The sequence below is a fragment of the Coffea eugenioides genome, chromosome 1, assembly GCF_003713205.1.
Source record: "Coffea eugenioides isolate CCC68of chromosome 1, Ceug_1.0, whole genome shotgun sequence".
NCBI lineage: Eukaryota > Viridiplantae > Streptophyta > Magnoliopsida > Gentianales > Rubiaceae > Coffea > Coffea eugenioides.
In genome coordinates this window covers 4,710,956-4,783,044 of record NC_040035.1, presented here as the reverse complement: position 1 = coordinate 4,783,044, position 72,089 = coordinate 4,710,956, and the positions used below count along the sequence as shown (strand labels likewise).

At 34.7% G+C, this 72,089-nt stretch overlaps 4 protein-coding genes across 4 annotated transcripts; 1 reads left to right on the top strand and 3 right to left on the bottom strand.

The window, feature by feature from the left end:
• Positions 1-849: 849 nt before the first annotated feature.
• Positions 850-2,074, bottom strand: LOC113781692 (F-box/kelch-repeat protein At2g44130-like). Its single transcript, XM_027327666.1, has one exon. It carries the CDS (start codon positions 2,024-2,026, stop codon positions 1,016-1,018), a length of 1,011 nt encoding a protein of 336 aa, XP_027183467.1. The 5' UTR covers positions 2,027-2,074; the 3' UTR covers positions 850-1,015.
• A 38,699-nt stretch (positions 2,075-40,773) lies between these two features.
• On the bottom strand, positions 40,774-42,399 carry LOC113782505 (probable polyamine transporter At3g13620). The gene has a single exon (XM_027328398.1). The coding sequence runs from the start codon at positions 42,391-42,393 to the stop codon at positions 40,954-40,956; it is 1,440 nt and encodes a 479-aa protein (XP_027184199.1). The 5' UTR covers positions 42,394-42,399; the 3' UTR covers positions 40,774-40,953.
• Positions 42,400-45,470: 3,071 nt separating this feature from the next.
• On the top strand, positions 45,471-46,631 carry LOC113766052 (F-box protein At5g07610-like). Its single transcript, XM_027310280.1, has one exon. The coding sequence runs from the start codon at positions 45,471-45,473 to the stop codon at positions 46,563-46,565; it is 1,095 nt and encodes a 364-aa protein (XP_027166081.1). The 3' UTR covers positions 46,566-46,631.
• A 19,203-nt stretch (positions 46,632-65,834) lies between these two features.
• LOC113766026 (probable polyamine transporter At3g13620) lies at positions 65,835-67,362 on the bottom strand. The gene has a single exon (XM_027310259.1). The coding sequence runs from the start codon at positions 67,360-67,362 to the stop codon at positions 65,929-65,931; it is 1,434 nt and encodes a 477-aa protein (XP_027166060.1). The 3' UTR covers positions 65,835-65,928.
• Positions 67,363-72,089: the final 4,727 nt, after the last annotated feature.

The window sequence follows — 72,089 nt, the reverse complement described above, 5'->3', positions numbered from 1 at the left end:
CGAAAAATATCTCGTATAATATGCATATGTATAATATCTCGTGTTATTCTCATCCTGTATTTTACTGGGTATGATAGTCATGTCTTAGATATCCTTGACTTTTAAGTCAACACATTCTATCACATGTATGCGTATCAATCAGTGGTTTATTAGTCAAACATTACCTTATTTTTTTACAATCGATATTGTTACCCCATATCAAAATGACAAGTGGTGCTCCTTTTCTTTGGTTCTTATCCGTATTTTGAAAAAAAAGAAAAAAAAAAGGAAAGATTTCTATCACATGTATGCGTATCAATCAGTGATTTATTAGTCAAACAAGAAAACATTTTTTCCAATCGATGTTTCTCCATATGAAACTGACAGTGGTGCCCTTTTTCTTTGGTCCTTATCTTTTTCTAAATTTTTTTTCTAGTAGGAAAAGGATAGGGTTTAAGAAACGGGAGAGGAAAGTGAGATTATAATCCAGAATCTTGAATTCCTAAGTCTCAATTTCAACCACTAGACCAAATCTTCCTTAAAGGTTCTTATTTGTTGACGATGAAAAACCAAAAAACCTTCATGTTTTAAGCCAGTTAGCAATTGTCAATAGTCAAAATTGTAGAGAGATAAAATTTAAAAGGAAAAGCTCTTAATCTCTATTGTTGTAATCGAAAATAATTTCATGAAAATAAGAACCAACATTTTACTTAATTGTCGAGCGTTGGTGGAAAAAATAACGTTATAGAGTAAAATGCAAAATAAAAAGTAGTTTTTGTAAATCACCCACAAAAAAAAAAAGAAGAGCAAAAAAATGCCAGAGGTAGCCATAGTAATACTCTTGTCTAAAAATATCAAGAAAGAGCCAAGTGCCCACAAAACTGGTTTGGGGAGTAAAGTACTACTTATGTATTTTTCAAGCATTCAACCCAAGTACCAATTAAAGCAAAAGTTTCTGGTACCAAACGTACTACAATTCAAAATTGAGGGGGCTAAAAAGAAAAGTAAGGTGGGGCCCAACGGTCATCAAATTCTATCAAATTTCCACAAAGCACCCCGATTGAACTAAACCGGAAAATTCATTGGGCACCTCCAGCTTCTTCAATTTGTCAATTTTTGCCCCATCCATTTTACCTAAGAAAAACTCCTGGTCGGCTGAGCCACTCTTCAGTATCACTAACTCGTCCATTTTAATTCCGATTGCTCCTTCTCCAGCTCCGGAATTTGACTCGGGCCAACTCGCCGGCTTCCCATCATTTCCTACTCCAACACATGATCTTGGACATTTTCCAGGTTTCCAAACCCCCTCAACTCGGCTCCAGTCACCCGTGTCGAGTTGATATGACTCGCAACTACTTTCAAACTCGCCTTGAGCCTCCGTCTTGTACCCGCTCACCGCCCAGAACTTATTACCAATCACGACTCCTTCACACTCGTCACGTTCTTGACTCATCTGAGTCAACTCAACCCACTCGTCTTCCGAAACGTCATAAGCCCACACAGATTTCAGTGCATTCTTGTTCTCATCATGCCCGCCTGCTACATAAACTTTGCTCCCAATTGCACCAACTGCGAAAAATGATCTCTTTGATGGCATGTCTTTCCCTTGAGTCCACCCCTGAGTCGTGAAATCGTACACGAAAACACCTCGAACCGGGTCATAACTCGCCGGGTTCCATCCACCCATGACAATTAGCTTTCCTTCACAGCTGGCCGGCTGACAAAACAAAGGCAGCCCATTTGGATACTTGGGAACCGGATCGAGTCGCTCCCACGTCTGACTCACCGGGTCAAACACAGTGAGTCCGTAACTCGGTGAACTCGCAGGTTTGGCATCAGGGATGGTTTTTTCTGCAGGAAATGCCTGGACTAAGCAAGCCAATTTTTCGGTGTACCCATATTTCTTCCTGTGGTAGTAAAATTCTTGACTTCTCAGCAGCTGGCTCCATTGGCGACACACTTGAGTGGCAACTCGGTGAGCCGTGTAGGGTAACCGAGTCAAGCACTCTAGACCGAGTTCCTCGGGCAAGGCTGGAATTAATTCCATAACTTAGTGATTTTTGTGGAGAGAAAAATAAGGAAGGAAGTTGATGAGAAGAATGTTTGGAAAGATTTGATGAGTTTGGAGGATATAACAGTGGCTATTTATAGTCCAGATTTTCAAGTGTTTGGCAATTGTGTCTAAAGGCATTTATTGTCCATATTTGTTTAACTTTTGCAACTTGTTCTAGAAAAGAGCCTTCTTTTAAGGAAAAGGCAAAAAAAAAAAAAAAAACTACGCGATACGCACTAATGTATTCCTGAGCAAGAGGGGAAAAATCCATGCAACTCATGAAGGCAAGTAGACAAGTAGCCAAGTAGACAAAACAATAAGTCTAAGATAAACTAATAATTGCATGTCATGCATGACATTTACAATTTCAAGTTTTATTGGGTAAGGGATTATTATACTACTTGAGTAACATCAGGTGACTTTTGAAATTTGGATACACATAATAAAGTTCAAATTATTGCTCATTACCACATTGGATACTAAAAAATTGTGTGGAAGTTATAGGAGAATGAGTGATACGTCCTAAGTTCCTTAAAAAAGTGAAAAGAATACGATGAAGATTTCAACAAGAGAAGCTTGTAGGACATTTAGAAAATTTAATAGGCAATTCAGACATATTAGAGACTAATTAATTTGTAATAAGTGTCTATAACTTTCAAAATTACAATTGTCTTAATATGATTATATTGGTTTTGATTTTGTATTTCTGGTTGCGATATGAAGTGTTTTTCATGTTATATTAGTGATGTGCATAGATTATCAACATTTTTTGATTTAGATCCTCTGTTCTTGCATTGCTATCAGAAATAAATAAGCAGACAAATAAAGGACAAAGGGATTAATCTCAGCAGTTTATTGTAACTTTTTTAAGCTTAAAGTTTAGGTTTCTCCAAACCATTAGTTTACCTTAGTTTAAAAGGGCTTTGAGGAAAGGTTTTTTGTTCTTTAAACTATTTAAAACCAAAAATAGTTTTCAAATTTTCCTATAAGTTTTAAACAATCAATGTTGTGCTTAATTAGCTTACAACAAGAAAAACTTACTGTTGAAAACAAAAGGGTTATTATCACTTTACCCCCTTAAACTATATTACTACTATCAGTTTACCCCCTAACGTTATCTTTTAGTCACTTTACCCCCAAGACTAACGGTCAAAGTGACTAAAAGATAACGTTAAGGGGAAAATTGATAGTAGCACCAAACGTTAATGGGATAAAGTGATAATAACCCAAAACAAAACCCAAAGTATTTAAAACAAACACCAAAATCAACTGTGTCTACACTTATTTTTTTGTGACTTTTAAAAGGATATATAAAACTCTAAATTGTTCATGCACATTACACCTGAGGCTGACTTTTATGTTATCAAATGGAAGATACCAATTTGTGGCTTTTGACCTTGCTGATGTATTTGTTAAAGAAATTGGAGAGGGACTGAACACTTACACTTGGAACCATATACAATGTATAGCATTATGATCTTCAACTAATACTGCCCCATCAATGTAGTAGGAAGTATTTTTATAGGTATATATAGTTATTTAATTAATTGGCCTATTTTTAAATAGGTTGGGGAGTTTGTTATTTTTTTGGCCGTAATCGCCATGACCCTTGTTCCTTTGTACTAGGTCGGCTTTGTCCTTGTTTGTACTTGATCGAATTAAATGCTTTGTTTTTTTGTAAGAAAAGAAGGATAACAAGATAAACCCCCCCCCCCCCAAACCAAAAAACAAAAAAAAAAAAAAAAAAGAAGATACAAACTTGGAGATGTATATTTTGACCAAATGTTAGTTTAGAAAGTAGAAACCTACATTCCTTTAGGATACAAAATTGAGTACAGTCAAGCTAATGAATGTCTCTATAACAGCTCTTTAGGAAGTAGCAATTTTTATATAGAAAGCAAACCCCAAGACCATGGCCACCAAATGGAAGCTGTCCCTAAATTTTTTTCTTTTTGTTTCAAGCCTGTTCATAATTTGGCATTAGCACAACTACGAGTATTTCAATGATTAATAGTAACTTGTTTCATTCAAGAAAGAAAAAAGAATCAGTTGTTATGTGGCGAATTCTTTTTTTTTTTCAATTTTTTTTAAAGGCAGCACAATGGGCACTAATTAAAATGATATTAAGTATGTTTATATTTGGAAATCGTAAAATTAATTTGAAAATTTGTATGAATAAAAAGAGGATAATACATTTGCTTGGCCTGTAGCATTATATATCTTAAATTGAGAACGTTATTTTGATTGGCCTATGTCACTACAACCGCACAGTTAATGTCAATCTGCAGAAATTCTTGATCAGCCACAGACAATTGGTCTGCTATAAGTGAAGGATCATTGACTATCTCTCTCCTCTCTATAACTCTTTCCTCCTTCTCCTCTCTAGACTCTTTCCTCCTTCTCCTCTCTAGAACTCTTCCAGTCAAAGTTTCCTTCATGTCTCTCATTAGAGAGAAATAGAGCTGTTAATCGAGCCGAGTCGAGCCGAGTATTTGGCTGCCGAGCTCGACTCGAGTTTAATTCGAGTCGAACTTGACTCGAGCTCGTTAGGAAAACGAGCTTTAAAATGTGTTCGAACTCGGCTCGTTAAGTGTACATGTGGCTCGAGCTCGAGCTCGAGCTCGACTCGTTTATCACAAACGAGTCGAGCTTCACGAGCTCGAGCTCGAGCTCGTGAAAATTAACCTTAATAAAAACCTATAATTTTTAATTTTTATAATTTTGATTTCTAAAATGACAAATATGCCCTTCATTAACGAGCTCTAACGAGCTACTCGAGTATCAAACGAGCCGAGCTTACTCGGCTCGTTAACTAAACGAGCATGTTTCGAGTTCGAGCTCGACTCGTTAACCAAAATTAACGAGCCGAGCTCGAGCCTTAACGAGTCGAGCTCTAACGAGTTTTCGAGCTACTTGATTGACTTAACAGCTCTAGAGAGAAACCAAATCTTATCTTTCCCCATGAGAGGGAACCTGTTTCTAGTTTTTAGTTTCTCTTATCTGAATGAATTTTTTTTTAGGATTTTTTAATGAAAGATTCTTCTTTTCTAAGATCTTATAGTTAGAGTTTTTTCTCTCTTAAATTCTTCTAGTAAGAGTTTTGTTCTCTCGTGGGTTTTTCGTTCTGAGAGTTTTCTCTTTAGTTTTTGTCTTTTTTTTTTGTGAAATTTTTTGTCTTTTTTTTGGGAAATGTGTGATTTTGTAAATTTAGGATCTAGTTTTTTAGATTTGTAATTTTTTCATTATTGTTAGATCTAAATTTCTCTTTGGATTTAAATTAGTTTTAATAAGAACTGATCATTAGAAAACATGCACATATGTATCGAATTACAATGATTCATCCAAATGGAAGATATACAAGAATATAAATATTAGTTTTATTTGTATTGCTTTCTTAAATCTATTATAGTTATTGAATTAAATCACTTTCTGGGATAGAATATCTTGCCACAGGTAAATTCTTAAGAAATTCCTTTACGAAAAGTATCTAATGGCAATATCAATAGAAAAAAAAAAGAAAAAAAAATGCCATCTAAATCCAATTGGAAGTATCTATTTGTATTATGGGCAGCCTACTTTGGGAGAAGAGAATTCCATATCACAAGCTTTAGCAAATTTCAAGAAATTCGTACCCTGTGAATGATGCATATTTTACAAGGAACCACGTGGAAAACATTGGATCCATTTCGTCTATTTTCCTTTGTTTAGAAGCACTTAACATGTATGGGGTACCTAATACTAGAGGTGGCAAATCAACCCACTTAATTAAATTTATCCATACCCACCCATGAATAGATGGGTATGGGTATCTTAAATTTTTGTATATGGGTATAAATGGGTTACCCAATAATACCCATTTATTAAATGGGTATTATTGAGTAACCCATCAAACCCAATTAACCCATTTAGAATTCTCTTCCCCCCAAGTCTCTTCTTTTCCCCCACCCATTTTTTTTTTCAAATTTTTCATTTTGTCATGATGTTAACTACTTTTGTTTCATTATTATTATTATTATTTGTTGGTTTTATCTTATTTTTTTTCTCTTAGTTTGTTAACTTGCTCATTTTTCAGCATTACTAATTTATGACTATTTTCTTATCTTTCTAAAATGAAATTTTAAATTTATATATGATAAAAATGTTAGGGGTTCAAAATTTTCGGACTAAGTTTTTATATTAATTTTTATAGTACTTAGTTCAAAATTTTATATTCTTATTATTCAATTATTAAATAATAGGTAATTTTGTGACATAAAGTATAAATGAAAAAAAATTGGTAATTAAGTTTATTGAACATTATAAATAAATATTTAAAACTAATGGATGGGTACAAAGAGTGGTATAAATTGATAACTTAATTTGCAAAAATGAATTTAAATGAGTTTACAAAAAGTTAAAATAAATGGGTTATAAATGGGTAATTGGGTTATCCAATTCATTTTTTGACTTACCAATTTATACCCATCTAATTAAATGGGTATAAATGAGTTGACTCACTTATACCAATTACCCATTTTACCCAACCCAAACCCGCCCAAGTCACCCATTTTGACACCTCTACCTAATACCAATAGAAAACTTTTAAACCCAATAGCGATAATGTATAAACATGAGATACACACCCAAAAAGTACCATCCCATCAATTTTTTATTATAAGCACAAGACCCACCTAAAATGGATTATCTGACTTGTCCATTATGTTCCAAAAGATAAAAAAAAAAAAAAAAAACGTAAAGTAGGGCAGGCCTTTTGGGTAATTAGGAATAATGGTGTTAAATGACCGTTTGGAATCGTTTCACGGACTTCTTGTTTTCAAGGTTTAGGTTTACTTTGTTTTTGTATGAGATAGGAAAGAATTTCTTTATATCTATATATAAAGAACAATTTCATTCCAATATTTGTAATAATGGCAATAAGTACATCAAACATTATACAGATCGATCCATAAAAAACTGAAAACCAAATGACACAACATATCTAAAAAAAATCATAAATTTGATAACATTGACACTCCAAGGAAATCTTTGATCAAATGAATATCATTGCAATCTAACAAATCTGTATCCATATCTTTCGATCATTAGATAGTCAGATCTGATGAAAACTACATGAATTTCAAAGAAAAATTTAGATTTGACTTCCATATTTGATTTTTGAGATCTACCAAATTTTTAATCTCACTCACCGGAAAAAAATATTAAAAAAAAACAAAGAACACTCTCACAAGGATACCCTAGGCAGCAAGTGTAGCAAACATGTTCCGTTTTGATCATTAACATTTTTGGGTCTCAATTTAAGATCGAAATCAAATATCTTGAGCTTTAGGGGCATATTGATCAATTTATTTCATCCAAATACGCTTTTTTTTTTTTATCAGTATGCCCAATTTTTATAGAGAAATTATACTTGAGTGAAGAGGATATACATATATGTGTGACAGGCACATAATTAAACAAGCCAAACTTTTTGTGCATCCGTGTTCTTTTTTGGATGCTAGAATAATTCTTGATTTGGGCTGGCTTAAACCACTGGTCTCGTGCTCTTCAGGTAAAATTATCAATTCCGTGATTATCAACTCAAGATTTATCCTATTTTTAAGTAGCGTATTTAATGATCTGTACAGCCAAACCCGAAAAGAAGTTTTTTTGAAGATTAAATTTTTGGAGATGCTGCTTTTTATTTTTTTATTTATTTTGTAGTTGAATGTTGGAGATGTTACATGACCACTTGTAGCTCACTTAAAAGTATTCGACAACTGTGAATAAAGTTGCAAATTGTCCATAATAATTGATCTTTTCTCTCAACTTGATGGCTTCAAAGCTTTGTTTAAGAATAAAAAAAAATTGCAACTATGCATGTATTACTAACCAGCCCAAAAGGGGAAAAACAGAGGTATAATGCAAGTAGACAAGTAGACAAAATACAATTATTGATTTGAGGTGATGAAAGTAGACAAGTATTCATAGTTTTGGGTAATATACACTTTACCCTCTATGATTTAGCACCTTTTCACATATATAACTCTCATGTAATTTGAAAAATTATATATAACACCCTCATAATTTGAACTAAAATGCCGAAGTCACGGAATTTGCATTTCGTAACTAAATCAACTAAAATATTAAAAGTGCCCCTTTGTGAAAGTTGAAAATTATTAATTAACCACAAGGGAGTTATGTATATATTTTGAAAATTATAAGGAAGTTATGTGGTAAAACACTTAATCATAAGGAGGTTATGTAATAAAATATAAAATCATAGGAGATTAAAGTGTCATGTATACTAAATTTATATATTTTGGTCACTTCACTCATTTTAGTTTTTAAACAAGGATATTTTCAACATTTCCTTGGGTTCCGTTACAGAAGATCATTTCTATTACATCGATACTTTAGTCTAAATTATGAGGGGGTCATGTATAACTTTTAAAATTATAGGGCAGTCATATGAAAAATTACTAAATCATAGGGAATAAATTTATTTTACCCCATAGTTTCTGTTTTAGCTATATGTAACTTGCACTTGCATGGTAAAAAATTGGCCATCATTACCTCAGATAAAAAGTCTTCTGTCATTGTCCAATTGTACCAATACAGGGATCTGTTGTCTGTCCATTTGCCAAATATATTGTATAGTTTGTATTTGACTTATTTATTCGATTAACTTAAGGCCTTCCTAAATATCACTTTATTGTACTGTTCATTTGTTGCATACTGTAACTAAAATATGTCCAAGGATTTGCACATGAATATGGTTAAAAATGATCGAAATAATTTACAGCTTCATTTTCCTATCTTAAAAATTAAATTGCAAATAAAATTAGCTCAAAGATGGGAGTGTATTAGGCTAAAAAAATTTGCTATCTCAAACTGATGAAATCCCTATTGCACTTTGTAAGGATGAACTCAAAGCTCTTCAAGCTTGCCTGTAGGGCCTGTGGGAAACGAGTTGCCACCGTGATGACGTGGCCGTGTCGCCACGTTAGCACCTGCACCCGGTGCTATGAGTGAGAGCACCAAAGCTTGCCCAGTTTGTGGGTCCATTAAGACCACCAGTGTTGAGGTCCGTCTTCCGTAGGCGCAGGTGCCTGTTAGGACGTCCTGGGTCGGGCCATCTCTATCTTCCTTCGTCTCGTGGGCTTTTTTTTGTGTCCAATCGTTCTTGTATATTTCTGTTTTTCTTAGAGCTTCAAGACTAAAAGCAACTCATATGATGGATCATCTTATAGACTACTATGTATATTATGTCGGATTGTGATCTAAATTAAGGATTTGAATTTATTATTATTATTATTATTAATTTTGATGTTTTGACATGAGGATTGGAAATGGTTTGTTTTTTTGTATGGAATTGGTATGGGGTTGAAGTTAAATTTATTTTGTTGGAATTATAATTTCAACATTGCAAATTGATTCTATTGAAGCAACAAAGTCATGGGCTGGTGAGCCTCGGGGGTACTCCTCGTGGTGGCACAGGTTCGAGTCTGGCCTCACATATCGCCTGAATGCTCTTGGGGGACGGGATACTTCAGACGCAGGGAATTAGTCGGACCCCGTAAGGATTGATCCGGACACCCCTGTGTTGACAAAAAAAAAGAAAAAAAGAAGCAACAAAGTCTTGGCCCCTCGTCATTGCTAAGATTTATTGTTTCGTATCATTCATTTCATTTTCACTTCTTGGGAAGAAAATAGTCATATACGGGTCGTTTTTCTTAAAAAGAGATACTCATCGTATTCGTTAATACTTTATCGTTTGTTCTTTGACAACAGTTTATAATTCCCATACTAGCTATCCCGAATTTTTAGAAGGATTGGACAGTTGAACCTGTTGGTCCAGAGTCAATTAATTATTAATTCCACTTAAATTATCAAAAAAATTAATTATACTGGCTAATTGGCCTGTTGGGGACCGTAATTCATAAGCTCTTTAACTTTAAGGCCCTTTTTAAAAATAAAAAATAAAAAATTTTCTCCCTTCTGCGAGAAGTCGTGCCATAAAAATAAAATGGAATAAATTATTGGTCTGGGGAAACTTCTGTACAACAAATTATTCAAACAAATCTCTCCTACTAAAGAATTTGATCTGTCATTATCTTTGTGGGGATAACTTTGTGGTCTTTTTCATTTTTTTCGTCTGCATACTGTTTGCGTAGAGATTAAGATAATCTTTCAAAACGTTCCCTGTTACTAGTTATCGTCCTCAGGTAGATGGCACGGTACAGGTTAACGGAACTTCCAGGAATAATCGGAAGAAGATGGACATGGGAAATAAGGATTTTTTGGAAGCAGTGCTCTACCGACAAAGCTTTCCCTGAAGGCCATGCAATCCCTACCTTTTCTTTGTGACAAAGCTTTCCACCTGGGCTAACGTCAAGCCTTCCTCGTTCCAGGTAGAGGTGTCAAAATGGGTGACTTGGGCGAGTTTGGATTGGGTAAAATGGGTAATGGGTATAAGTGAATCAACCCATTTGTACCCATTTAATTAGATAGGTATAAATGGATAAGTCAAACAATGAATTGGGTAATCAAATTACCCATTTATAACCCATTTATTTTAATTTTTTGAAAACTCATTTAAATTCATTTTTATAAACTAAGTTATCAATTTATAACGCTCTTTGTACCCATCAATAGTTTTAAATATTTACTTATAATGCTCAATAAGCCTAATTACTAATTTTTTTCCATTTATACTCTATGTCGCAAAATTACATATTATTTAATAATTGAATAATAAGAATAAAAAAATTTGAACTAAGTACTATAAGTTAATATAAAATTTTGAACCCCTAATATTTTTTTCATATATAAATTTAAAATTTCATTTTAGAAAGATAAGAAAAGAGGCTAAAACTTATCATAAATTGGTAATGCTAAAAAATGAGTAAGTTAACAAACTAAGAGAAAATAAAATAATAAGATAAAACCAACAAATAATAATAATAATGAAATAAAAGTAGTTAACATCATGATAAAATGAAAATTTTGAAAAAAAAAGGGGGGGGGGGATGGGGGAAGAGAAGAGACTTGGGGGAAGAGAATTCTAAATGGGTTAATTGAGTTTGATGGGTTACCCAATAATACCCATCAAATGGGTATTATTGGGTAACCCATTTATACCCATATACAAAAATTTAAGATATCCATACCGATCTATTCATGATCGGGTATGGGTAAATTTAGTTAAGTGGGTTGGAATTTCCAGGCAACAAGCAAGACATTACTGAGTCAGATGTGGTGCAAAGTTTCCCCAACACGAGAAGGTGGTTTTAACGCATTTTTTAATTCACATAAAACTTTTTTCCTCTGCACCTGTTCTACCTTTTCAATGGTGTCAATGTGTTTGGGGGGGAATAATAGGTGATGGAGGAGATGGCTTTGAAGGATACTGCAAGGTATAGGAGGCAACTTGTTCTATTGAAGAATGAAAAGGCAATCACAAAGGACTGGCAGGAACATGGAACTAGTATAGGTAACAAACTGAAAAAAGTGTGCTAAATAGTTTCTCTCTGTATCATCTTCTTCTTGATATAGGTACTAACTTGAAACAGAGATTAAATTGAAGCACAACATGTTTTCTACTTTCTTCCCCGGAATCAGGTAGTAATTTATATAAAACGAACCTCTTGATCTCCTTGAGTTGTGTTGGCTTGGCTTTTCGCCACTTGGAACGATTCATTAAGGCAGTCAGATTGGTTGGTTGGCCATGCACAACCACGGTGAGAAGGGGAAATCAAGAGTCAGTTTGACTTTTCTTTTGTCCTGCGCATTTAATGTCACTGACGTGGTTCGGGGAAAACACAATTAGAATATCACAAGATTGGCAACAATTGCACAGGTTTAATTGTTTAATCAAAAAGAGAGAGCGACATGTTAAATTCAGAAGGATTACTGCGTTAAAGAAATTCCATAACTCCGGTTATATGTCGTTTGATCAGATGAACAACCTTTTACAGGACCACGATATAATTTACGAAGAGCTTGCATCAAAGAAATGAACTTCAAATTCCATCAAAGGCAAAGAACTGTACAACAATCTGCAGTGCCAAGTAGATCACGCGGCTGAGAATCATCATTTATTTGCTACACTGAAAACGGCTTTGTGTACACATCAAAAGGTTCATTAGATGTCAACTGGGGTTCCTGCAACAAAGTAAATGATAAAACTTCAATTACTAGCTTCATTGTAGTAAAACCACAACTTTTAAGTGTTTTATTTTTGTTAACAAGAATCAATTCCGTATTTTGTCACCTACTTTTTTTCCTTAATCTTCGTAATTGTTGTGTTTAATATTTAATTTAGCCATCTTTTTGAGTGTTTTTATTTTGGTAAATGTTTTATATTTGTTAATAAGAATCATTCCAATCTTTTTTCCACCCTTTTCCCCCTTAATTTTCGTAATCACTGTACTTAATATCTTTAACTTGGGCAAATTCTTAGCAATTTATATTTGGTAATAACTTAACTTTCAACTGTTTTATTTTCATTAATAATAGTCAGTCAATGCCTAAAAGGAATAAAATATCTCCAACGTTTGCATATATATATATATATATATATATATATTGTTATGATTTTTGAAGATATTTGAATCAACTTGTTAACATAACCCAACGTTTGAAGATATTTGAATTTATATGTGGCAAGATATTTTATTCCAAATAGTGATTTAAATCAATAGATCTAATAAATCAATACAAATAAAAATAACATTTATATTCTTGTGTATATAATATTGTTAATATCTCCAACGTTTACATATATAATATTCAAACTTAGCAATTTACGTATACAATGGATGAATGACAACTATGCAAAATTTGAATTTGAAATTCAACTTTTGCGCACATGTCATGAATCCAACGATGATAGTGTATACACTATGAGTGTATATAAGATTTACTCTTTTAAATTTACCAAATTACCAAATTTTTTAACAAACTATATGTAATCCCATTCAAGAAACGGGTTAAGAATAAGAACTAGTTTAACCTATAGAATGTACATTTTAATTTCCAAGTTGAAAGCACCTCGGCCATGTTTTAGTAGGATTTGCAGGAAGACATAAAAATGCTGCTTACTTGAGTGGAGTAAGAACACCAAATCTATGTGTAGAAAACAAATACAAATTAGTCTTCTTAATTAAACCTAGATTTACAATTATAAGATGAAAAAAATGTATCTGCTCTGATTTATGGTACAAGTTATTTAGAAAATCAATATAGTAGAAAATTGAAATGTTTAATTCTGAGGTAATGTTCTATTTTTCCTACCCAAATAAAATGGGTATACCCTTTTGACCATTTTCTGAAGTCCTAAATAAGTTGGCAAAAGTCCAGAACATTTTGGAGCACGATTTTTAACTTTTTGTTTTGGATCAGTAGGAATGTGGAAGCCTGATTGGACAGAAAACTTTGGGTTTATATTGGATGCACAAGCCCGCACCAAGGGCCCAGCTTGTAATTGGCAATTGACATTTTGCTAAAGAAATTCTTATTAGTACGAAACCAGGCATGTCAATGGGTAGGGTTTAGATTAGATCTTTGATCCAGATTCAAATCTATTAAATTTAGTTATTTTTTCATACCCATAAGGGTCTGGATCTAAGTCCAAACCCAGACTCTCATGGATCTGGGTATCCGTTGTATTTTTGTAAATGCACTAAAATAAAAATATAGTAAAAATATATAGATTTCAAAAAATATATATAAACACTATCCAATTTTTATTTTCAAATAATAAAATTAATATTCAAGAACTTGAATGCAATATTATGAACTCAAAAAAATAACTACTAACAACTGCTTCTATTTATTTTTAAAACTTCAATTGTATCTACGTCAAATCTTTCATTTATTTGCCGTTACTTTTTCTCCTTTTTTCTGAAAAAGTTTGTACTAATTACAATGACAACTAGAATTAGGATGAAAAAGAAAACAATCATAAAGTCTTACTATATTCGATTCAATAATCATAGAATATTAGAATATTTTATAAATTTACTAATATATATATAATTTAATTATATATACATAGGTCTGGATAATAACTGGTATGAATTTAGATTTGAATATGAATCATAGAAAATTAAACTCTATCCAGACCTATAACTCTTGTACAGGGACTGGATTTGGGTAGGGTTTGGATTTGAGAAATTAAATCCAAACCCTACCCAAGTGCATTAGATTTGGGTTGGATTTGGATAATTTAGATTTGAATATGAATCATAGAAAATTAGACTCTATTCAGACCTATAACTCTTTTACAGGGACTGGATTTGGGTAGGGTTTGGATTTGAGAAATTAAATCCAAACCCTACCCAAGTGCATTAGATTTGGGTTGGATTTGGATAAGATCCAATCCATTGACATGTGTACATGACACTAATCCTTTCAAGTTTCAATATTGTTTTCTGCCCCACACAACAAACGGCCGACAATGGTGATAGTAATACATATAAATTACAATTTAACAAATTAACCTACAAATTGTAGGAACTAGCTTTATTTCCTGTATTATGCACAGGACTTACAAATCTATTAAAAATAATTAAAATTTTAAAACAATCATTAAATTCAAATGCAATTCCATATGAAATGGATTGTGAGGTTTGCAATAGATATATGAAAATTAATTGTTTTCCAAATTTCTAATTATTCTTGAAAATTGATGTAGGAACTCTTCACACCAACAAATCTTCAAAACATATTGCACTAATGGAGGATTTGATGATAAAATATGCCTATGCATCGGAACTACAAATAGTTAAAAAATAATTTAAATTTTAGAATAAAGTATTTCATAGCTTTACTATCGTAGAAAACTATTTGAAATCTTACAATTAAATGTAATTCATTTGTTTTTTTGTTTATTGAATTTGAAAGCAATTTAAAAATTGGTTGTATTTGGTAGAATTCCTTATAATTTACAAAGATAAAGACATACAATGTGGTCAACGTAATACATAGGAAAAAAATTGATACACTTTTACTTTTTTTTTTAGATTTTAAATGGTAATGAATGAGGTGTAGAACTCTTTAAAAATTGAAACTATTGTGGATTTTGTAGAATGTTTTGTAATTTGAAAAGATTATACAGTGTATAATAAATTTTAGAATAAATTAAAAAAAAAGTGTTGACTCTAAAAAATTAATAAGTAAAGCTTCTAGAAGTTTTGAAACTGGTGAATAGTATAAAGTATTGTTGTCTAAAAATTGTAAGCATTTTTTGCACTAATTAGTCTTTGTATGGTTAGAAGTAATTAATTTGAAAAATATTAATTTTAGACAATTACTAAAATACTTTTTTGTACAATAGGGTTGAGAAGATATTAATTTTAGACAATTGGTAAAATAGTTTATTTGTATAATAGGGTAGGGAAAATTTTTTATCACTTTTATCTTTAAAAGTAGCCACATATTGATACTTATTAGTTTGTTAAACCATTCATTAAAATTTATAATATCCTATGTGCAAAAAACATTTTGTAAATGACAATATACACTAGTTGTCATTTGCAACAAAAGAAAATGCTAAAGTAGAAAATTTTACTTAGGCAGACTTTTTGATAAATTTGTTTAACAAAACATGTTTTTTACCTAAAATTTAGAGATTTAAACTTTAGAACTAGCTAACTAATAACCATTAGATAATATTAATTGAAGTTATTAAAGAGTAAAATAATTTAGAAAGCATTAGACCATAACACATGTCAATGTATTGGAAAGGTTCTAGAAGATATAGAATGGTGAATAGTTATATTAACTATGGTTTTTGACTACTTTTTATTTCGGTTGGGACCACCTGCAACTTCAAAGTATATGAGAAAAATTAGAGGAACGAGGGTATCTTTACTTGAAACTTTCCTTTTTGATTGAGGCTTCAAGATTGGTTGTTACCGGTAATTCTTGATTTGAACTTTGGCCATCTTTAGGTGAAGGAGAGGTGGTAATTGTCATGGCTCTTCTTGACTAGATAGTGATGCCTTCCACATCTTCTCCTTAGACAGTTGCCTTTTGCGCTCACTTGGGCGTTATAAGTGAGAGCATAAGGTCAAAAAACAAAAATGGTGAACTATGGAAATTACTGATTCATTTCCACTTCAGATTTGGTTAGTCCAGATTACTTGGACTAGGAAATTTGGAGATTAAATTCAGGTGTGGTCTCAAATTTGGAGATTAAATCCCTTTAGAATCCTAGCTACCACAGAATTTTGCAAAGAGTTATAGAAGAAACTAAGTTCTTGTACGACAAATCCTCTACACTCTAATTGTCCATTGAATCACCATCTTTCGAACAAGTGGCACCATTAGCGAGGAAAATGGGCTAGAATCAGTCTTGACTAGAGTGGATGTGTTTAATAATGACTAAGAATGTTGCTTTTGAGTTTTGATCTGCTCTGTAGTTTCTTCTTTTCTCGAGTCTTTGTTTACAATTTGCTTTTTGGGATTGAATGTATATCATCTGAGAGGTAATTAGTCTTGAGTTTTTATGCAATCTTAATGCACCCAATGTGTGTACCAAACAAAATTAAGATATTTGAATAAATGAAGTTTATGAAAATTGATTTTACATGCATATAGAAAATTTACTAATATACATTTCTCTAGGTGGATATTAATTATAATCCAAGTTTTAGCTGTTTATTTAAGGGTGAAATACAAAAAAAAAAAAAAAAAAAAAAAAAAAAAAAAAAACCTAAGATTTTGCCAAAAGTCAACCGACCACCCTATGGTCGCTCTATGTTTTAAAATGTCTATATTAACTCATTGTATTTTAAACAAATCTAAAATTTGACTTGTAACCAGCATGCCACACGCAAGTGATGCATAATATTTTTTGGATTAATTTTTTCTACACTGACAGTGTATACACTATCAGCGTTGGATGAATGATAACTATATAAAATTTGAAATTGAAATTCAACTTTTGTACACATGTCATGAATCCAACGATGATAGTGTATACACCGTCAGTGTAGGAAAGATTTACTCATATTTTTTAATATTTTTCTTTTCTTTTCATATTTCTTCATTTTCTTTTTTGGTGTTGAAAATTCCTTTGACTTTCTCTTTCCTTTTCCTTTCACTATTGACATCATAGGATATTTTTAAAAATTTTAAATTTTGTGGGGGTTTTTTAGAATTTTTGAAGTCAAACTTCCTTCCCCTCCCACCCCAACCACCCTATTGTCCACCACAACGACCCACTACCCTCTTTTCCCTCCCCTTTTCCTCCCTAACACCACTTCCCACACCTCTTCATCCTCTTCCCCTCTTCTCTCTTCTCTTTCGCTCTTCCCTTCATCTCTATTTTTACATGAATGATTTATTACTTTCGATCAAATTAATAATTTCCAATGTAACAATGAAATTCATAATAAGTAGGGTATGAAGTGTTGAAGCTGTTGAAAAATAGCCAAAAAAAAATAATGTTAACTAAAACTAATAAAATGTAGCTTGAGTCGTGCTTAATAGCACTGTCCTAATAAACTATTTTAGGAGGTTGAAATGTTTCTCCAGGATTAAACAAGTTTTCTTCTTGTTATAAACACGAAAGATCAGAACTAGCAAATGTTGCGTAAATCCAACAGTGAGTGAAAGAAGAAGAAGAAGAAGATAGCAGTAGAAGAAGAAAACTGGTAGAAAGATCTCTACTATCAGCTTTTTGGTGCACTTTCTAAAGTGGGAATAACTACTATTTATAGGCATCAGAAAGTGTACATTGGAAAGAATATCTGATAACATAAAAGAAACGTGCCTAATTTTTCGTGTAACAGAAAATAACGTTAATAAGAGAATGTTGTGAACATGCCCTAGCTTTCGTAACCAATGAGATAAGAATTTATCTTCAAGGAAAAGAGTCAAACTTTGATTTGTAAAATGTAAAAGTAAAATTTATTCTTGCTCGCAGTAATACCAACTTGGGCCATGTTTAACCCATGCACCGGAGGGCAAATCCGTCAGTTTGTACTGAAACGGCCCAACTCAACTTCCCTCACATGCACGCGAGTTCACACTAGTTACCAACTTAACACAAGTCCAATAAAAGAGTAAGCATTATGAATGATGAGAAGTTCCTTTAGTTTTTTAATGTGGGACAAAGTCTTTTGAAATACCCCTATTATTTATAACAATCTCCTTCCCATTTCAAAAGATTTTGGACAAAAGATAAGAAAATAATCTGCTGGATTTATTTGGGTGAAATGTAATTAGTTTGGTGTCTTTTAGACTATGAACCAAACTTAGATTGATAAAACATGACCTACAAAATTATTGGTGAAATATGAATTTTTATGAATCAATAACTCTTGATGTATGACAGAAATTTTATCAATCACATTGCAACCCATAATTTGCTGTTAACATGGTTTTGGGCTTTTAGACCGTGCGCCTGCCTGGTTATTCATGAGAGTTCTAAATATTCGGCCAATAAATCTTGTAGGAGCGGCCCCACTCCACTCTCATATAAGCGAATTCATCAAGTGTATACTATTTTAAATACACCTCCTTAAAGGGATATGAATTCATTAAGAGTTTTAACTCACCCTCACAATTACTAGCAATCAAAGCACTTATCTCTAGAGGGACTTAAATTTGAAGTGCTTTATGGTCAATATTAATTTGTTATTACCTATATTAACCTATTCCATGAGATCACCAATCACATAGCTGGGTTATTGTCTCTATTGACAACTTGTTGGCCTTGGTCCTATTTCTCTTGTAGTTTGAAGAATTAATTTTCTTCCTACAGGTTTAGTCAGAGGATCGGCCAAGTACAACTCTGACTTCACAAAATCAATGGAAATAATTCCATCTCTAAGCAGTTGCTCTACGACATCATGTCTTTATTTCATGTGTTGACTTTTACAATTATATGATTTATTTTTAGCAATAGCAATTGCTGTTTGACAATCACAGTGTATTGATACAGGAGGCAACAGATCCTTAGTCGGAGGAATATTGGCTAAGAAATTTCTTAACCAATCAGCCTTAGAATTAGTCAACTCCAGAGCTATAAACTCTGATTCTATAGTTGACCTAGCAATGATTGTCTGTCTAGCTGACTTCCATACTACTGCACCACCACCAAGGGTGAATACATAACTACTAGTGGATTTTGTCTCATTTGAATCCGAAATCCAATTAGCATCACTGTACCTTCCACTATAGTGAGAAATCTACAATATAAAATACCATAATTCATGGTACCTCTCAAATATTTTGTGAGTATATCTATTTAGTCTATACACAGCATAAGTTATGTTAGGTCTTGTGAAATTTATCAAATGCATTGACTCCCAATAATCTGAGCACCTGGGTCACCATTATTTTTCTTTAATTGAGTGTTAGCATCATAAGAAGTACTTACAGGTGTCACATCATAATTTTCAAACTTTCTAAAAAGTCTTTCTATATAATGTTATTGTGACAACATTATACCATCATCTCTCCTTATGATTTTAACGCCCAATATCATTTTAGTTTCATGCAAATTTTTCACATCAAAATTAAAAGATAAGAAATATTTAGTATTATTAACAATATCTATACTTGTACCAAATATAAGCATGTCATCCATATATAGGCTAATTATCATATATTGATTATTTTCTTTTTTTTTAAAGACTGGCATGGTTACCCATTTATTGAAAAAAAGCCAACAATACAGATACAAAGGGGGACACAACGTTACCCCCACCTAGCGACTTGCCATCAACGGCCGTCTGAAAAATCTAAAGCTTCCGGTCCCTAGCCGATCAACATTATAGAGGCCTCTGAGAGCCCTTAGCAAGGATTGAAAGAAGAGGAAGAGACAGAACCTATTAGAGCTACAAACAAAGGATACCAATGCATCTGCAACTGCATTTCCTTCACAGTAGATATGCTGATACGAGGGCCCGACAATAGATGCCTGTCGAATACGTCGGATTATCAGGAGCACCACAGCCGGGACACTACCGTACCCCAGGATAGCCTCAATAAGGATTTTAGAATCCCCTTCAACTATGGTTGAAGCATAACCCAATAACCCACACACTTCAAGCCCCGTACACAATGCCCTAGCTTCAGCTTGCAATGAAGTGACTCTCCTATAAGACTCAGTAAAAGCGAAGATCATACAAACATTAGAATCTCTTAGCATTCCTCCTCTTCCTGCTTTAAACTGGTCCTTAAGTGCGCCATCAAAATTAAGTTTATAACCTCCCACCGGTGGTCGAGTCCAGCGAACATACAGTGCATGTATAGGTAGAGTGACCTTACTAACATTGTGAACCACCTCCTTCCAACTTTCTCCAATAGACTCTGTTTGAAGACTTGGAAACTGAGAAATAATTAAATCTTGTAAGTCATCCAAAATTCTTTTTGAAAGAACTCCAACCGACAGAGTCTACCCCTCATACACAAACACACATCTTGCATGCCACAGATGCCACAAGATTACCATCGACACCACCTGAAATAACCACCTCAACATCCAATGTGTCGAAGTGTCGAGCCACCAACACATACACCAGTCATGTACCAGCTTTCCTGTGGAGGAAAACCCAAATGGCATTTCAAAAATCTTCCAAATCATTATGGGGGTTTCCCCAAGAGCGAAAATATGCTGTAACGTTTCCAATTTATGGTCACGGCAACAGTAGAAACGTGAAGGGCCGTGTATATTAAACATAGTCACTACATTCGATGTTGGAAGTTTAAACTGTAATAAACGCCATACCAAACATGAAAACTTTAACGGTAAACCTTTCACTCATACTTGCTTGAAAACCCAAGACATCACAGAAGCTGGAGTGAGAAGCTTAACAACGGAACTCAGTCTAAAGTCCCCTGATTGTGTTTCGGACCAAAGCATAACATCTTGGGAGCCATCCTTCCAACAATAAAACTACGAATCCATTCTCTTCAAAATATCATTTGGGAGCATCGTACGTAACGTCCCAAAATCCCAACCATCATCCAACCAATACATCGCCACTGCTTCAACTCCAGCAAGATGAGGGAAATACCATGCAAGAGGGCCATTCCCCAGCCAACTATCCCACCAAAAGGATATCTGCCCTACTGCCAAATCCCAAACTGCATTAAGCTCCACTAAAGTTCTTACTTGGAGCATTCTCTTCCAAATAGCCGATGCACTAGGAGACGCCTGCACCTGATTTGAGTGAGCACCTTTACAATAACGCGCCATCATGAAGTCCGACCATAAGGACCCTCCTTGTCGAAATCTCCACCACAGCTTTAAGAGAAAGCCTGAACCGTAGTATGGAGCGACCTCAATGCCAATCCTTCTTCCTCCTATTGCTGACATAATCACAACCACGAAATCTAGTGTTGCCTCTCCTTACCCTCCACAGACCCCATAAGAAATTCCCAAGTATCTTATGAATATGATTAATCACTCCTTTTGGAGGGTCCAGAGCTGAAAGGAGATAAACCAGCATTAATAGAAGGACTGATTTAATTAGAACCAAACGCTCTCCAAAAGAAAGCCACTTAGATGACTAGTTCCTTATCCTACATGCAATTGCGTAAATCAAACCTGAAAATAGAGAACTAACTTTCCTGCCCAAAAATAATGGGCATCCCAAATATTTAATGGGAAAATTCTTAAACAAGAACCCCATTATCCTAGCTAGCAGAGGTAAGAAAACATGTTTTACTTTTATTAACTAGTTGGCCTGAGTAGCCCTGATACTCTAGAAGGACATTCATCACGCATTGAAGAGATTGCGTATCACCTCGAGAAAAAATAATAATATCATCTGCATATGCAAGATGAGTAATTGGACCAGTCTTCTTATCAACCAAAAATGGGGTAAAATGTGGCTCATCAAGTAGCGTATTTAAACCCTGCGACAGTACTTCTGTAGCAATAATGAACAATGCCGGAGAGAGGAGATCCCCTTATCTCAAACCACGGGAGGATTTAAAAAAATCACAAGGTTGACCATTAACAAGGACAGAGAAATGACAATTGGAGACTAAACGCCAAACCATGTCAATAAATATTTCTCCGAAGCCAAACGCACATAAAACTGAAGTCAAGAAGACCCAAGTGACTTTGTCGTATGCCTTAACCATATCTAGTTTTAAAACCACATTAGGCCCACGAACCTTCTTATTAATTGCGAAAATCATCTCCTGAGCCAACAAGACGTTATCAGTAGGGGTGACAATTTTTGACACGACCTGAAAACACGACACGAACCTAACACGAAATTAATGGGTTTGGGTTGAGGTTTCGGGAATTCGGGTCAGAATCGGGTTGGACCCGATGAACCCGAAAAGAAAACAGGTCGATTTCGGGTCAACCCGTGGTGACCTGATATGACCCGATATGACCCGTTTACGAATTAAAAATAATTTAATAAACATAAAAATAATTTTATCTAACTAAACTAAGTTATTCTTTTTTTCAAAGGCATTAATTACTTAATCCTAAATGAATTTATTTAATTTGTGTGAAGTTGAAATTATTATATTTGGACAAATAATATATTATATTATTTTTTACTTTTATACTGTTTTAATTTATTTTATATTTTGTTTGGGATAAAACACTTTTACGGTGTTTAATTTATTTTAGATTTGGTTTGGAATTATTTATTTAAATTTTTATTACTTGATTATGTAATTAGTTTTGTGAGAAATTGATTTTATTAGAAATTACAGTGATAAATTAATAAATTAAAATTAAGTTTCGGGTCATTTCGGGTCGACCCGCCAACCTGTCAACATGAAATTTTCAGGTTCGGGTCAGCATACCTGACCCGTCACGGGTTGGCGGGTCGGGTTCGGGTCAACAGATTTTCTGACGGGTTGACCCGAACCCGACCCGCCAACCTGATTTGGACCCGAATTGCCACCCCTAGTTATCAGCTATCAATCTGCCCTTAACAAAAGCACTTTGTTGGGGAGAGATAATCTTAACTAATATCCCTTCCAATCGAGACGCCAGTAATTTGGAGATGATCTTGTTGACAAAGTTGCGCAAGCTAATATGTCTGAAATCTGAAAAAGAAGATGGATTCACAATCTTGGGAATAAGCGCAAGTAGAGCTGACGTATATCCTACTGGCAAATTCGCCCCAACAAAGAAGTCTTGAACCGCCAAAACCACATCCTCCTCCACTATTCCCCAAGCCGCCTTAAAAAACCTGCTCGTAAAACCATCCGGTCCAGGCGTAGAATTCCCATCTATAGAAAAAACAATATTCTTTACCTCTTCCCCATTCAGGACCTCTTGTAGCATCTTATTATCCTGTTCCCTTATCAATCTAGGGATGAGCTTTAACAATCTGGGTTCAAACGAAGGATTCGCATCCACTAGTTCCAAAAACATTGCTGAGAAGAATCGTTCCGCCATCACTTTTATTTGACTAAAGTCTTCCTCCCGGCTCCCATCCTGCTTTTTTATCCGATGAATAAATAATCTTGCCTTTTGTTGCCTCACCGCAGCGTGAAAAAACTTAGTGTTTGCATCTCCCTCTTGTAACCACCTGAGCTTGGCCTTTTGCTTTCAAAAATCAGCCTCCCTACATAGTTCCCGTGTCAACTTCGCCTGAGCTTGGTTCAACTTAATTTGATTACCTTCTAATTGATCCTCTTCCAGTGCCAATTCTAGCAATCGAACTACCTCCTCAAGTTCTTTGACTCTGTCCGTTATGCTACCAAAGATCTCCCTATTCCAGGTACTCAACGCGGACTTATTGATTATTCACAATTTTAGTATGTATACATTTATTCACTTCTACATACGAAAATTCATCTTTTATCAATACTTGATCAAATTTCTTATGCAACTATTTAGAATCATGTTTTAGGCCATAAAGAGATTTAATTAATTTACACTTTTTATTTTCTTGTCCAGATACAACACATCCTTCAGGTTGAAACATATAAATTTTTCCTTCTAAATCACCATTTAAAAAAGCTGTTTTAACATCCATTTGATGAACAACAAGTTTATGGATAGAAACTAAGGCAAATCAAACACGAATAAGAGAAATTCTTGTTACTGGTGCAAATGTGTCAAAATAGTCAATATTTTATTTTTGAAAAAATCCTTTTGCTACTAAATGACCTTTGTATTTTTCTATAGAACCATCAAAATTATATTTTTTTTAAAAATTCATTTGCAACCAATAGGTTGTGTACCAGGGGATAAATCTACCAATGTCCACATTTTATTTTTCAAAATAGAAAATTTAATTGCTTCTTTCCAAAACTTGCAATCAGAAGACGAAATTGCATCGGAAAAAGTTAAAGGATCATTGACAACAAGAAAGGTTTGAAAATCATTTCCACAGGAAAATTCTTTTCTCGGCCTTTTACTCCTTCTCAATTCCTCATTAGAGGTTATTTCTTTATTTCTCTCAATAGGTGCATGAGAAATTTTATTGGACAGTGGAAAAATATGTTCAAAAAATTCAACATTCTTTGTCTCAATAATTGTATTACAATCAAGTACATTACTTTTTAAAATAAGAAACATATATGCAACACTATGTTCAGCATATCCAATAAACATACAATCAAAGTTTTAGAATCTAATTTTCTTTTCTTAAGTTCAGGTAATGACACTTTAGCAAGACATCCCTATACTTTTAAATATTTTAAATTTGGTTTATAATTTTTCCATAACTCATAAGGTATTTCGCCAATCTTTTTATGTGGAATTCTATTTTGTAGATGACATGCAGATAATATAGGTTCTCCTCATAAATTATCTAAAGCATGAGAACTAACTAACATAGAGTTTGTCATTTCTTTTAGTGTCCTATTTTTTCTTCTGCAACTCCACTAGATTCTGGTGAGTAAGGAGGTGTTATTTCATGTATTATGTCTTCATGTTCACAAAACTTATCTAAAGCTAAATATTCACCTCCTCTATCTGATCTAATTCTTTTTATCTTCTTATTAAGTTGATTTTCTACCTCAGACTTATTAGATAAAAAGGCATTATGAGTATCATCTTTATTTTTAAATAAATAAAGTTTAGTACATCTAAAATAATCATCTATAAAAGTAACATAATATTTTTGTTCCTCCTCTAGTTATAGTTTGTTTTAAATCACCTAAATTTGTGTGATTTAGATTTAATAATTCAATTTCTCTTTGAACAGTTATACAATTTTTCTTTGTTATTGTAGTTTCTGCACATATTTCATATTTTTCGTGTCATTACTATTAATACTAGAAAGTAACCCAAGTGATTGCATTTTCTTTTTGTAGCTAACATTAGCATTTCCTAATCTAGCATGCCATAAAGAAATTGAATCAACAATATTAGTAGAAAATGATGCATTTTCATTGATCACATTTGAAACGTTGAATACAAAGAGTCCCTGATTACAGTAGCCTTTACTCACAAATACATTATTTTTTGTCATCACAATCTTGTCAGATTCAAATGACACTTTCACCCCAACTTTTCCTAGCAATGCTACAGAAACTAGATTTGCTCGAATATTCGACACATGCAACACATCATTGAGGGCTAAAGTTTTTCCTGAAATGAGTTTCAAGAGAACTTTGCGCTTACCTAGAGCTTTAGCAATTCGTGAGTCTCCAAGGTAAATCACCTCTTCATCATCCCCGATTGAAGCATAGGAGGAAAATGCTTCTCTATTTGCACATATGTGCCGAATAGCCCCAGAGTCTATTACCCACTCTTTCACATTGGCTGCAATGTTGACTTGAGAGATGACTGCAACAATTATATCATCCCCTTCGACTAAATTAACCTTAGGAGGATTGTCATTTGCTTTGTCACCTTTCTTTCTGTGCCTGCATTGAGCAGTATGGTGTCCTGATTTTTCACAAACATATCAAATGCCTTTCTTCTTCTTAAAGTTGGGATTATTGGGTTTGTAATTTTGGAATTTATTGGCGTATCTTTTATTGGTACTTTGAACTAGATTAGCTTTGAGAGTCATCTCCTTTGTTTTGACGGTCCTTAACTCCTTCCTATTGGAGTCTTCAATCAGAATATGTTTCACGAACTCATCAATGGCATAATTTTTCTGCCTGTGCTTCAGATTGTTTTTGTAGTCAGTCCACGATTCGGGCAACTTTTCAATTAGAATTCTAGCAGCAAATTTTTCGGGCAAATTTATGTTTTCATTTTTGAGATCCTCGAGTAGCATCTGGTACTCTGTGATTTGTACTTTCATTTTTTTGTCTTCTGTCATCTGCCATTGGTTGTACTTTCCCATGACGAATTTTTGTTTGGTGGCGTTTTCGACGGTAAATTTTGTTATCAAGACTTCCCAAATTGTCTTAGTTTCCTTGCAGCTACAGTATACATCAAACAGTTCATTTGAAAGTGTTTATAAAATAGTATGCTGACATACCTTATTGGCATATTGTCAGGATTCATGCGTCTTGACATCCATAGTTACAGTTGGTTGTGATTCTGTTAGAGCATAGGGTATCCATGAATGTCGAGTAGAGAGTGCACACATTCTTGTCACCTTTTGAAGTTTTCATTGGCAAAAACTTTAATTTTGGAGACGTCTAGAAAAGGTTTAGCCAAAGGTAGTGTGACTGCAACTGATGCGGATGCAGGTTGTGAGGTGTTAACTGTGACGATCCCACTTCCCTCAAGGGCGAACCCCAGAGGTTAGCGGACCGCCTGCCTAACTCTCGCCAGGACTCACTCACTAACATTAATTTCAGAGATAACATTAACTCCAAAGTAAGAACAAAACTCCCCAATAGATATTACAAGCCATCCAACTTCACAAAAAAACTCCATACTTATGTATACGACTAAGCGAAATGAAATGCAAGTAGTTCAATCACTTCTCTAAGTATAAATAGGATTGCAATTACTTAAAATAAGGACTATAATTCCTTATTCTTTGGATAGCAAATCAATAACGCTAAAACTCTTCAATATAACATCTACATGCTACCAATCATCCGAATATACAAACCAAAAGATAAGAACTTGTAAACTAATATCATAATACAGTGCCGTCCAAATACAAGATTAAGATTTCCTATTACAACTAGCACTATTATTGTCCTTGTCATCCCCGTACCCTGTTAAGGAAAACAAATGAAGGGATGAGCTAAAAGCTCAGTGAGGTTCCAAGAGAACAACAAGCAATTAGGTATTTTAGCATTCATATGATAGCATGATCACATTTTTCATAAAGAACATAACATCCAGACAACTCATTTAACCACGTACAACCGATAACACATGCATATAAAAGGATACAGTCTATTCTCGGGAACAAGTTTCGTGACAACTTGTTCAGAATCTGTTGACACTCCGTCAACCGTGGAATCATAACAAGTCCAGTAGATCACCACTTAACTCCAACCTCCATCCACCAATCAACCCCCTACCGGGCCCGAACTCCAAACATAAACAGTGGTGGTAATATTCGAGTATACCAATTAGTCGAGGAGATAACACTCCACTCGACAAAACAGTAGACCCAGGGTTCGTTATCTAATCGACCAGACCCTTGCCGGCTCGACTCAATTAACTAGCCTATGGGGTTTAGGATCCAGGCCGTTACTTTCAACTCATGCGCATGAATCTCAATTCACTTGTAAACAATTCACTTATAGTAGTAAAACAGGAATTCAGTCAAGTTAGGTTGAGTGTGATAAAGTACACACTCACCTATGTAATAACAAGTCAATTCAAGTAACAAGTCATATACAAGGCATATTTGTGCAACAAGTAACATGGAACTTGCAGTTGGAACACTCACTAGTTCAAGCAAAAATAGCATCAAAAGTTTCCTCCTGGATTGCCCCCTTGATCAAACAAGCCCTAAGAATAACCAAGTGAACAGAATTCATAATTTAGACTCGACTATGAGTCGTATACCTCTCCAAGTTAATTTTTTTTTTCAAAACCCAACATACATAGCCATATTTAGAATGCAAATCAAGGAAAAATTTAAGTATATTCTAGGGCAAAAACTCAAATAGGATTTTGAAGCGTATGAGAGCATTTTGGACTCAAGAAACATGAATAACCAACAAGTTCGTTATTCGCTTCATGGCAGGAAATTTTCCAGCGGCGAACCAATGAAAGAAACAAGGTTTTCTCAAGTCAAGTCAGCGAGGTTGTGTCCAAAAGACTTTCAAACTAAAGACGTTGAGGCTAAAAGGTAGCAAGGTGCAAAACTGCCCTCCAAATCAGAATTTTTTCGCAGCCATGAAACAAGTACAACCATGAGGTTTTCACATCCCAATCTTCATAGTTTTCACTCAAATTCACGCACAAAAGACTCCTCCAAAGTTTGGAACAAGTTTTGGCCAAAACCAATTACTAAAAGATTAGAAAAACAACAATGTAATAGGCTGCACTCTCCATCGACAAACAAGCACAATTTTAGCCAGCAATTTGGAAGAAAATCCCAATGAAACCCTTCCATTTCAACCAAAATGCAATATATAAGCAAAGCTTAAAGGTTCACTAAGTATATTAGGCAAGTACATCACCAAATCAGTCCAAAATCAAGGTAGTAAGCTGCCCCAAAATTTGGACAGCATAACCCCTGTTTTATCCTATATTTCCTCTCCAAATTCAATACAAAATTTCATAGCCAAACCATCCAAATCAAGACCACAAATGGTAGGCTATACAAGCTACTAGTTTCAGACCATAAAGCCACAAAAAATAGACAAATATTCAGCTCACATGTCTTCATACCAAGGCTGGCCGTCAAGCAAAAGTTCAACTCCACAAGCTTAAATTTCCATAAGCAAACTAATGGAAGATATGCAAGCTGGAAAAATTACATGACATGGCTAAAATATATAGTAAACATGATATTAGCATTTTAACACTCATTTTCATTTTCCTTAACTAAAACGGGAAATTTATTGCTTGGGACATGAAACATGTAAAAGTGAAGTTTGCACCTCTCAAAACCTTTCATTTTCTACTCCAATTCACTACTCATACCAATGTTAATATTTAATCATGTGTTTAGGACATTAAAAAGTTGATTTCACCACACAAAACCAAGAATAAAGCTAACAAAATCACTCTCTCTTTCAGTCAACCTCAAGGAGAATTCCAGCCATGGAAACAGTGAAATAAATGGAGTTTAAACCACTTAAGGTCCATGGTTTTGGTTCATTTCCAACACATACTTGTAGTTTAAAGTCTTCTAGGGTGTTTTGAACAAATTGAGCTTAAAATCATCTTGAAAATTTAGCGATCAAAGCTAAAATTCCAGCAAGTATTCTTTCTTTGGAAAAATCATAACTTAAGTCATAAAAGTCGAAAACTCATACAAATTATCTCGTTTAAAACTAGACTTGAAATACTAACAATCTTTAGCAGACATCTAAAGGAGATTTGGTTCATAAGTTAATCCAAATTGAGTCACAAGTTACCACAGCATCCCAATTTTTACTTGTTCAGGACCGATTTTTCAGTCAACTTTGCTGATTTTCTGGTGCATATATAAAACGAACCACACTTCTAATTTTATACCATTGGAAAGATCTATGAGTCTAGTTTCAAATGCAATTGACGGTACTCAATTTCGATTTTTCTACACAAAGTTATGATTCGTTTACTAAAACTGCCTAGGGGTGACTGTCACCTGAAATTTCAACCTTTTACTTGAGTTATTCCAACTTTATTGCTGCCAATAACTCACATTTAAGCTAGCAATTTGCTACCCAATTCAAAGACAACATACTATAGCATACTAAACAAGAAATATAACATTTAGAGCATGACTTCCTAGTAGAAACTTCTCAAAGGAATGAGATAGCAGGCTGTGACAAGGATGGAACAAAGTTCCTCCAATTTTTCTCAAGCTCTCTTAAACAAATTTTCAGCCAAATCAATGAACATATAACTATTATTCAACCATATAAACATACTAACTTCTATATACACGGTTGTCATGATATAAAACATGAAATCTTAGCAAAACTTCACTCCAACTTTAAAGTAAAACTGATATATCCAACTTTATGCAATCGGTCAGCCCACAAATTTTTTCCAACCAGGTTCCTTCAAACTTTCTTTCATCCAAGCCACTAATTTCTCACTCATTTTCATGGCAAATGCACCATATATCATTTTTAACATAAGATGAAACATATGACCTGAGTTGTTAGTAAGGAAACCTATTAGAGTTCCAAATACAAAGCTGCAAATAAAAACTATCAGCATATGTCACTAAATTAAAATTCCAGCAACCTATAACTTAGAAAAGTATATTTTTCTTCCACTAAACTCCTACCTTTTGGCTTAAATTTAACATACATCAAAAGCCCTCTAAAGTATGTGAAAGAAATTGAAGTTCCAAATCATGTTACCTTTAAAACAAGCTAGAAGTTAACTCCCCAGTTTTGGTCCTCTACTCGATCAAGCAAGCTGGAAATGGAAGTAAGACACAACCTTCCTTTCAATTTTCTCTCTCTCGTTGCTCTTGGTTGAAGTGGAAGCAAAACAAGAGAAATTTCTTTATTTTCTCTCAAGCTTCTCTCGGATGGAAGGTTGGAGCAGGACATAAATCTTTCCTCTCAACTCTCTCTACTCTCTCTCTCGGCTAAAGTAGGACAAAATAAGTGACCAGCCTTGTTTGTCTTTGTTTTTCTTTCTCTTGGTGGTTGAGCTAAAGAAAAGAAACAAGAGGAAGTAAATTTGGCTTAGTCAACTTGCATGCTACTTGGTCAAAAATGGAGGCAATGGAGAAATATGTCTCTCTCGGTTGGGAAATTGGAGTAGGACAAGGAAAAAAACAATCCTGTAGCTTTCCCTTAATTTTTTTCCTACTCTCTTGCTTAGTCAAAATTTTCGGCCAAGAGAAGAAGATTATGACTGATATTTCCACTCCATGGTCGGCCAAGAGGTAAGAAAAGGAATGAAATGTTTTGGTCCATTTTGCTTCCAAGGTGAAGACTAAAACTAGTCTTGATCACAGTAAAAAATCTAATAATTCTAAAAGTAATTAGCCAAGATTAACCTTTCATTTCCACTCAAATAGAGTTTGCACAACCAAATAAGTTTGACTACTTCAATTAAACCCTTGCAAATGTTTTCAAAATTATTGGACGGAAACAAGAAGGTATAAAATCATATATAAATCATTTTCCAATTACTAAGAAATATAATTCATTCAAAGTAGAAAATTTCAAAACAAATACGGTTCGAAAACACCTTGCAGCACAATATCCCCTTTTGTACAAATCTCCCTCTAGTTCACAAAATTTATCGCACCTACCTCGCTAGTTGGACGAATTGATATATCACCCCAAGAAAACCAACATGCAATAAATTGAATGAGGCAATAGGAGAAAAATCACGATTCAACCGTTAGATTAACCAAAGATTCAAGGCAATTAGATTAGAATACAAATATATAAATATATATATATAATTTTTGAGAATATCAATATAAATATAATTTTCGGGTTCTCACAATACTCTAACAGTCCCTCGACAATATTGTTCCACAGTTTGACACCCCGTGGGGCCGTGGGTTTTGTTCTTGGCGGTGTTGGACAACACAACAGGTACCTGCAGGCTACCTCACCAAGGCCTCGTCGAGGTGGGAGAGACCACTATAGACTTATCAAAGAGGCTCAAGCTCTCTCCCTAGCCGATGTGGGATCGTTACAATCCACCCCCCTTGGGGGACCCAGCGTCCTCGCTGGCACACCGGGGTCGGGAGTCGGCTCTGATACCAACTCTAACAGTCCCTCGACAATATTGTCCCACAGTTTGACACCCCGTGGGGCCGTGGGTTTTGTTCTTGGCGGTGCTAGACAACACAACAGGCACCCGTAGGCTATCTCACCAAAAGGCCTCGTCGAGGTGGGAAAGACCACTACAGACTTATCAAAGAGGCCCAAGATCTCTCCCTAACCGATGTGGAATCGTTACATTAACGTTGCTGGAGGCCATAGTTTCTTAGATTGTTGAAAAATAGCCAAAAAAAAAAAACAATGTTAACTAAAACTAATAAAATGTAGATTGAGTCATGTTTAATAACACTGTTCTAAAAAACTATTTCAAGATGTTGAAATGTTTCCCCATGATTAAACAAGCCTTCTTCTCATTATAAACAAGAAGGATCTGAACTAGCAAATCTTGCATAAATCCAGCAGTGAGTGAAAGAAGAAGAAGAAGAAGATAGTAGTAGAAGAAAACAACTGGCAGGAAGGTCTCGGCTGTCAGCTTTTTGGTGCACTTTCTAAAGTGGGAATAGTTGCTATTTATTGGCATCAAAAGTGTACATTGGAGGGAATATCTGATAACATAAAAGAAACGTGCCTAATTTTTCGTGTAACAGAAAATAACATTAATAAGAGAACGTTGTGAATATGCCCTAACTTTCGTAACCGATGAGATAAGAATTTATCTTCATGGGAAAGAGTCAAATTTTGATTTGTAAAATGTAAAACTAAAATTTATTCTTGCTTGCAGTAAAACCAACTTGGGTCATGTTTAACCCACGTGCAAGGGGGGACAAATCCGCCAACTTGTATTGAAACGGCCCACTTGATACCAAAACTAACGCAGCACGAAACTAAGTAGGTACAACAGCTTGTAGAACAGCTTAGATACAGAATTTCACCCGAACTTATAATAGCAGTTTGGAATAGGATTAGAGAATATGCTAAGAAGGTAAAAACTGGTTGGTAAATCTAGGAATCACTCCTAGGAATCTTTAGGCCTCACTCCTAAAGTTGGAATGTATCAAACAGCCCTAAGGAAGACGTTAAGTCTGCAGGAAAATTTTATTAATGACCAAAAACTGACTTATCTTTGTGGAGAAGTGGTTATTTATAGACTTTAGAGCAAAGCCAATTCCAATCCTGATTAGGATTCCTAACTAGAGTAAAATTCTAGCAGAAAGCTAGAAAGTTAAGCCTTCTTATTTCCTATAACAACTAAAATACTAATTACCAAAAATAATTACTAGACAGAAAATTACCATAAACCTAAAATTCCTGCGGCTAATCCAAATTACTAAAATACCCCTGCTGGTGAAAATCATAAAACAAACTCCATAGAATTCAAACCAACTCCCAAGTTGGTTCCTTGTCATCAAAAGCATGCCAAATCAATGTTTGGGCATACGACACAAAGTGGTTATTTATAGACTTTAGAACAAAGCCAATTCCAATCCTGATTAGGACTCCTTACTAGAGTAAAATTCTAGTGGAAAGCTTTTTTTTTTTGGAACTTTTCATGATTTATCAATAAAAATTGTGCTCAAACGGCTATTAACAAATCTGAAAAAGCCTATTCGAAACTCTTTGGTTTGCGTCGTACACAGTACGCTCCAGATTAAACTTGAAAGATCACCTGATGTGTTTCTAAAAACTGACGGATGGATAGCTACTATTAAGCATAAATGCTACTTCAACTTGGTATATTGCCTGGGACATACGCCAAAAATCCATTGTATATTAATAGGAAAAAATATACCGATAATTTGTGCTGGGCGGGAGGGGGGGTGGGGGTGTGTGGAGAACACAGAAAGAAGCAAGTAGAATCAATAAAAGAAGGATTTGACTTCAGCCATAAAGTTGTTTCAGTAGTTTTTGCAATTCCCACATGCGCGCCTCATGGAGGTTTTCGAGGTGACCGTGCAAGACTCGATAATTATGCAGTCTTGGATGAAAGGTTGCAGCAGGAGGACAATGTCAATGTATTGAGGCCGTGCCACGACCCAAACAACGTCGAAGTTCCTCTGGCTTGCACATGCGAATCTGCATTTCTGCTCATTCCCTTGGGTTGGATGAGGCTTATCGTGCCTGGCCTGGGTAGCATTCTCTAGTGGAAAGCTAAGCCTTCTTATTCCCTATAACAACTAAAATATTAATTACCAAAAATAATTACTAGACAGAAAATTACCATAAACCTAAAATTCCTGCAGCTAATCCAAATTATTAAAATACCCCTGCTGGTGGAAATCAGAAAACAAACTTAGTGGATTTTTGCCACTGATGATGAGCCCATGCTAGTTACCAACTTAACACAACCCAATAAAAGAGTAATCATTATAAATGATGAAGAGTCCCTTTAGTTTTTCAATGTGGGACAAAGTCTTTTGAAATACCCCTATTATTTACAATAGAAGCAAACAACGGAAGTAGCTAAGGAAGGCGAACAGGCACCAGCAGCTACAGCTGGTATTGGTCACAAGTATGAGCAAATGTTGGGGAAGCTCGAAATGACTTCCAAGATTCAGGAACTCAATGTGGAAAATGAGAAGCTATATATTCAACTAGAAACTTGCAACAAGCGAATAGACGATCTCTCAACTATCATATCGCACAGTTCGGAATTAGCAATAGTTGGGATGTCGCTCAATTCCACCTTAGCAATAGTTAGGATGCTGCTAATTGGCCAAGGCAAACAACATTAGAAACAAGGTTGATGTGCTGAAGAAGGAGAATAATAAACAAAGGATGCTGGAGTTATAGGACTTGCTGATGCTAGAAAACTAGTATGACGTGGTGGCGTCACCAATTGATGAAAACTAATGAAGTGTTGCATATTAATGCTAGTTTAATAAAAGTGTCACACACTTTCTTTCCTGTTTGTTTTTTGTTGAGTTGCACGCTTACAAATGGTGCAGTAGTTATGACTAAGCAAACATATTTTTATGTTCATATACTAGATATATTGTCATAACTAGCGACAAAAAAAAATCATAATAATCAAAGTTACCATAAATAGATAAAAAAGAATAATTAAAATTCATTAAAAGAGATGGAAGTGGTTAGAAGAGAGCAAAATTATAAGTAACCTCATCTCTTCCTCCTCTTCCCCCTTCCCTTAGAATTATGGGTGGGATTTAAGAAGTGAGGAGGGGACAAAAAGACTAGAACTTAGGACCTCTTATTCATGAGTTTCAATATTAACCACTAGATCATAGCGTCTTTGGTAATGAAAATAGTAATATAATAAATAACAAATGTCATCAACTTAGATCATTCTAATAATGATATTTTTATGCAATGATTCAATTTGGATTAACCAATTTGTTTGTCCATTTTGTATTGGTTCCAATGTAAAAATGATAAAGAAAAGAAAGACATTAAAAGAGTTTACAAAAAACAAAATTCACTAAAATGGGTTGGTTTGGTTACGTTAGGTATATATAATTGAATGAGTAATTTTTTATGCACTATTAATGTATATATGAGCTGATCTAGATGTATGCCATGTAATCCATTTTTAAATTTAAAATTCATTCTTTGTACAGATATCATACATCTATACCTGCTAGTGTAAAAAATTCAATAGACTAACAATGGATAAAAACTTAATCCTACATAAAAATTGTTAATATTAGAAAACTTATAGAATATTTGCTTATTGATAAGCTAGATTAACTATGATTTTTACTACCTATAAGAAATGTTAGACTAAACAATTTTAGTTTGTCATACACTGACAGTCTATAAAATAGTTATCCTTACTATAATGAAAAACTATTTAAAATCTTTAGAATCAAATGTAGTTTCATATGAAATGGATTGTTAGGTTTGGGACAAATATATGAAAATTAATTATTGTCCAAATTTCTAATTCTTCTTAAAATATGTAACCACCTTTCACACTAACTAATCTTCAAAACATGTTGCACTAATGGAGAATTTGGTGATGAAATGTGCCTATGCATGCGAGCTACAAATAGTTAAAAAATAATTTAAATATTAGAATAAAGTATTTAACAAGTTTATTATCGTAGAAAACTATTTGAAATTGTTACAATTACATGTAATTCAGTGATTTTTTTTTGTTTGTTGAATTTGAAAGCAATTTAAAATCTGGTTGTATTTGGTAGAATTCCTTGTAATTTACAAAGATAGACAATTGTAGATTTGTAGTGTGGTCAAAGTAACATTTAGGAAAAAAATTGATAAATTTTTTCTTTTTTTTTTGGATTTTCGATTTTAAAATGGTAATGAATGTGGTATAGAACTCTTTGAAAATCTAAACTATTGTGGATTTTGCAAAATTTTTTGTAATTTGGAAAAATTATACAATGTATACTAACTTTTATGAGAAATAAAAATTAATTGTAAACTCCAAAAATTAAAGAAAAATCGTTTAAAACATCTCTCATATTTTGTCTTTGAAAAACGTAAGATTTGATCTGAACCATGCTCATGTTTTTCTTTAAAAAATGGGATCTATTCATTTTTGCCACTAAAAAAGTGGAGTTTAATTTTTTGTATATAAAAAATGACTGCATGTAAGTCACATGGTGATTGCAGGCTAAAATGTGACCAGAAACTTAGATTGGAACCAAGTTTTATTACCTTGAATTTGTAAGAGATGTAAAGTTAACAATTTAAAAGTGAAAGACGAAAAAGTTTATTTGATGAAATGTGATGGATGTTTTAATGAGTTTTTCAAAAGTTAATAAGGAAAACTTCTAGAAGTTTTGAACTACTGAATAGTTATTTAAAAATTGTAAGCATTCTTCACACTAATTAATCTTTGTGTTGTTAGAAGTAATTAATTTCAAAAGATAATAACTTTAGACAATTAGTAAAATACCTTTTTTGTATAACAGGGTTGAGAAAGATATTAATTTTAGACAATCAATAAAATACTTTATTTGTATAACATGGTAGGGAAAAATTTTATCACTTTTATCTTTATAAGTAGCCACGTATTGATACTTAGTAGTTTGTTAAACCATTTACTAAAATTTAGAATATCCTTTGTGCAAAAACATGTCGTTTGCAGCTAAAGAAAAATTTACTTAGATAGACTTGATAAGTTAGTTTAACATTTTTTTTTTGCCTTAAGGAAATGTTAAAGTAAAAAATTTACTTAGATAGACTTTTTGATAAGTTTCTTTAACAAAACTTTTTGTTTAACCTAAAATTTAGAGATTTAAAATTTAGAACTAAACTAACTAATAACCATTAGATAATAATAATTGAATTTATTAAAGAATAAAATAATTTAGAAAACCTTAGAAAATAACACATGTCAAAGTATTGGAAAGGTTCTACAAGACATGGACCGGTGAATAATGTATCCTGCAGATATAGATACTATAGACCATAGAAATAGACATAGATATAGATCACTCTTCAATAATATAAACTAACCCACAAAATAGTGGCAGAAGAGATTCAAGTATCGTGAAAATTAAACTAAGGCTCCTAATTCCTTGAGTATTAATTTTGACCACTAGATTAAGGTTTCATTGCGTTATCAATTTACTAAGAATAGTTAGAATATTGGATAAGGGAGATAATATCTAATAATATTACGTGATTAATTACATAGGTCAAGTTGGATCAACGATTAAGTGCATATGTTGTTTAACTTCTTTGAGGGGCATATTCAATGACACGAGCTATCGATTTTTTTGAGCTTCATTTCCTGAAAAGAGAAAGACTTGAATTCTTCATGTTTGTTACTATTTTTTCATTTCAACAATTTTTTCTGACTCCATTTCGTGTCAACCCCAATAACGAATTAAAAGATTTCAAATTACAAATTGGGATTCTAATAAATATTACCAGTGACTTACTCAAGGGGAACAAAGATCAATCAAGGAATAGAGATACAATTGACCAAGAAGCCCCATCTGCTTAGCAAGGTAATAGTTCTTGTTTACTTCGGTTCCTATGTAGCACACAAATTATTGGCATGAATTTGGAGATATATCTAATAGAGATATTTATGTCACTTTTATTTATATCGCATTACTTTCCAGTTCCTTTTTTTTGGTTGTTTTTCCTTTTTTAACCTCTCTTGTATTTGTCTGCAAATATAAGAACTATTATCACTACAAGAAGTAGAAAAGTAACTAATTTCAAAAGGAACCATTGATACAGTGGGCAATTGCGGAAGTGCCAGAAATAGAACTGGCTAAAAAGGTGGAGGAGTACTGGATTAATTCCAATTGGGACTGGTGTACGTTAAGTAAATACCTTCATCAGACCCAGATCAATTTGATTAGAGCAACCATGGTTTATAGTAAGGATGACAATCCGGACTCGATTACCTGGGTTCCTGAAGCTAAAGGGACTTTCACTACTGCTTCGGCTTATGATTTAGATGGGCAGTGCGTACTCGTAACGAAGCAAGGCATGGCATGGGAAAGGCTATGGAAACTCAAGGGCCTAGGGAGATGGCAATTTCTGTTATGGATTGTAAAACATGGGAGACTGCTTACTAATGCTGAGAAGCATAGGAGACACCTGCATCCTACTGGGCAGTGTGAGATTTGTTGGGCAAAAAGTGAAACCATTCCTCATGCACTACGGGATTGTGAATGGATAAGTGTTATCTGGAGTAAGTTAGTTCAGCAGAAATATTGGAGGATATTCAAGGCTAAAACTCTGGACCAATGGGTAGATTGGAACATTAAGGAAGGCGGAATAGGCAGAAATTAGGAGATTTTCTGGCTTGGAACATTAAGGAAGGCGGAATAGGCAGAAATTAGGAGATTTTCTGGCCTATATTGTTTTAGCGGGTGGTTCATTGGGCATGGACAGCTAGGAACGAATGGATGCATCAAGGCCTGGATAGGAAAATGTAAGTCAATGCAGAACAACTTGTGAAGCATGTAATGGATGTTCAGGAACTAAACTCAAATTTCCACGAGACTGGGAAAAAGCAGCTTCAATACATTAGTTGGGGTAAACCCAACCAAGGATGGGTTAAACTAAATGTAGATGGAGCGTCTAAGCACAATCCAGAGAGGGCTAGTGCGGGAGGATTGATCATAAATGAATATGGTCAGTGGATTGTAGGATTTAGTGCTAACCTGGGGCATGCAAGTAATGTGGCTGCAGAACTTTGGGCTATTCTTATGGGGTTACGAATTGCTTGGAATTCGAGAGAAAAAAAAATTGTCATTGAGTCAGATTCTAAGACTGTTATTTTACCCATGTTTTCAGAACCGGACCGGGTATCGACTCGGTCGAGTTCAGGGGTCAATGGGTTGAACCGGGTTCGATCGAGGTTGAACCGGATGATGTCATAAATAAAAATTATTTAAAAATTAAAATATTATATGTAAAATATCTAATAACATGTTAATATTAATAAAGGTATATTCATATACATCAAATATATATAACAAGAAAATACAAAGAAATTAGAACAATCAAGTAGCAATTTATATTATTTAATGAGCATTAATAAGTTTAGAATTAAAATTATGGACTTAATTGAAAAATAACACTAAACTTTAAGACAACATTTATAAAGTATGAAATATTTGAGGTATATTAATAATTTTTAACATCCTAGGGGGCAAAACATAATATTAAAAATATTTTGACCTTTCAAAAAAAAGTAAAAAAAAAAGAGTCTATACAACTAGGAACAACAGATCTTTTGATATTATTGTGGATCCATATTCTCTTTAATACATATTCACCGCACTTGCTTATACTAGAGCGTGCCTTGTACGGAAAATTGGATGAGTGTGGACTGTGGAGTATGCGAGCACATGCTCACTCTTACTGATGTTTAGGAGCAAAAAGTAACATGGTGGGCTCCACATGAGTTTCAAATTGGCAGATTCTTATTTTCCCACCGACTCAGTTCTTATTTTTTTGGGTCAAATCGGGTCAAACTCAGGTTTTGACCTGAGTTGACTGAGTTTTTAAATTTCCGATTTTTAGGGTTAACTCGGACTGAATAATTGACCGATTTCCAGTTCGATCGATCGGTTCGATCCGAGTTTAAAAACAGAGTGTTTTACTGCTGGAGTCAGCTTCAAAGGAGAGTCTACATTGGAATATAATAGTAGAGATTAGAGACATGTTGAGCTGGAATTGGGATTGTAAATTGGAACATATCTGGAGAGAAGGGAATAGGCGTGCGGATCATTTAGCTAAATTGGGGAGAAGTCTGGACTATGGCTTGACAATGTTTGGGGATCCACCGCAAACAGTTAAAAAACTACTGGGCCAGGACGTGTGTAGAGTGGCTTTCTCTCGTTTGATCAACATGTAACGAGCCAATGACTCTCCTTAGCACCAACAAAAAAAAAAAAAAAAGAAACCATTAATAACAGATGTCAATTTTTTATGTTGGAAAAAGAGCTAGCAGCTCATGCTCTGGCCAGACAAGCTAAAGTTGCAAGTACTCAGAACGCACTGGTGTTTAAGGCACCTAACTATGTATACTCTTTTGGCTTATTACAATTAATAAATCATCTTTTTCTTTAAAAAAAATTAGTTATTTTGGACGATTGTTGTTTTGTCCTTCTTCAGAATATTAAATTTGAGATACACAATATTGGCTGAAGCATTCAAGATAATGAAAGCCCGATAGATCTCAATGAAAGAATAAACAAACTAATATCAGCTAAGCTATTCCTAAACTTCTTTGCGGTTCCCCAACAAAAATAGAATTGTTTTAAAGTTGAAATTGGCTCCTAGACAAATCAATATAAATACAATATCTATATTTCAATACAAATATATAACACATAAATGTCACTATATGCTGTAAACACATAAATACATAGTGTCACTATTTATCGTTCCTAATGTACCCATAATTACAAGATTAAATTTGTCCCAATTTTGTTCTCACAATTAGCACATGGTTATCCATTGAAATCGACCACTAACTACAACTTTCTCGTACCAACTCCTATGTATCTCCCTCAACTTCCATCATCTTTCTATAGGATTATCAAGATTACGAAGGAATCCAACTAACAAAACTTTATAAAGAAATAATATATATGTGTCTATATATACACATATATATGTTTTACGAGGGAATCATCTTTTTAGTTAGTAGCATACACATTAGGGTGTGCCTTAAGCACAAGTGGGAATAATTCCACTCCAATTGCAATCCAGGTAGAGTACCAAACCCACCATCAACGATGATTACGAGAGTCGTATCTAACGTTGATGATTACAAGAATCCCATCTAAATCTCAGGATCAAAAAAATCAATCCTCATCCGCCACATCTGCGTCCTTCTCTCCAGCATTTTCAAACTCAATCCACTCCTTTAATTTGCAAAGGTTCATAAAAAAGTACCAAATAATTCCAATTCCAGTCAGCAAGGCACTGACTAGATAGACAGTTTTACTTGCAACAACAATCACATACACCAAAAACGCAGATGGAATGATGCACATAATCACTAGCCCCGGCAATGGCATTGGAACCTTGTATGGCCTTTTCTTGGTCGGCGTCTTCCTCCTTAACCATAAAAATGATGCAAATTCTAACAACATTCCCAAACTATACAAGAAATTCACAGAAGATATAATATCTGCAAAAGTCATGTAGGAAACAGCCAATGCAATCAATGTAGCGATCAAAATTCCAAGCCAAGGTGTATTGAACCATTTTGACCTGACCCCAAAACATCTAGGCACAACTCCTATATTAGCCATACCAAGAATTTGGTAAGCGGAACTGCTCAATTGTGCCTCATACTGTCCAATAACAGCTAAAACTGCACCAATTTCAACCCAGTATTTCAACCATTTCCCAGCAATCATAGCAGCCAAATTCGCGAAATAGCCATTGGCCCATTTTTTCTGATCAAGAGAAGTAGCCCCAGTGGCAGCTAGAAGTGCGATTAAGTAGCTCAAACAAGTGAAAATCCCAGCTGACAAAAGTGCTCTGGGATATGTTTTTTGGGGTTGATCAACCTCCCCTGCTAAAGTACTAACGTTGTCCCAAGAATTCAGGTTCCAGAAAAGAGTATTGAAAAATAAAGTCCAATTTTTTTCAACCCCCTTTTGGCCTAAACTGATCCACCTAGAAGCCTCAATTTTTGGGATTGAAACTAAGGTCAGTACTATAAAAGGACAAAGTGAAACAATGCCTAAACAAACTGCTGTGTAACCAACTACAGTCAATCCTGTGTAGTTCAGAAAGGAAAGAAACAAAGTCGAAAACAGAATTGCAAGATATCTGGGGTATCCAGATGAGAAAATTGGCAAAACCTGTTTGAGATAATCTATACAAAGAGCTGGATAAGAAGCCAAGTTGATAACACCACTGAGGAGTTTCCAAGACCCCATCATGGAACCCCAGAAGGGACCAAAGGCCTTATGAGCCCAGATAACAAATCCTCCATTGCCAGGAAAAGTTGTGGCAAGTTCTGCTGTGACAAGAGCTTCTGGGATGCTCCAGATAAATGGGAAGATGAGGAATCCCAGAATGGTAAAAAGTGGACCTGCTGCACCCACTGCAGCTTCTGCACCATAAGGGCCACCAGCAACTTCAAAGTAGATAAGAAAGATCACTGGGAGTAGAGCTAGTTTCTTGGATTTTTTGGTGGTTGTTCTGGTGGTGCAGGTGGTGGTTGTTTGTTGCTTTTCATCTTCAATGAGTAAGGTGCATTCCGAGGAAGACTGAGGAGAAGTTCCCATGGAAGGATGTGGATTTTTTGGTATGGAATTTTGGTCATTGCCTCCAAAGATATTTTTGATAAATTGGATGCTGATGGTTGAAGTTCAACATCCGTTACAGGTGTCTTTTCAGAACTTTTTGATTGTTGCCTATTTATTACTGTTAAAAGAAAAAATGAAGAAGATCACTGATTTGAGTAGTTTATATGTGGGATTAATGTTCTTGATCCAATTGATTAGTTGAGATTGTTATCAAGGCCATTATCTCAATCTAATATTTATTTGGATAAAGGTGTTAAATCCCAATTTCCGAGCCAACTGTAGCTCTTGTTTTTAAAACAAATCATAAATATGAATTTCAATTTCTATCCATATTTTTTAAAAGTAAATCTTATATATACTGACGGTATATAAAATATTACAGTTGGATATATGACACATATATAATATTTAAATTTCAAATATAAATTCGAATTATATATCATGCATCTAGTGGTAAAAGTGTATACATTATCAATGTATAGAAGATTAATCCATCTTTTTAAACACAGAATAAGGGAGGTAAAAATGAAAAGATTTTTTTCTATCTTGTACCTTCCCACCACAAAAGCACAAAATAAAAGGGGACATCGACAAAAGAAGATAAAAATGAAAAGGTTTTTTCCATCTTGTACCTTCCTTCCTCAAAAGCACAAAATAAAAAGGGATATCGTCAAATCTTTTATCGAGAAATTTTTACACTTTTGCAAGGAAGTTTATGTAACTTAGGTGAAGCTTATTGATTTTGAAAAATTTTCAGCAAGGCTCGCTCCTCCTCTAATTTCAATGTTGGGCATAGGATAAAAAGCACTAAACAAGACATTAATATTTTAGCCCATGCGTTAGCATGGGATATTTCATTTTTTTCTTCTATATGAACCAATGCAAGATATGAATAATTCAAGTTCATAGAAATTTTTTGTGCTCTAAATTGTTGGACCACCAACCAATTTTTAAATCTTTTATACATAAATGAATTATGGTGTGATAATATTCATTAAATACAACAATGTATAAAAGAAAAGAAATAATGTGTATTTTTTGAGATAGCTTTTAAAATGATTATATACCTGCAATTATATGTTTGGTTTAAGTTTCTAACAATGTTAATAAATTTATCGATATGACAATCAAAATCATGCCAAGAAAGATTACAATATGTGGATAAAAAATTCAAACTTATTGGAAGAGATAAAAAGGACTTATAGAAGAGAGATATTTATTGACCCGAAAATGGAGAGAGTTAGATACAAAAATAGATAAAACTCAAGTATTTATTGACTAATTAGTTCTCTTCAATTAGTCTTGTTACAAGAAAATATGATTATTTTTGTGTGTGTGTATGAATGTATATAAAGTACTGAATCTAATTAACCATTTGTTCTCACCTAAGTAGCATGCCTACTTGAAAAGAAATGATGGGTCATTTGATACTTAGATTTTACCAATATTTGAATCCAACTCCTTACTCATTAATTTTTTTTAATACTTTGTCCCTCTCTCTTCTAACAGCTTTTATCTTTTTAAATGAATTTCAATTAATTTTTCTTATGGCTTTCCTAACTTCTAACAAGATTGCCCTTTTAATAAATTATTAATTTTTTATCAATATGTGCAAAAAAATTTAATTAGTGCAATTCGAATTGTTACATAGGTAGATTTGATAATATGGCTAAAAATTCAAATTCGTCCATGGAAAAATTGTTGGATCTTTTCTAATCAATTTGAGTATGAATATCTAGTTCTAGGCTTATGGTCATCATACAAATTTCTTATTATCTCAGAAAATATCTAATCAATTTTGTGGTATGAATTATAGTATTTAATGAATATTATTACATTGTCAAAGAAGTTTTTAAAATTGTATGATAATTAAAGGCTTAGAATACGTTAATTTTCTAAAAAATATTAATGAATAAGTAAGAATGTGTTTTTTTCTTATACTTTGAACTATCAAATTATAGAATAATCTTGCTAATTTATGGGCTAAATACTAATATATTTATAGGGCCATGTGGACTGTTAGTACAAATTAAACTCAAGTTGATCGCAATTATTGATTAACAATAAGTGCTTTCATGCCTGTCATCGGGCCTATTGGGCTGAATTTGGATATGTCCAAGCCCAATCCTAGTTAAAAACTATAAATAGTTGGGTTTGAGTTTAACCCATCCGGGTTGGAAATGTTAACGCCCAAGTCCATGTCTTTAAATTTATTGGGCTTTCGGATCAAGAATGGTGGCCGAAATAAAAATTCATCCTTTAAATATCATATATTAATTAAATCATAAAATTTTAATTCAAAAAATCAGAATTTTACATAATTAATACAAAATAATCTTACTTAGGATTACAAATTTTTTAAATAGTACCAATTTTTAAAATAATAAGATATATTGTAAACATTAATATATTTAACAAACACATGTTTATATTTTTTGAAACTTAATATACAAAGATATGAGCTTAGTATTGCCCAAGCTCAGCCCATTTACACATTGGGATTGTATTCAAGCCCCAAGGCAACTAAACCCATATGGCAAGAAAGCCCATCTCAAACCATTTGCGGTCAATGGACATAGGTTCCACAGAGACAATGCTAACTTTTTTCTTTCCATTAGTCTTTCTTTTTTCCTTTAAAATTTGATGGACATGTAAAATTTAGTATGCACAATGCATTTCATTTTTCTTTTCTCTTATTTTTTTAAAGAGATTTTTAACCTTACAGAAGGAGAAAAAGGGGAGGATTTGTGAGTAAAACAAAAGACATTAAATTCATTTGATTAATGTCTCAATCAACAAAATTAATTCTTTTATTTTTTGATATAAAATTAAGGAAAAAGGGATTTTAAATAGGAAGACTTCGATTTAAGACCTTTCACTCATCTTAAAAGATATCAAAAAAAAAAAAAAAAAAAAAAAAAGAAACATACTCCTTGTCGTCAAGATTGACTGAAATCCCTCAGTACTTTATAGACTCTGCATTCTCGCTCAGGTGTTGAAAGATGGCTCCCTGCAGAAAAAGAATAAACAAGTGTCACTCATGCCGTACTACAAAAATGGTATGTGCTTCAGCTGAAGCAATTGAATCTTGTGATGAAATCTTGATTCAGATTCTAAAACATTTACCTGCAAAATCCCTTTTCCGTTTTAAGTTAGTTTCCAAGAGATGGTCGTCTCTTATTTATGATCCCTTCCTTAAATCAATTTGGAAGCCGAGAGTGTCAGGCCTCTTCATCCAGATATCTACCAAGAAAACTTGCAAAACCAAGCATGAGTACATCCAAGTGGAAGCCAAGCTGCCTAATAGTCTCCAAGACAATCTCAGTTTTCTGAATTCTGATGGAAACAGCATCTGTGGTACTGAGATCTTGAGCTCTTGCAATGGATTGTTTCTGATCCTTTGTAAAAAAGGCAGTAAACTTTTCTACAACCACAGGTACTATATATGTAATCCAACAACCAAAGAGTATGTTGCAGTTCCATGCCCTGAAAGGCGTAGCGCGTGGAAGGAAGTGAATATGTTTTTGGCGTACGATCCTTCCGAATCAATAGCTTACAAAGTGGTAGCAATCAGCTTTCTTCGCAGATCACAGATTTTTGTCAATATGTATTCTTCAGAGAGCAAGTCATGGAAAGGCATGGAAGGAGTTCCGTTAGGTGATGTTTGTTTCAACTTGGGAGTTTATTTTGATGGCTCCATCCTCTGGCCAGCACTAACGTCAGAGGAATCGCAATGTTTTAATGTTTCCTCAGAAGTTTTCCAGCGATTTGCAATGCCTCCGCTGCAAAAGAGTAATCAGCAAAGAAAGCTGAAACATTTTGGAAAGACTAATGAAGGCCATTTATGCCTAATCGTGGGATCCAACTCTGATGCTAATATGCTCTTTGTCCATCAGATGAAGCGTGGCCAGTTCAACTGGTCTGTGAAGTACCATGTTGATCTTACCAGCCTTGCTTCAGCTTTCCATGTTCTTTACATAGCTAGCAACGAAGATGAGGTATCATCCATGATTTTACTTGTAAAAGGCAGAGCCATGTCGCACGAGTTCAAGGATAAAACCTACAAGGAGCTCCAGAAGATAGCGCTACCTGATCAGAAATGCTTAGTTGTACATCAGTTGATTGAAAATCCATTCTGCTTGCTCAACTAAATAGAGAAGTTTCATTCTGCTAGTGAGATTATTAATGAAGAGTAGTTTTAGCTCTTTCTTTCTTTCTTGCTTTCGGCATTTCTGTGTCAAATGGCTGCAACAGAACTGAAGAGTTCATATATAAACAAAATGTCTATTGTAGTATTGTAACTGAGTGAGTGTGAATGGATTGATTGGAAAGTTTAGAGATGTTGCTCCAATGGAACTGCACATAATTAGCTTGCTAGTGGACTTGTAGCACAAGACAATTAAATAAGAAAATCAAATGGAAGACTGGAAACATTAACACAGACAGACATGCTAATAATAAATTACCAGTTCTGATTCAAGAAGTCGTTAACCTATCAACAAACTCAAAATGAAGTGTCCTAGTGCACAATAGTTGGAACCAAGCTCAGTGGCCACCACCTTTCCGGTGGGATGGGAGGTAAGGAGTTCAACTCTTGCCTCCCACCAAATTGTCTGTCTCTCGTGAACAACTCGATTGATCTCAGCAAGCCTTCTTAGGAGTTGGTGTCTAGTGCCCGCAAGGGTCCGAGTCCTGTGGTTATCATGTTCGGAGGGATGTGACCTCTCCTTCCGGGTCGGAGTAGAATTAGTCGGACCCCGTGAGAATTGACCCGGACACCCACTCCGTCAGGAAAAAAAAAAAGTACAATAGTTGGCATTTTGGAACACTTTTTGAGTTTTTTTTACGTGTTATAATCATTAAACAGCCCTTGAAGTTGTGTTCTGCCATCTCTTGGTGTTGGATAGAGGGAGAAGGGATTATCATGAACTAATATGAAAAAGTCAATGCTATTAATCAGCAGTTAGGAACAGCCAAAAAAAAGGGCTTGTCTGCACCCTATATTTGCACAAGTTTTGAAAGTGAGAAAAGTAATTTTACATTTTTCCCATAATGTTGCTGTCATTTATACTTTAAGATGACATAAACAGCAATTCCATTTTCCTAGTCTAGATTAGTCTCTATATGATTGTAACCAAAATGGACTTTTACACTTTTTTAAGATTTTGCCTCAGGACTTCAACCTAATCTCCGTTGAATATCTTAGTAGATAAATGTATAGTGGGTATAATTTTGGTTTAAAATTGCCAAGAAAAGTTTGTGGATGTGAACGGAGAAAGGATGAATTGTAAGGCAGCAGCACGCGCTTGGAATTAGGTGCTTGACAGCTAAAACGCGCTACTTGATTTGTTTTTAGAATTTCCGCATTGACGGACTGCGAAGAATTTTAAAGATCTAATTTGTCCCCCTTATAAGTTGCCCCACAAGCTTGAGAATTTGGCATTTACTAGAAATATTTTTTACAATTTTACTTTTCCCCATGAAAGTTTCAAAAAACCTTACATGCAAGTAGTGGTGTAAATAAATCCAATCAAAAAGGACATTCAAAGTTGTTTGTCTATTCTAATAAATTTAAAATTGTGTTCATATTTGACTCGATCAAATCTCTTTTATGTAAATTTCCAATTTTTATTTTACTGAAGCCAAACGTAAGCCTAATCATATTTGATTTGGTTAATTAGGGAATCAAATTCAAATAAGATCTTGCCGATCTGTAATCGATTTGCATATCGTATAATGTAATTCTTCTTTCAACCATATTTGCAATTATAAAATTAAAATTAAATCCATGCTTTCGAAACCTTTGTGGCCATGTCCCTTCTCATTGGCATTTGTAGCCAAACAAGTGAGAATCGATTAAAACCCAAGTCATTAACTTATTGGGAATTTGGGACAGGATTGCTAGCCCATTTGCGTACAGCCATGTCAATTGTCATCCCTACTTGAATTAGATCTTACTTTTTAGAAAGGGATAATTTGAGAAATCTCCCTTGAAATTTCTAACAATTTCGTCTACTACCCTTGAGATTTTTAATATTACACTTACTTCTCTTGGCCCTTGTAAAATGATCATAATAACCTTAACATATTAATATTTTTTATGCAATTAAATAATCTGCTACTAATCTTGTGCATGTGAACGCATTCCACACAATTCGATATTAAATGGCAACAAAAACAAAGTTCACTCTTGGAATAACCAATTATGTCATAAACACAATTTTAAACATATTACAAATTAATTTTAGTTTTGCTTAAAGGATCTAAAGATTAATAGAAGAAGATGTGAATTGAACGTTTAAGAAGGATGGGCTAGTATTGGTATTCCAACATTTGAGGGATAGGGTGCTAAATGAATGAAGTTGGTGAAATTTTTTAAATTTAATAGTGCTAGTTTTGTTTCTTTCGTTTAGATTGAGATTTTAGAATTTAGGGACTAATAGTAGTGGTGGTGATGGAGATAATAGTATTGATTTGAGATTTGGGAATATGGAAGGTTTAGAATAGTAGAAATAAAGGTTGAAATTGGGTTTCTGATGTTGTATATGTTCCAAATTCTTTTAAGAATTTTATAGGAAAGTAAATGAACTTCACATTTTATGAGAGTATTTGGGGTTATTTATTCAAAATTTTGACAACTGAATAGTTTTTGTTACCAAAATGGTAACTTGAAGAGATGTATATGTAATTTTTAAAACTTTAAGGGAACTAAGTGAAATTATCAAAAATCTCAAGAGAGGTTTCGAAATTATCCATCCATTTTAGAAATGATAGACACAAATTACTCGTGATAAGCCTTTTTCGACTCCTCATCTTGCTCTATTTGATTAGGAGCATCCAATAGCCCCACGCCAATAGAAAGAGTGTTCACAACCCAAGGGATATATTGCAATATTTATTCCAAAGGCTTCATAGTTCATGTAAATGTTGTAAAATCCATGATTTTTGACACCGATTTTTATTATTTTATTTTTCCAATTAATTAAAAAGATAAAATTTCTAAGTAAAAGAAAAATAAAATAACTGTAGGATGGGATAAGGGTTTCTAATAAACTAAAACTCTTATCCAAACCACCTACTAGTGGGTAGAGCTAGGTTTAGGATTTTATTGAAACACTAGAAAGAAAAATAACACCATCCTTTCTCTAGTCGGCCTCCCTAGAGCAAGAGCCGTCAGAGAGTAGAGAAAGAGAAGCAGGCGACACCGCCAATCGATCAGACGACTAGGCACCTAAACTTGTAAATGTCGAGTTCGCGCAAAACTTCTCTTTTAAGTTTTAGTAGTTGCATTAATTGTCCTAGGGATTTTACGAATTTGTATTGTTATTATATATATATTTTAGGAAGATTCATATGTGGATTCGTAAAAATAAGGTGTTAGATTTTAATCCTTGGTCAAATAGGTTGCCCAAATCTGTTGGGGGAAAAACAAAAAATATATATATAAAAAAAAAGGGAAGGGAAGAGCAGCGGCAGCCTTGGCTAGACGTTGCAGAAGCAATGCCACACACAAAAAAAAAAAAAAAGAAAGGGGGAAGAGTGCGGCCGCCATCTCTGGCGGCAGAGAAAAGAATTCCAAAGGTTGGCCGAAAGCTAACCCAAGACCAGAAAAGAAAAAAAAAAAAAAAGGATAGATGATGTCGCCATCAATGGAACAAGATTATGGTTGGCCGAAGATTTGGGTCGCCAGAGCATGGTCAGACATGGTTGGCCAACCATGGGTCCAACCCGAGGAAGAAAAACGATAAATTAGATTTGGACTAAACTGTAATATAAAATTTAGTAAATATTTAATAAATAAATTTTAAATGTAATTAGTCCATTTTTATAGTTTATTGTGAGTAGTAAAATTCAGGACCCAATTTAAGAAATTGTTAGAATTGAAAGGTTAGTCATGTAAAATTATATTTAGTTAATCACGTTTAAGATACTTAAATGGCAATCTAAAATATCATAATTTAACCGTATTAAGCCAAATTAGACAAAGGTAAGATAAGTTCTAAATTGTTAAACGAAATGCTTAAAATAATAATAATAATAATGCTACTAATAATACTAATAATAACACTAATGATAATAATCATAGTAGTAAATAATAATGTTGCCGATAACACTAATAATAATAATGAATGATTATAAATTATAAATTGATATAGTAAGATAGCAGTCAAGATAATAAGCATGATTATGAGTAATTATTTTCTTGTAAATCAGGAAACTTTACAAAAAGGAGAACCTTCCCAATTAAGAAACTTTCTAAAAATAGAAACTTTCCAAATTAGGAAACTTTGCAAAAATAAAAATCATCCAATTTAAGGAAGATGCTATTAGGGTTCATATAATGGTCTAGACACGAATTTTCGACTTACTCAGAGTTTGTACCTTTATGCATCTATAGGAAGTAACAACTGATTAGGGAACTCATGCATTTGATAGGTACGGTACAAGCATCTAAGGTAGTTTCACTCGAGCAGCCAAACAAGGGTAGGTGGTACTTACCCTTCTGAGATTTCAAAGGTGCAAAATGAAATTTTTGTTGTCAATCCTATTTTGTTGTGTTGATTCGAAATGTATTTGATTAAATGCTTTAATTGGATATTTATGGAAGTATATTTTTACTATACAAAATGGACCATGTGACTTATTTGAAATGGTTTGATATGTATTATGTACCAAACAAGCTGAATCTTTATGAAGTCAATGATTTATGTATGTGACATGTAGAATAAATTTTTGACAAGTAAAACTCAAAACAGTCATGAGATAGACGGTAGGAGCTATAATCCTGTCTAATCGTCATGGTAGTTTGGTATAAAGTCCGGCCGATTGACAATGTCATGGTAGCTTGGTATAGAGTCCGACTGATTGACAAAGTCGTGGTAACTTGGTATAAAGTTCGGCTAATTGACAAGGTCATGGTAGTCTGGTATAAAGTCTGACCGATTGACCCATGTATGAAATGAGACCAATCGGTAGTCATGAAATCTATTGGTCACCCACCTAGAAGGGGTTTAATCTCTAGACTGAGTAATCAATAGCCGGTTATTACATGTACTTGTTATGAGTTGATATGGAATGATTTATAAACTGATTTGAAATGAGACTTATGAACTGATATGAATTAATTTATGAATGGATATGAAGAGACTTGTGGATTGAGACGAAATGATTTATGACTTTATGATTTTTATGTACATTTGTCAATAAGGTTCTTTTAAATTGTTTGCCACTCGTTACTACTTATTTTATTTAAACGACGTTACTTTCACAATCATGGAGGTGATCGATGCGTAAATGATTTGATTTGTATCTATATATGTATCTATAAAGTTACAAGTACATGGTCCAACAGAGGGGTAAATATTACCTACTGAGCGACTTGCCGTTCAACCCACTTTTTACCACTCTTGCAGATTCTGAAGAGTATGAGTTGGTTTACGTAGAAGATCCTGAGAACGACTTTTATTAGCTTTAAATGAATAGAAGTTGGCAAGCTAGCTACTTCTAGTTGTTAATTTATTTACATCTGTTTTCTGTTGTTTCAATTCAGGAATAATTGTACGAACTTATTGGATATTCGTAGACTACCCTTGATAGACATTTGTACCGCACTTTATTTAGTTATATTATTTCGTGCTTTTGAAGTTTAGACTGGTTAGATATTGCCTTGTATTCTTGAGCGGGATTTGAGAATATGGCGAATGCCACGTGACGGGCATGTGTGGGCTCGAGGCGTGACATTTTTAATGGTATCAAAGCTAGGTTACATGGTCTGGGAGTGTGAGAAATTATGTTTGGAGATTAATGATTGTGAAAATTGAAAGGAGATGGAAAAACAGATCAAAAGAAATAAGAGATTGCTGTGACATTTTAGTGGTATCAGAGCCTAGGTGACATGGTCTGGGAGTGTGAGAAATTATGTTTGGAGATTAATAATTGTGAAAATTGAAAGGAGATAGAAAAACAGATCAAAAGAAATAAGAGATTGTTGTGACTTTTTAGTGGTATCAGAGCTTAGGTTCGAAATAACACCATAAGATAAAACAGTGTAAGAAATGAAGGGTAGTAATTAGTAAGTTAGGCTTGAAAGGATCTGCACGCCTATAAAGGAAGAAATCAGGACTGATAGTGTCCCATTTGACATTGTAGGAGATGGCCGAACTGGTACATGGGGAGCATCAGGATTGCGACTGGCCAGTTCATTTGACGGGATGTGATGTTGCCCGTCTTAGGAAGAGACAAAGGTTTTATAGGGATAGGTTCCTTGAAGAGTTAGAGAGAGTCACGGACGGAGCTAGGAAGGCTTATGCGTTGGCTGACCGAGTAGCTGAGCAAATGCGCGAGATCTCAACGTTGATAGTGTCGAGAGAGCACATTAGACAAGACATGGAAGGCTGGCGTGAGGAGGCCCTCCGTCTACGGGAAGAGGTCAATAAGTTGAAAGCGGAAATAGAAGTACAGAAGGGACTAGCTGATATGTATAATAAAGGATTTGAAGTAACTTCCCTACTCCAGAATTGAGATACGGAGTACGAAACTTTAGTGGTGAAATATGAAGAGAGAAGACAGCGCGTGATGAATTGGATAGGTGACCACCAACCCCTTGCACCCCAAATGCCTAGGTGGAATCACCTATGGCCTGATAGTGATGCGGAGCTAGAGGACGATCTCGAGGAGGACCCTGAGAACCTGGCCGTAGAAAATCATGAGGGGAAAAATGGAGTTGAGGACCAGAATGGTGCCGAGGAGGGCATAGAAGATGGAGCAGTTGTGGATGCAGACCCACCAGCGGATGTGTAGCAGAGCTGGTCTATGATGCTCAAATTAAGGATTTATTTATTTTGTTAGTGTTAGGGAATATTATTACAAGGACATTAGTAGGTTGATTTGTGATTGTTCGCATAGATTAGTCTCTACCCAATCATAGGTTATAATTAGACAGTTTGGACACTAGATTCGTTAGATATTTCTAGAATAAGTTAGGATATGGATCTCAATGTGTACGAAGTCAACCGTTCTTCTCATTTCGAGTTAGCGAATAAAATCTCTACTTTAAATTTTCTTTTGTTCATCTATTTTACTTTTAGGGTGGCAGGTATGAAATATGCATGTAGATAACCGTAGTGGTGTCGTCCTAAAAGCATATATTCACATATATATATATGTGTGTGTGTGTATAACAATAAATGAGAATAAAATACTTATTTTAGTATGAAAATTTATTTGTTTGACTTAGGAAATGGCACCGAGCACTAGGCGTGGCGGAAATCACAATGGCAGCCCTAATGGTGAGAATGCCAACGGTAATCACAACCAAGAATCATATCAAGGAAATAATACTCAGGGTATAGGTTACCAAGAGGCTGGTTCAAGTGGGCAACCACCCTACATGATGTTATCTGCAGAGTTAGTGACTGCACTAACCTTAGTAGCCCAAGCACTACAAACTCAAACACAGTTAGCACAGACTCAGGCGGGTCAAACCCAGAATCAGGGATAAGGGGGAACTCAATCCTACTATATGAAAATGAAAAGGGTCCATGTCCCTACCTTTGATGGAACTCCTTACCCGAATTTGGCGGAAAAGTGGTTAGATGAAATAGAAAATAATTTTGCACTTTTGCAAGTGCCGGAAGAAATGAAGCATCTAATTATCAAACCTTTTTTTGTACGAGAAGCCAATAAGTGGTAGGCCACTCTGGAACCTACCGTTGCCTCACCAGGAAGTTGAACAAAATTTAGAGAGAAATTCCTGAAACACTTTTTCCCACCCGCCGTGAGAATGCAGAAAATAGATCAGTTTGAAAATCTGAAACAAACGTCGAGGATGTATGTGGTGCAATATTCGAATAAGTTTACGGTGCTAGGAAGGTTCGTGCCGTCGACAATGACAGATGTCGAGTTGAAGAAATATAAGTTTATACGGGGGTTGTCGAGTAGAATTCAAACTAGGGTGAACACTGTTTATACCCCTACGTTTAATGACATGTTGGATGCCAGCGTTAAAGCTGAGGCTGATTGCAGAAGATTGGATGAAGAGGGTAGGAATAAAAGGCCTAGACTAGGGAATGAACTTGCAGTGTCGGGAGCACTGAAACCTGGCGGACGGTTCCGCTTAATTAAGAACACCGAGGATAACTGAGGGAAACACCTTCCCTGTGTGCAAAACGTGCTGGAAGATGCATTAGGGAGAATGCTGATTTGAGACGACTTTTTCCCCGTGTAAGACTTGTGGGAAGATACATCGAGGGAAATGTCGAGTTGGAACAGGAGCTTGTTTTGAATGTGGACAGCAAGAGCATAGGGCTATGAATTGTCCAAATAGGAAGGTAGAAGGAGATAAGAGTAGCAACCTCGCTGACAAGAAGTCAAAGGTTAAAGGAAAGTTCATGTTATGACTGACGTTGAGGCGGAGGTGTCAGGCGACTTGGTCACAGGTACTTGTTTTGAATGCCGAGGGAGAAGTCAAAGTCGTCTTGCACGGGGGAAGTCAAAGGTTAAAGAGAGGGTGCATGCTATGACTGATGTTGAGGCGGAGGTGTCAGACGACGTGGTCATAGGTACTCTTCTAATTAACTCTGTGCCTGCATACATACTATTTAATTGTGGAGTTAGTCACTCCTTTGTTGTTAAGAAATTTGCAAAGTACTTGTGCATGTCTCCCGAGTGGATGGACCACCCTTACCGAATGGCTGCTCCAGGAAATAGAATCCTAATGTCTCATACTAGGTATCCAAATTGTAATGTGGAATTGGAGGATAGGAGATTAGAAGTAGACATAGTATAAATAAATATGCGTGATTTCGATATTATTCTAGAATGGATTGGCTAGCTAGATATTTTGCCCAAATTGATTGTAGGAAGAAGAAGGTGTTATTCATGAAATCGAACGAGAAGGATTTCTCATACTAAGAAAATGTTGGTAATATGAAAATTCCTAGGTTACCTCTTCTATCTGTCATGCAAGCATGTAGGGGCATAAGAAAAGGATGTGAGGCATATTTGGCTTATGTTGTAGATACAGAAAAAGAAGAGAAGTCTTTAGAAATAATTTCGGTGGTGAAAGACTTTCCTAACGTGTTTTCAGAAAACCTCCCTAGTCTACCTCCGGATAGGAAGATAGAGTTCGAAATAAATATTGTACCTATATCTAAGGTCCCTATAGGATGGCGCCTGCGAATTAAAGGAACTTAAGGAGCAATTACAAGAATTATTGGATAAGAAATTCATTAGACCTAGTGTTTCTCTTTGGGGTGCGCCAGTACTCTTTGTAAAGGAGAAAGATAGTAGTCTGAGATTGTGTATCGATTATAGGGAGTTGAATCGAATCACAATAAAGAACAAGTACCCCTTCCAAGGATAGATGATCTTTTTGACCAATTGAAGGGAGTTAAGGTATTCTCTAAGATAGATTTAAGATTTGAATACCATCAATTGAAAATTAAAGTCGAAGATATCCAGAAAAGTGCATTTCATACGAGGTATGGGCACTATGAGTTTTTGGTAATGCCCTTTGGATTAACCAATACTCTGACAGCCTTTATGGATCTGATGAATTGGGTATTCAAACCGCAACTAGACTGTTTTATGGTTGTCTTTATTGATGATATTTTAGTGTACTCCCCAGATGAAGAAAGTTATGCTGCCCACCTTAGGGAAGTTCTAGAGATACTAAGAAGAGAGAAACTATACGCTAAATTTAGTAAATGTGAATTTTGGTTTAAGAGTGTAGCATTCTTAGGACATGTGATATCAGGTCAAGGGGTATCTGTTGACCCAAAGAAGGTGGAGACAATTGTGGATTGGCTACGGCCCACTAGTGTAATCGAAGTGAGGAGTTTCTTAGGGTTGGCCGGCTACTATCGAAAATTTGTGGAAGGATTATCCACCATTGCTATGTCTCTTACTAGGTTGACTCAAAAGAGGGCAAAGTTTGAATGGACAGATAAGTGTGAAACGAGTTTTCAGAAGTTAAAAGAGAAACTAGTATTCGCCCCAGTGCTTACCCTATCCTCTGGGACGGAAGAATTTGTGATTTATAGTGATGCCTCTAAAAATGGTCTAGGGTGCGTTTTGATGCAAAATGAGAGAGTGATTGCTTATGCCTCCCACCAACTGAAACCTTACGAGCAGAATTATCCAACGTATAATTTGAAATTGGCGGCAGTGGTATTTGCGTTGAAAATATGGAGATATTACTTATATGGTGTGCAATGTGAGATTTTTACCAATCACATGAGTCTTAAGTATCTATTCACCCATAGAGAATTGAACATGAGGCAGATGAGATGGTTAGAATTGATTAAGGACTATGATTTGACAATTCGTTACCATCCGAGCAAGGCTAATAAGGTAGCAGATGCCCTTAGTAGGAAGTCAAGGGTATTAAGAGAACCCACAGCAAATGATCAGATAAAAAATTTCGAAGTGGAAATGGTGGACTCCACGACGCAAATGCTAGCTGCCCTAGTGGTTGCACCTACTTTAATAGATAGAATTAAGGAAGCACAGCATTCTGACGACGGATTTGCAAAGATTAAAGGAAAACTTGAAGTGGAACCCATTGATGGGTTTGAATTGAAAGATGATGGAAGTTTGTGGAAGGATGGTAGATTATGTCTGTCAAGGGATTAAGGATTGAAGCAGGAATTGCTAAAGGAGGCACACAATTCAAGATTCTCGATTCATCCCGGGGGAACTAAAATGTACCGAGACTTGAAAAGGAATTATTGGTGGAATGGGATGAAACGAGAAATAGCTGAATATGTGGCGAAATGTCGGGTATGCCAACAAGTAAACACCGAGCATCAAAGACCTGCTTACTTATTACAACCCCTTATAGATTCTCCAATGGAAGTGGGAACATGTGACAATGGATTTTGTCGTAGGATTGCCTCGGACAATCAGGAATAATGATGCCATTTGGGTGATAGTCGATTGGCTAACCAAATCTGACCACTTTCTACCATATTGAATGGGGTAACAATGGAGAGGTTGGTAGAGATGTACATGGAGGAAATCGTATGTCTTCACGGTGTTCTAGTGAGTATAGTGTTTGATCGAGACCCTAGATTCACGTCTAGATTTTGGTCGACCTATCAAGAAATTATGGGGACTAATCTGAGATTAAGTACCGCTTTCCACCCTCAGACGGATGGACAGTCGGAAAGAATCATACAGACTCTGGAAGACATGCTCCGAGCCTGTGCTCTAGATTTCGTGGATAGTTAGGATAGATTGGTGAAACTAACAGAATTCTCGTACAATAATAGTTATCATAGCAGTATAGGTATGGCACCATTTGAAACGTTGTATGGACAAAAGTGTAGATACCCCTTATATTGGGATAAAGTAGGGGAGAAGCTGATCACTGGTCCTGATTTGGTGGAACGAACTTTGGAGAAAATTAAGATTATTCGGGAAAGATTAAAAGTTGCTCAGGAGCGAAACAAGAATTGGGCAGATTCCAAAAGGAGACCTTTAGAGTTTCAATTGGGAGAAAATGTGTATTTGAAAGTATCCCCTACCAAAGGAGTGATGAGATTTGGAAAAAGTGGCAAGTTAAGTCCAAGATATGTAGGATCTTACGAAATACTGAATAGAGTTGGACCTCTAACGTATCAACTGGCTCTCCCACCTGCTTTGTCAAGGGTACATAATGTTTTTCATGTCTTCCAACTGAGGAACTATGTAACAGACCCGAGCCATATTTTGGAGGATCAACCCATCGAGGTAAGGGAGAATTTATCAGTGGAGGAAGTTCCTTTAAAAATCATGGATCGGAAGGACCAAATTCTAAGGAGAATGACCATACCTTACGTCAAGATGCAATGGACGAACCATACACCACGAGAGGCAACGTGGAAGTTAGAGGAGGACATGCAGAATAGAAACCCATATCTTTTTGATCAAGCTACGTAAGTTTCGAGAAAGAAACTTTTTGTAAGGGGGGTAGAATGTAAAACCCACGATTTTGGGCACCGATTTTTATTATTTTATTTTTCCAATTAATTAAAAAGATAAAATTTCTAAGTAAAAGAAAAATAAAATAAAATAACTGTTGGATGGGATAAGGGTTTCTAATAAACTAAAACTCTTATCCAAACCACCTACTAGTGGGTAGAGTTAGGTTTAGGATTTTATTGAAACTCTAGAAAGAAAAATAACACCATCCTTTCTTTTGTCTGCCTCCCTAGAGCAAGAGCCGTCAGAGAATAGAGAAGTAGAAGTATGTGACACCGTCAATCGATCAGACGACTAGGCACCTAAACCTATAAGTCCCGAGTTCACGCAAAACTTCTCTTTTAAGTTTTAGTAGTTGCATTAATTGTCCTAGGGATTTTACGAATTTGTATTGTTGTTATACTCCCTCCCTTTTTTTATAACTGACGTTTAAGAAATTTGTTCTAGTGTACTTTTATCTGTCGTTTTATTATCCCCATACAGTATTAATTATTTTTTCACAATTTTACCCTTTTATCTCTCTTTTCCAATACAGGGTTCTTAATTACTACTCCTAGTAATTAGTTTGGTGGGAGTTAGTTTGCACTGCTTTTGGCCTAGTAAAACAGCACCATTTAGTACTCTAGTGAGAGAAAACATGGGTGAATTGGACAATTAATGAGGGTACAAAAGGAAAATAGTGTATAGATTTAAGCAATGAAAAACTTTTCTTAATTGGTGTGCAAAACCTTAAACGTCAGTTATAAAAAAAGGGAGGGAGTATATATATATTGATATATATGTTTTAGGAAGATTCACATGTAGATTCGTAGAAATAGAGTGTTAGATTTTAATCCTTGGTCAAATAGGTTGCCCAAATCTGTTGGGGGAAAAAAAAAAATATATATATATATATATATATATAAAGGGAAGGGAAGAGCAGTGGCGGCGGCTGCCGCTACTCTGTCTTGGCTAGACGTTGCAGAAGCAACGCCGCACACAAAAAAAAAAAAAAAAGAGGGAAGACTGCGGGCCACCATCTCTAGCGGCAGAGAAAAGAATTCCAAGACTAGAAAAGAAAAAAGAAAGGGGATAGATGATGTCGCCAGCACTTGCTGGCGACAATGGAACAAGATTATGGTTGGCCTTTCGGCCAACCAATTGAAGATTTGGGTCGCCAGATCCTTTGGCAACCATAGTCAGACATGGTTGGCCTTTGGGTACAACCCGAGGAAGAAAAATGATAAATTAGATTTGGACTAAACTGTAATATAAAATTTAGTAAATATTTAATAAATAAATTTTAAATGTAATTAGTCCATTTTTATAGTTTATCGTGGGTAGTGAAATTCAGGACCCAATTTAAGATAATTGTTAGAATTGAAAGGTTAGTTATGTAAAATTATACTTAGTTAATCACGTATAAGATACTTAAATGGCAATCTAAAACATCGTAATTTAGCCGTATTAAGCCAAATTAGACAAGGTAAGATAAGTTCTAAATTGTTAAACGAAATGCTTAAAATAATAATAATAATAACGCTAATAATAATACTAATAATAACACTAATGATAATAATCATAGTAGTAAATAATAATGTTGCCGATAACACTAATAATAATGATAATAATAATAATGAATAATTATAAATTATAAATTGATATAGTAAGATAGTAGTCAAGATAATAAGCATGATTATGAGTAATTATTTTCTTGTAAATCAGGAAACTTTACTAAAAAGAGAACCTTCCCAATTAAGAAATTTTCTAAAAATAGAAACTTTCCAAATTAGGAAACTTTTCAAAAATAAAAATCATCCAATTTAAGGAAGATGCTATTAGGCTTCATATAATGGTTTAGACACGAATCTTCGATTTACTCAGAGTTTGTACCTTTATGCATCTATAGGAAGTAACAACTGATTAGGGAACTCATGCATTGATAGGTACGGTACAAGGATCTAAGGTAGTTCCACTCGAGCAGCCAAACAAAGGTAGGTGGTACTTACCCTTCTGAGATTTCAAAGGTGCAAAATGAAATTTTTGTTGTCAATCCTATTTTGTTGTGTTGATTCGAAATGTATTTGATTAAATGCTTTACTTGGATATTTATGGAAGTATATTTTTACTATACAAAATGGACCATGTGACTTATTTGAAATGGTTTGATATGTATTATGTACCAAACAAGCTGAATCTTTATTAAGTCAATGATTTATATATGTGACATATGGAATAAATTTTTGACAAGTAAATCTCAAAACAATCATGGGATAGACGGTAGGGACTATAGTCCTGTCTAATCATCATGGTAGCCTGGTATAAAGTCCGGCCGATTGACCTATGTATGAAATGAGACCAATCGGTAGTCATGAAATCTATTGGTCGCCTACCTAGAAGAGGTTTAATCTCTAGGCTGAGTATTCAGTAGCCGGTCATTACATGTACTTGTTATGAGTTGATATGGAATGATTTATGAACTGATTTGAAATGGGACTTATGAACTGATATGAATTGATTTATGAATGGCTATGAGGAGACTTGTGGATTGAAACAAAATGATTTATGACTTTATGATTTTCATGTACATTTGTCAATAAGGTGCTTTTAAATTGCTTGCCACTCGTTACTACTTATTTTATTTAAACGATGTTACTTTCACGATCATGAAGGTGATCGATGCGCAAATGATTTGATTTGTACCTATATATGTATCTATAAAGTTACAAGCACATGGTCCAACAGAGGGGTAGATATTACCTATTGAGCGACTTATCGCTCAACCCACTTTTTACCATTCTTGCAGATTCTGAAGAGTATGAGTTGGTTTACGTAGAAGATCCTGAGAACGACTTTTATTAGCTTTAAATGAATAGAAATTGGCAGGCTAGCTACTTCTAGTTGTTAGTTTATTTACATCCGTTTTCTATTGTTTCAATTCGGGAATAATTGTATGAACTTATTGGATATTCGTAGACTACCCTTGATAGATATTTGTACCGCACTTTATTTAGTTATATTATTTCGTACTTTTGAAACTTAGACTGGTTAGATGTTGCCTTGTATTCTTGAGCGGGATTTGAGAATACGGCGAATGTCACGTAACGGGCACGTGCGGGATCGGGGCGTGACAAATGTGTTCATGCAAAACTGGCTGGATTGCATTGAAGAAATGTAGTCTTTAGACTTTAATCTTCTCATGATTGTTGAGTTAAAGATATCTTTTATTATTGTTGTTATTATCATCTCTATGTTCATCAATGTAGTAGTCCAATTAAGTCCAATTAAGCTTAGTTTGGATAGGGCATGCGTCATCGTTTGGAATTTGGATAGGGCATTATTTGTAAAATACTACTATTGAATTGTATTACAAACATGTTTTCTAGCCCTTTTTTTATTTTCTCAATTATTTTTTTATTTCAAATACATTATGTCACACAAAAAACATTACATTATTATTTAAAAAATCCAAAAGATTTTAAGAATGGTTTCCTTTTAGAGGACTCTCCTAGAGGCCCCTAAAATTTTTCTTTCCATTAGAATCGTGAACTAATTGAATCTCTCGAATGTCTATGATTAATGAAGCTAATGATTCTTATCCAATAATAATAATAATAATAATAATGAAGCTAACGATTCCCTGATGTTTTTTTTTTTTAACTTAATAAGGAAGTATTTTATTATCACCCCTTCTATCTTATTCCACTAGATACCAGAATAACAATTCCAAAATAAGGAGAAGGAAAAAGGAAAAAAAAAAAAAAAAAAGAAGAGAAAACCTTGCCCGGTAAATTAAATTGTAGCCTAGTAGCATTAAAATAAGTGTTAAAAGAAAGACATAAATATACATCACTAGCTATGCCAATGAAGCAGTATAATTTTTGTAATAACGGATGTGTATAATCCCCCTTTCCTCCCTCTCCATGCAGAAAACTAATAAAGCACCGTAACACAACCCCTACAACACAAATGTCATCTGCTTCAGCTGAAGCAATAGAATCAGGTGATCAAATACTGACACAGATTCTTAAAAGTCTACCTGCAAAATCCCTCAATCGTTCTAAGTTGGGTTCCAGGAGATGGTTGTCTCTTATTTCTGATCCCATTTTTAGATCAATTTGGAAACCTAGAGTATCAGGCCTCTTTATCCAAATACGTACCAAGAAAACTGGCAAAACCAACTATAAGTACGTACATACCCTTTGAAGAGAAGCTGCTTAACTGTCTCCAGGACAACCTCAGTTTTCTGGATTCTGATGAAAACAGCAGCTATGATACTGAAATATTGAGCTCCTGCAACGGATTGTTTCTGATCCGTAGCCCAATGGGCAGTAAGCTTTTTTATGGCTACAGGTATTATGTGTATAATCCAACTACTAAAGAGTACGCTGCACTTCCGTGCCCTGAAAGGCGTAGCACGTGGAAGGAAGTAAATATGTTTTTGGCATATGATACTTCCGATTCCAAATTAATGGAATATAAAGTGATGGCAATTGGTTCTAGTCGCAGATCACAGAACTTTATCCATGTCTACTCCTCAGAGAGCAAGTCATGGAAAAGCATCGAAGGAGCTGCATTAGGTGATGTATGTTTCAACTTGGGAGTTTTCTTTGATGGCTCCATCCTTTCGCCAGCATTAAGGTCAGAGGAATCGCAGCATTTTAACGCAGTGACTTCAACTGGTATGCGAAGCACAATCTTGATGTTACTGGACTTGGCTCAGCTTTCCATGTTCTTCATGTAGCTAGCAATGATGATGAGGTATTATCCATGATGTTACGCGTAAAAGGCAGAGCCATGTTATACAAGTTCAAGGACAAAACTTACAATGAGCTCCAAAAGATATCGTTACCTAGTCCTGATACCAAAAGCTTAGTTGTATTTCAAATAATTGAAAATCCATTTTGCTTCCTCAATTGAAAAGGAAAAGAAGATTAACTTTGCCAGTGACATTAACAGTGGTTTTAGCCTGTTCTTTCCTTTATATCTTTCTTTGCTCAATTGAAAAGGAAAGTTTAGAGATATTGCTCCAATGGAGTAAGACATAATTTGCTTGCTGGTGGACGTGGAGAACTAGAAATATAAATAAGAGAATCAAGCGGAAGATTGGAAACAGTCACCTAGACACGAATATTAAGCTCATAAATTCAAGTTCTGAGTACTTCTGACTCCAGAAGTCATTAACCTATCAACAAACTCAAATAAAGTGTCCTAGTGCACTATAATTGGCAGGTGTATTCTGGACCTGGGAACACTTCCAAGTCTTTATACATGTTATAATCATTAAACACTGTTGGATTTTCTTTTTTCTGTCATCATTCGGTGTTGGCATATGATGGCATAAGCGATTTTCATGAACTCCGATGAAAATGTCGATGCCATGAAACATCAGTCAGGAGCAGAAGAAAAGAGCATGTCTCCTCATACAGTTCACAACAACAATCAATGGTGTTTTTCTGCAAATATCGGCAAGTCTAGAAACAACTGCCTAGTCAGCTGGTATCCCAACTGCAATCTTTGCAGGCACGCGAAGCACTTGCAAAAGCTCTTTGCTTGCCACATTTGCCCTGTTTCTCTGGAAAATCTTCACCAAAGACAAAGCTACACTAACTTCTGAATTTCATTATTGTCGTTGGAGCTCCCAGCCAAAATTCTGATAATATGCAGCTCCCTACATCAAGAGGCCTCTTGATCTGTTCAAGTGTATGTTGCTTCTTCAATCAAATCCCCCTCCCCCCCTTTCCTCAAAAGAGTGGCGTAATTCCTGAATCAGCCAGCTTCATGAACATATAAAGAAAATGCACTAAGCTTAGAGTTCCTGTTGTCGGTATTACAAATCAAATACTCATCTTTAATGTCCATAATTAGGAGCTCCATTATATGCATTAACAGGAAGCTACTAGGTTCTGAGGTGGCATTTAAGGTTTCTAGGTGTACAAGAACTGACATATCTTCTTCAGTCTCCATCCAAAAGTCCATGTCATCTATATATCAAATACTTCACTTATCCATGCGCTAAAATCTTGCAGAGATGGTATTCAGATGAGAGATATGAAAAACTGTGTCAATATATTTACTCTAAAGCAAGGTCATGAATTAAAAGAAAAAAATGAAGGAATTTACAATTATAGCTCAGTAATGAAAATCAAAAGAACAGTAACTAGTATAACTGTTGCCTTTTGCTCTGAGATGAAAATCTGTAGGATGAAGCAAAAGCAACCATTCTGAGATTCTTTGAAAAGTATCAGGTTTGGTTTATCACTTGCTGCATTAAGCAGATTGTCCTAAAACACTGATTTATGGATATAAAGGTGCTATAACGAATATTATCTCAACTTTCCAGAGCAGAAAGATCAAAAGTAATTTTTCTGCATAAAAGTAGAACATGACAGAATAGCAGAAGTCCATATTAAAATTAATACATTTCTATCCTGGTTGCTTGGTTGAATCTATCATTTTGACCTGCAAATTTTCTCCTGTCAACTGATCCATATTGGTGAAGAGCCACGTTTACTGTTCTTTTAGCAAGGTAAACTACAGAACAGATCAAGCTTCAAGGAACAATTAAATATTGAGGGTCAATTTAGAGAGTGAATCCACCATGGCTTTGAATCTCATTGAACCCTCACCATGTCTGAGCAGAAAGGGCACGATTGAAGACAAAAAAAGGGTAATTGCAAAAAACCAACCTTTATACTGCAAATAATTCACCACCTCACAGCACAGGGTTGAATAAATAATGCAGTAAGATTACCAGCAGCAGAAATCAGAGACATAGTCATAACATGCCAAACTACAGAGGGGATATGGTTTTACCCAATGATAACAGTAGCATTCCAGAGCATACTGCATTACATATTCATCTCATTTTACATATCATACCACAGATTCCTGATCCATGCTGTAAAACTTTATCAGTGTGAAATTTCAAAATCCTATTATAAACCAGTGTCCTGTATCATTGTCTCAATGAACCTAAAATATTAAAAGTATTCAAAGAAGAACGGTATCATATTTTGATCTTTGACAATTTGGAGTTTCTGCCCCTTTATGTTCAGTTAGCTAAACTTGATGTTTTTTCCCTATTTACCTTCTAAAAAATATTTAAAATTGCAGTTGTCATCTGTTAAGACACAAGCTACAAAATTATGAAAAGGACTTGTAGGAAGTTAAAAAATTTGAAACAGGATCCTCATAGAAAGCACAACCTAATCAAACTAATATTACACGTGCACCAAATTTCATCTTCATGGCAAAAGAACAACCTGTGCTCGAATGTAGGCTCTCCATGTATTATGCTTTAGCAAGTTTATCTATTCAAGATGAAGAACATATTCCTTTCAGAAGAAAAAAGTAAGCTGGGCTGTCAGATTTCTCTACAAAATGACATCAAATGGCATGAACAAGGAACTCCAGAAGAATGCCTCTAATTTCATCAAATTCAGGTAAGATGCTATGTAGATACTACATACAAAAAAACCAACGTCTTTAACCAAATCATCTATAACTCTTCCATTATTCCAGCATTTAGCAAGCCTAGACTAACTATATACAAAATATTCTGGCATCTCCTCACATTTCTTCCTCAGCATAACCATCGTTAAATTTGAGCCACTTCTTTGACTTGCACAACTTCATCAGGAAGTACCATATAATTGCACCCACAGTCATCAACCCACTCATCAAATATACAATCTTAGTCGCTACAGCCATTAAAACCACCAAAAATGCTGATGGGATTAAGCATATGACCACCAGAGTTGGCAGCCTGCATGGAACACGATATGGGCGTTTCAATGAGGGAAATTTTCTCCTCAACCAAAGAAAGGATAGATATTCTAAAATCATTCCCAAACTATACAAGAAATTGGCAGCTGATATGATATCTGTGTACTTCATATGAGACACAGCAAGTATAATAGCAGTTGAAACCAGTATGCCCACCCAAGGTGTATTGAACCATTTTGACCTTAGCGAGAAGAACTTAGGCAAGAAGCCTATTCTAGCCATGCCCTCAATCTGAAAAGCACTGCTACTCAACTGAGCTTCAAAAAGTCCAATTGCTGATAAAACAGCCCCAAATTCAATCCAGATTTTCAACCATTTACCTGAAATCATCTCTGCTGCATCTGCCATGAAACCTGCTTCCCATAAACTCTGATCCACAGAAATTGCCCCTGTTACAGCTACGAGTGGGATAATGTAACCTAAACAGGTAAAAATCACAGCACAAAACAGTGCCAAAGGGAATGTCTTTTGTGGATTCTCAACTTCACCAGCCATAGTACTAACATTATCCCAAAAATTCAGGTTCCAAAACAATGTATTAAGGAACAAATTCCAGTCTTTTTTCACACCCTTTTGGCCTAAATTGATCCATCTATGTGGATGAATCTTCGGAATCGCTATCAATGACATTATTATAAATGGTGCTAACGAAACAATGCCTAAACCCACAGCTGCATATCCAACTATAGTAAGCCCTGTATAGTTGACAAAAGAAAGGACTAAAGTCGATACCAGAATTGCCAGATAGCGTGGTAGGCCTGAAGAGAAGATTGGAAACAGTTTCTTGAGATAGTCAACACCAAGTGCCGGAAATGCTGCTATATTGATGACAATACTAAGAAACTTCCATGCTCCCATAAGCGATCCACAAAAGGGTCCAAAAGCACGATCAGCCCATATCACAAATCCTCCATTTCCAGGGAATGCAGTGGAGAGCTCTGATGTGATCAGGGCTTCAGGGATACTCCAGACAAAAGGGAAAATTAGGAAGCCAAGAATGGCTAATAAAGGCCCCGCAGCCTGGACTGCAGGCTCTTCGCCATACGGACCACCGGCAACTTCAAAGTATATGAGGAAAATTAGAGGAATGAGGGTGACTTTATTCGAAACTTTCCTTTTATTAATTGAGGCTGCTGGATTGGTTGTTATAGGCAATTGTTGATTTGAACTTTGCCCATCTTCACGTGGAGGAGCGATGGGAGAGGTGGTAATTGTCATGGCTGTTATTGCATTAGACGGTTGAAATCTCTCAGGGTTGCCTTGTGCTCTCACTTGGCCAAGTGAGAGTATAACGTCAAAAACACAAAAATGGTGAATTATTCATTGAACTAGGACATATAGGGGATCTGAAGATTAAATTGAACTAGGAGATGTAGGAGAGGAGATGTGAGATGAAATTCATGTGTGATGTGGGAGATTCTACCATCCTTTTAGGATTCTAACTATCACAGGATTCTAATCCTAGCTATTCATTGAACCAGGGCATGCAGGACATGTGGAGATTAAATTGAACTAGGAGGTACAGGAGATGTGGAGATTAAATTCAGGTCTCGTCTGGGATTAGAATTTTGACTGTGCCTTAGCATGGTCTTTTTTTTATTTATTGTAAATTTATACAAATATAAATAATTTAAATATAAAAATTAACAACAATCCTACATTTTCATCTATATTAATTTTAAAAAAATTAATGCATTTTAAACGTTCAATTATTTACTAATTTTTAAAAGTTTGTTTACATATTTTCACTATAATATAATATTATACATCAAATTATGTACCTCATATCAAAAACCTGGTAGATATTCTTTTTTTACAAATATTCTTTTAAATAATTTAAATTTTTATTATAACCATAACTATAGAACTATATATTCATATTTAATTAAGTAGAAAAAAATCCAATAATTCATTTTTCTTCATCGATAAATATTTAGTTTCCAACAATATTGATAAATCTGTTGGTGTAACAGTTAATTCTCTTTTTTACACTAAGTTAATTCAAAATTCAAGGAAGAAATGATGAACAATTTGAATACTAATCAACAGTATGGTGGTGAAAGGAAGAAATTTGGGATATGTAAGATTTCAATAATTGTGATTAAGGAAGTAATTTGGGATATGTAAGATTTTAATAAATGTGATTTGAAAAAGGTTTTACTATAGTTCTATATGTAATAATTTAATAGAAAGCAATATCATTAAGATAAGATTAGTTATTTTAAAATTAGAGAAAATTTTTAAACATATAATATAGTCCAAATAGGATTTAATATGGGTAAAATTTAAGTGACACACAACCCGTTAATTCTCTTCAATTAGACATGTGTACATAGGAGTGAGAAACAACTTTCATATATATATATATATATATTCTAACTCATCCTAATCCTAACCACCATAGGAAAATGCAAAAAGTTGATAGAAGAAAGCAAAGAAGCAATTAAGTTCTAGTAAGACAAAATTTTTCAAAATCTTGAGACTATGATTATCATTTCAATTACCATTTTTCGAATTGCCAACACTCAAATTCTTCCAATGCATAATAATTTTCTTTTATTTTCATATTTCTTCATATTTCTTTTTTGGTGTTGAAAATTCCTTTGACTTTTTCTTTCCTTTTCCTTTCACCATTGTCATCATAGGATATTTTTAAAAAATTTAAATTTTGGGGTGTTTTTAAATTTTTTTAAAAATCATCATTTCTCTCCCCTCCACTCCAACCACCTAGCTGTCCACCACCATGACCCGCCACCTTCGCTTCCCTTTGTTCTTCCTCCTTTTCCTTCCTACCTAGCACCACCTCCCATACCTCTTCCTCCTCCTCCCCCTTCTCTTCTCTTCTATTTTTACATGTATGATTTATTACTTTTGATCAAATTAGTTAATTTGCCAACTTAATAATGAAATTCATAATAAGCAAAGCTGTCATATATAAATAAAAAGAATAATTAAAATTTATTAAACGAGATAGAAGTGGTCAAAAGAGAGAAAAATTATAAGTATACTGATAGGTCATAATTTGTTGCTAAATTTATAATTATTTTTTCTTTGATTTTAGCCAAATATTATTTTAATTGTCAGATTCTACTTATATTTGGTATTTTGTGCTTATTTCAGGAGAGGGAATGAAAAGTGTTTAAATGAAGATTTTCTAGTGAAAAACATCTAACGGTTGCACGTGAGCGCACCTAAATTCACTGCTCAAAGCCGAAAAGTCGGGATTGATATTTGGCAGTCTCCCAATCTGAATCAACTTCCTAATTTGTTAGCTGCCAGGACCTTCCTTATTCTGTGGGGTCGCTCTCAAGAAAAAGGAACGTTTGAGGAAATTGATTTGTAATAGGACTTTCTTTTAGGAATTTGATTGGTATTAGAAAACCAATTAATTAAGAAGTCAAAAGAGGAAACGAGAAAAATAAGGCCAGATTCCCGTTTGATTGATACGGAAGCGATGGAACAATCTGGAGGGGGGTGTCGTGACTCTTTGGGGAAGAATGGCCGCTTGGTCTTTTCTCCTTAAAGGAGACAACGTCCTCCTTGCTCCTTGGCTTTGGTTTTGGCGAAATTGTAAATGCTTTGGCGTTGGGATTTTTTTCCCAACGATGAGCCACTAATCTTCTTTTTTCGTCGAAGGTCAACTTGAAAATTCGATTCCAAACACCTGTGAGACCGAATTATTTTACTTATTTCTTTTGTTCATTGGTATTTGTACTTTTCCTGGTTTAACTTCTTATGCTTGTTATGTTATTTGAATATCAAGGGCCCGATATTCGAATTAACATAATAATCTACTGCCAGATTAATTGATTAAATCTGTAATTGTTTGATTGGTTAATAACAGTGGCGACTAGTGTGATTGGTTTCATGTTAGAAAAGCGTATGATCTAATTTAAACGAACCCTCGTAGCGTGTTTGTTAGTTAGGATTGAGCTTTTCTAATTCTTAATGCAATCGAGAAATTAAATCCTATGGTCGTACCTAGAGTTATTTCTTGGTTAGAGAAATAGTTAATGGTCGTACCTTAACTATCAAAAAAGTAAGGAAAGATTGGTTGTTTATCGCGTGCATGACAACTATAACCACTCTATTAATGAGTAATTGAATTATTTTTGCATCGATGATCAGTTGAATGAACCGTGTCTGAAAAGTTGCACCTTTGACCAGATTCGTATTGGTTATTGATTAATTCCTGTTTATTTCTATTAATTGTTTCATTAGTTAGTTAATTAGTTATTTTATATTCTCCAAAAAAACCCCCATATTTCGGACTCTGGAAGAAATGAATTATCCCCAATCCCTGTGGATTCGACCCTACTCATCGCTATATACAAAATTTGTATTTTTCTCGAGTAGATATTTATTATTGCACAGACTCGATTCCTATCAATTTTTTGCTCCGTTGTCGGGGACTGGTGCCTAATTAATTTGTTTCTTTTTTAAGTTCACCTTGTTTTCATTTTTTATTTTTCTCTTATTTTTTTATATATAGTTTACGGTTGCTAACATTCCATATTTTGGTGATAGACTGGATTTTATATCTAGAAGGGGTTATAAGACTTATGCTTTTTCTAATGATCACTAGCTGTTGCAAATTGTGGAACTTATTTTGCCTCAGATCACTCAACCGACATATGCCCTGCATTTCACGATGACCTAAGTGCTCCAATCAATACTTTTGGAGATTTTCTACCTCAATATCAAACATGATATGACTCTTATTCAAACGGGTATGATCAAGGATAATGGGATAATTCCAATCTTAATTATGGAAAAGAGCCAATAGGTTTTCAGCAGCAAGAGTTTCAACAACCATCATCCATGTCAGGTATGTCCCTTGAAAAAATGATTGAATTACTAGCTACTAACACATATTGATTTCATCAGGAGACAAAAACGAGCATTCATAACCTGGCAGATCAAGTGCATCTATTGACATCAAGGATAACACAATTAGCTTCTCAAATGTGTGAAGAATTGCCCTCACAAACCAACATCGACCTTAAAGAAGATGAGAGTGCAATTATCCGAACAAATGACATGGAACTGCAAGAGTCTCAAGAAGAAGAATCTAAAGATGTAGTTGAAAAGGGAATTGAAGTACAAGAAATAGGACCCCAATATCAAATTGTTCAAGTGAATGAATCTAGTGAACAATCTCTAAATGCGGTGACATCTTCTCCATTCCTTAATCAATATCCCCCAGACTCTTATTCTTTAATTCCTGCTAGTGAGATTGATTTTATTATATCAGATGATTTTTGAGTTTCATGATAGGAATAAGTTAAGAGTTGCGATGACAAAATATCTCGAACCAATAAGTGCTCGTGATGGAGGAGTGAGTGAAGAATTAAGGTCATTACATGTTTATTTGGCGCCATCTACTAATCCATGGAAGACTGTATCTCGTGTGCTTAATAATTACTCTATTTACGAGAGATATCAGGACTACATAGAAGATGAAACACTGAAACAAGCTACACGGTTTTATCCTCCGTGAATAAACATGGCAATGTCTAGCCAAAAACATTAAAGAAGACGCTTATTGGGAGGCTATCCAATCCATTTTTTTAGTTGTTTGTTAATTTTTTTTATTTTATCATTTATTATGTGTTTCAATATGTTTCTCTTAGACTTTTCATACTTGGTGGCTTAATTTTTCGTTGTTGATGGTTAGCAGGCTTCTTATCGTTATCACGTGCCCATGCCAAATAGGCACGCTTAAGACATGCAATTTTTATCTGTGGGTAGAAGACTCTTCAATAGTTAGACGTGCCCACGTCAGGTGGTCACGCATAAGGTATGAAATTTTCGTTGCTTCGGCAGAAGACTCAGCATTAGTTAGGCGTGCCCACGCCATGTGGTCACGCTTAAGCAACTTAATTTCCAAGGGTTAGTCAGAAGACTCGAGGGCAGTTAGGCATGCCCACGTGTAACGCAGCGGT

Coding starts and splice junctions, on each gene's coding strand:
- LOC113782505 (XM_027328398.1), bottom strand. CDS start 42,393: ATGGGAACTTCTCCTCAGTCTTCCTCGGAATGCACCTTACTCATTGAA.
- LOC113766026 (XM_027310259.1), bottom strand. CDS start 67,362: ATGACAATTACCACCTCTCCCATCGCTCCTCCACGTGAAGATGGGCAA.
- LOC113766052 (XM_027310280.1), top strand. CDS start 45,471: ATGGTATGTGCTTCAGCTGAAGCAATTGAATCTTGTGATGAAATCTTG.
- LOC113781692 (XM_027327666.1), bottom strand. CDS start 2,026: ATGGAATTAATTCCAGCCTTGCCCGAGGAACTCGGTCTAGAGTGCTTG.